A 72,089-nucleotide genomic window follows, 5' to 3' on the forward strand; every position below is an offset into this window, starting at 1 on the left:
TAAACCACCTCCCAAAGATTCTGTAGAATTTATATAGCACTACAGTAACTCACAGGCCTAACTCACAAATTTAACATACTTCAGAATCCAAGAGAAGAACATTCATGGTACGTTTCCTTCAGCAGATTCACACTCGCACACGCAGAGAACTAAAGGAGTATGTCCAGGGTATATACCAGTGAAAAACTTCCTTCAAGTTCAGTGAAGTTCTCACATCAGATGCCATTGCATCTTCTCAGGGCAAAGGGCCACCTGGGGGTATCAGCCCTGCAGTGTTCCGTACAGTCCTTAGAGTATAGCAAGCTTGAGAGCTCACCAGATGAGAGCCATCCCGCTCCAAGGGCAAGTGCTGGTTGAAGCCCACTGTGGTTCAGGAGAGCTCCAAGGGTCTCACTTAGGACTGCTGTTTATAGCATTGCTAGAGAATTGTCTTTAGTCACAGTGACTTTTCATCCTGGATGAAATTCAGCTCATAACTTTCTTTGAAAGTTTGGTACAAAAAAACTGTTCCAATTGTGTTGTTATGCAGGAAAGAAAAATAAGTTTCCAAGGCTGTTTGTTAAAAACCAGGAGCTTGTTAGGTAACAGAAGTTCCCAGGAAGAGGCAGTGTTTCTGATAAGCTCGAGTAGCTCAGCCCCAGTGCTGTTCATCAAGGCCGAGGCCCGAGGAGCAGTTCTGAGATCAGTGTGGCCGAGGTGTGTGTGTGTAGGTAGCAGCTGTACCCCCACACAAGGTTTGCAGAAAGTCAAAACATACATATATAAGTATTCCTATATATATCTACAGAAAAATTCAAAAGAGGAAAAAAACAATAATAAACCACAGCAAAACTGTTTCATCACTGAAACTGCTTTTCACTGTTTGCTGGGTTTCTCACTCAGCTGTGGTCTGCTCTCACACACCCAGAGCCAACAAGATAATTAGTGAGAAAAATGGGAGATAAACACAAAAGAAACTTAATTGAAGTTACTGACACCTTAGGCTTTAAACCAAGATGCTGGATCTAATGTTTCGTTTTCCTGACTGCCTCCTAGTATAAATGTAAAACTCCAAAGTCATAATCTCTCAATAGTAGCTCATTTGAGTAACACTTACCTAAGTACAGTTGGATGACTCTTAAATCAATAAAGACTGTGAATTCAGTCCATCTAATGGCCCCTTGTAATGATGTTGAAAATGCCCAGACCTCCTAAATAACTGAAGTGGTAATGGTTCATATTCCTAGCACAAGGTTTTGTGGATTTTTAAAGTGTAAGTTTCAACTTAATAGCCTGGTTTTATGGTCTGATGGCTGTGGATGAGATGTGTCTGAGAGGCAGTTATCATAAGGAAAATTGAAATTACAGAAGTGACTTTTCTATGCTCTCCTATAATATTCTTTCTCCAGGTTAAGCAAATAAGTTGTATTTCTTCATATAATGACTAGTTCTGTCAAGCAGCTTTTAAACAGCTTTTTTTAGCATCTGTTAAAAAAGTGAATCTTCAAAGTCCATGCAAGTGAAGGAGAAATCAGTCCAATGACAACAAAATGACTCACAAGAGAACTGATATCTCCTTGTTAAGAAACTATTGTTCTAACATGAAAGTGTCATTATGCTGAGTTATCATGGGTCTCTGACTGCTGTTCTGCTTCTGCTGTCTGCCGTTCCAGCTCCTGACTGCTCCCAGGATATCCTTACGTGTGGCTTGACTCTTACACACTTGACATGGTTTGGGTATGTGGCTGAAATTTTTCCTCTCCACTGGAATCCCACTAGTGTCCCTGGTGCCAGTCTGTATGGCTCTGTTAAACCCCATCTATGAGTTCCAGCCCAAGAGTCGCAGAGCTGGCAGTTGCCCATGTGCTGCCATGGTGTGTAAAAGAGTGCCTGAGGATGTGAGTGCAGGCAGATGTGAGAAGCTGACTGGTGATCATGCAGGCTGTGGCCTGTCATTCTCCACTCAAAGTCATCTGGGTGTGTAGGGTAGTAGGAGCACATGGATATGGTGACTGTCCAGCTTTGCCTGTGGCACTGGAATGTGCCTTACTGACATGGTAAAGGAGGAGAAACAGAATTCTGTGGCCACTGCTATTTAAAAAAGTAAAAGACTGTTCCTAAACTAAAGAAGCCAGCTATGTATGGTGTCTCCCCTTTGTACTCCTAACACACTGTACTCAAATCCTATTGACATAAGGGAAAACACTCTCTGTGCTGACCCACAGAAAATCAGATTATTTCCTCAATTTCTTGTTTATTTTGTTTCTAAGATGATCCTGAAAACACAGCAGAGCAGAGAGATTCCTGTTAGTGACAATACAGTCCTACTAAATGAAATAGAAATCTGCTAAGTTATCTAGACACTCCAAGTGTAGCAACCAATTTGAGGATAATTTTTTAGATCAATACAGGTTAGGATTTTCTCGTTACACTGAGAGCAACTTTGGACCAGTACCTTGGCAACGTTGTTTGCTATAGTGTACTATATCTTGTATTTTATACTCTAGGTCTTAAAAATAGCAGGTACTTGGATAGTGAGAATATCTCTGGAGGAATCCCCTTAGATGTTGAATAATGTGTCTGATGCTAATACAATTAGTGGAGGAAAAATGTCTAGTTGCTAATAAGCTGAAATGATTTGTTGGGTAATATTGTCATTTATATTACAGTAGAAGGGTTTTTTCAATAAAAGTAATTATTAAAAGTCAAAACTTTTTTTTTTTTTGTATTACACAGGTGTAAATTTGCTGTTTTCCGTAGGTATTTTGTTTTATTGCCATTTTATACTCCTTTAAAATCCTGAAATGCTAATGGAAATGTCTACCAAAAACCTAGAAAACATAGAGAAAAGCAAGGATGAAAGCTTTAGGAAACTGGAGCTAGCTCTTAGCATCTTAGAATTGCTGTCTTGATTGAGTTTTATGCTACATATTAGACATGTTACAGTTTTGTCTGCAATGAGTATTTTTTTCCTTGATTGTGAGAAAAGAGATGTGATCAAGAACGTACTTATGCAATCATGCTGCAAATGGACCCAAATTTCTATAGCACTTCTCATGCCAGCACTAGCAGAAAGGAAATTATTCACCTTAAAACCTCATTTCAGTGATGAAATTTCTCCATCAAACAGATTTATTTCATATTGTTTTTTTCCACACAGAAACGTCATCACATAAAAGCCTCTCACAGGATTTTTAGCAAATATTGCTACAGCTTTTCTGACCATTGATCTCATCTTCTTACCACTGTCTTCTCTCAGCTGGCATGAACCTAGCTAGAAGTCTCTGAAGAGAATCAGAATAGTCCTGAGTCTGCTCTAACTTGAGATGTTACCCAAATGTGAGCCCAGCAACAGAAAGCCAAGAATGACACAAAGTCTCCTCTTTCACCATCTCTTTCACTAGAGGCACTGCTTGCTATTCTGGGATATAAAAGCAGCTGGGTTGCTGAATTAACCATATTTTCCTCTAGTCATGAGCTCAGAATATCCATTGAAGTTACTGTAAGTTTTGCACAAAAATCAAGGGCAGTACATTGGCCAGAATGTGTGCTAAATAAATATTTATACACAAATCAAAATGCTACTGATGGCTTCTTTACACTTTAAAATTCTAAATATTTTAAGAAGCATCTGTTACTAAACTGAGGCATCATTTTTGAAAGTACCCATATTTACTGAGTGGAAGTACACATATTTAATGAGATGAACACAGTGACAAAAGTCTTGGACTAGAAGAATGCACATAAATAAAATAGTAAAACCAACGTGACATGATTGAATTAAAGCTGTAATAAACAGACTGAACATTTAGTTTATATGAATATTAACTGCTATGAAGGATGAGCTATAACCAAAGCAATAACCCCTTGTCATTGTGCCTAAGCTTTTTACATGTTTAAAGGATTTCTCTAATCTTTTTTTGAGAAGATTTTACAAATTTTATTTACCTGAAAGCAGGTTTAAATCAATATATTTCTTCTATAATTTCAACTGGTAAGAAGCACAGAGATTTCCGCTCTTCATTGCTTAATGTACATATTATTCGATTTACATGCCGTTCATCCCCTCATCCTTATTTCATATAACTTAGCAAGAAATATTTCAAAATAGTGCATATTCAAAGTCACTTTTGTCCTTTGGTTAGAAGAAAAATGGTACATGCAAGTTGGTATATTTACATGATGCATGACGACACTTGAAATTCTCAAATGTCAAGCTTTCAGTTTCAGAGCTTTTCGGAGGGATGCCTCTTGAAAAATCTCACGTGTATGTGCAAAAGTCAATAAACTAAGATAAAAGCTGATTTTAAAGTGATGTGTTCCCCTGAGCTTTACAGACTCACTTCACAGAAAGCCTACCCAACATATGGCTTAGTGTCACTCAGGCTGAGATTCATCTGCTTTAAATTAAGGTGTGCAGCGTGCAGTTGGGCACCTCCCCAAGTGTACACATGTAGTATGATGCAATGATATTAGGCCAGATAACACATGCCCATAGAGCAGTGAGGTGCATCCCAGATATTTTGACCCCATCCTGAGAAGCATAGTTCTATTAAAAACCACCTCAATATTTGTAAGTTGTGCACAAAGAAAGCACAATTCAGTCATCAAAACTTAGCTGCTTTTGTCTCTCTGTACACAGAGCATGGCTGTCAGAGCACTCAGGACTCACTTTCAAAAAGGGAACATAAACTTCCCTTGGCCTCTGAGTTATGGAACACATGGGCCAAGAAACACTAAGGGTATTCAGTATATGCAGAAAGGAGAAAAAACTGCTGTTGAAAGGGGAAGTACAGCCACAGTCAATGATTTGGGAAGGAAGGAGAGTCTCCATCTATCAGGTCCCAGTGTCAAGAAGCAGTTGAGGCCAAAGACTCAACATCCTTGGTCATGTACTGGAACTTTATGCCTAGCTTGAAATTGTACAGGTGGACCAGCAGCAAAACAACTGGAAAGGGAGAGCATGGGGCAGTACAACAGTACTGCTGTCAGTCAGCTGCTTTGCTCTTTTACGAGAGCAGTGTTAGCATGCCCTCAGCTATGAGGGAACAGAGTCTTCACCCTGGAGAGAAGGTTTTGATATCTTCAATTCCATCTTATGTCAGGGGAACGTTTGTTCTGCTCCCCTGGCCACCTGGCCAGGTGACAGTAGAGTTGTGATAATAGCCACCCCATAATTCCAGATCAAAGAGCTAGGAATAGTCACTGCTGCCATGCTGCAGCAGTGACCAGGCTGAGGCACATGGGGAATCATCTGTCCCAGCAGAATGCTTCCTTGGAGGAGAACAAGTCAGTTGTCCACCAGACAAGATGCCTGTTATAATTTTGAAAAAATTTGATGACTAGAATGGGCAAGATAAGTCCATTTTGCATGCTGAATACAGTGCTGGTATTTTTTACCTGCTTTGGAACCAAACTTTCCCACCAGAGTATACAAAGGTGCAAGATGGTATCCATACGGAGTCTGCATCTTAGAGCAGAGCTTATGTCTAAGAAGCTGAAGTCTAAATCTTCATGTGATAGGCAAACAAAAAGTGAGACAGTGTTTACCTTAGAAGTATGGCCCTGCTGAATCTATGGCACTGCTGAATCTGCTGAATTCACTTGTCATGTCTCATTGATGACCCTATAACAGTAAAGAAAATCAACTAATGTTTGAAATCTTTATTAATTGTCTGGAGTTTTCATTGCTAGGAATTAATATTTTCTGTGGCTCTAGGAAGAATTAAAAATAATCTACAAGGTAGAAAACAGAGAACATAGACTCAACCCCTGCTGATTACCACTAGCTTCCTGTTCTGGTGGAACTGTGCTCAGGACAGTATAACTGAAATAAAAGCAATGGCCAGCTCACTGATGACCTTGGCTTAAACATTTACAAAGAAAAGGAGAAAAGTTTATTTTTCCTGGTTACAATAACACAGAAGGGGAAGCATCAAAAACAAGAGGAGCTAATTAAGCAAGAAAGCAGCATGGAATATAAATTGACCAGGACTGTATGCAGCCCAGAAATGAATAATAGTCTTGAAAACTGCATCTACTCAAATATGTGACTTTTAAATAATACATGTCTTCATTAATGAATTAACAGGTTTTTGAAAGGAATGTTTGATTTTCTTGACATGTTAAGCCAATGAGTATAGAAAGATGGAGAACTTCACAAAAGGCTGCTGGGATGACGGGGTACGGGGTTTTATTTCTCCTCAGTTACAAAGGAGTTTGGAGTGGAAAGTGTCAGATGTGCCTCCACTCTGGGGAAACAGTGTAGGAATTCAAGAGACCAGTCTTATTAGACAGTTGTGAGCTGGGATGAGATTTGCAGATGGGGACAAAGGTACAACACTGGGTGGCATTATGCTTGGTCTCACCACTATTCTCTTGAGGATGAAAGCAATGTATTTTTCCAAAGCACTAATTTATACTTTTGCTACTCATTTGTAGTCTTACTGTCCCCAGCACTCTCTAAATAAACAATACCCTGTATAGAGAAAAAATTAATAATTATTTATAGGGAGAGGATCTTTGACACTTGATTTGACATTTTCACTGAGGGATGTAATCCTACTGCCTAACATTAGGCATTTAATATTAGTTTCTGATATCAGACGCTCCTTCAGAGAATGGAGATCAGCACTTAGATCAGTTCTGACTTGCCCTTTGGAAGGATCTCTGTTGCCACACTGACTGTAGTGAGGTTGAAGACAACTGACCTCCTCACTGGGACACCCAAATGCCAAAAGTTAGGTAAATGTGGATTCCTCCTTGAGGTTTCACAGCTTTGATAACATATGGAAATTCGTGGGTTTTGATCCAGGTCTGATGATCCATCATAACCAGAAGATTTTGTCCTTTATTATCACTGTTTTGTAGCTTCAATTTCAATCCTTGTTATTTACAAAACTTGTTATTGGTACTTTTGTAAATTTTAAATTTTACTAGTTTTCACCTTCCTGGATCCTCTAAAGTATAGGCAAGGAGTAGGCATATTTATTTGAATGCAGCCATTGTCTGACCCTATTCAAGGTACTGTCATTATTTTTTCCCATTCCCATTGTACATTCTAATTCAACTTCAAAAAGAATATTTAGTTTAACCTCTGCTTGAAGAAATGAAATGGAGATCACCTTGATATGAAAACAAAGGAGGTCATATTCAAACAGACTTCAATGGGACCTGCCTGGAAGTTTGAAGTACTCAAGTGGCAGGTGATGGATAATGAGCCCAGAAACAAAGCACAGTAACTTCCCTGGGGAGTCTATTCATTTCCTCCTTAATTAGTTTACCAAATAAAGTAAGTTAATTTCGAACCATTCTAAAGCATTACCAAACTGTTGACTTCCTTGAGCATGCTATTTCCCCCTTGTACCTTTACCTTTCCTACATGCATTTCAAGAGATTCAACAGCGTACCCTGAGTCGGAAGGGACCCCGTAAGGATCATCCAGCCCAACTCTTAAGTAAAAGGCTTTAATTACGGGCCTGTGGATGGGACAGAGCGCTCACCCACGCTGAGGAGTCAGTGGCAACTGTTTGATATCAAAAAGAGTGTGTTTTTTCCACGTTAGATGGATAGAAAGCTGCGCTCTAAGTGATACATAAAATAGAAGGAATCTCCCTAAGCGTTGGGAAGGCCGAGCGTGGCACCCACGCCGTGCGCTGACAGCCTCCTTCATCTTTTCCCGCAGCCCTTCAACACCGACTCCTGAACTCCGGCCGGCGGCAGGGAGGGAGCTGCGGTGCAGGGAGGGAGCAGCGGCGGTGCAGGGAGGGAGCTGCGGTGCAGGAGGGAGCTGCAGCGGTGCAGGGAGGGAGCAGCGGCGGTGCAGGGAAGGAACTGCAGCGGCACGGAGGCAGCAGCGGCGGTGCAGGAGGGAGCTGCAGCGGCACGGAGGGAGCAGCAGATGGCGCGGCCGCCGCCCGCCTCCCCGCGGCCGCTCCAGCCCTCCCGGCCCCGGAAGCGCTCCCGCCTCCGCTGCTCCCGGCCCGGAGGTCCCTCCCTCGGCCGGGCCCGGGCTGGCAGCGCCGGGGCTCCAGGGCCTGTGCCGGGCGGCTCCAGCGGCGGCACCATGGCGGCGGCCGCGGCGACGGCGGCGTCCTCGGCCCCGCCGAAGAAGATCGTGGCGCCCACGGTGTCGCAGATCAACGCGGAGTACGTGACACAGGTAGGGCCGGCGGCGCCTCCGGGCCGCCTCTGCCGCGGCCGCAGCCGGGGCTCGGAGGGACATTCTGGCGGCGACGGCGCCCCGGTGTTTAAATAGCCTTTGCAGGCCGTGGGTGATGGGGACGGGGTCTCGCTGGGTCGTAGCTGCGGAGGGATGTACGGCTCTGTGGTGTACCGGAGGGTATTTCCCCCGGCTCTTCCGGACCAGCGGGTTTTACAAAGCAGCGCTACCAAACGCATCAGTCCAATACACTGCCCATCGCTGTAAGGCATGTTTTAATGTGTGAAAAGCTGCCGAGTTCTTTGTTGGTTAAAGTTCTAAGTGATTTTCTACAAATCTTCTTTTCTTTTCTTGTTTTTTTTTTCTTTTTTTTTTTTTTCTTGGAAAATCTGCTCTCCTACCTCTTCCAGAGCATCGAGAAGCTTGAATAAAGTTGCATAGGAAGTTCTTGTCGTCATTGCTCAGGAATATTGGTGAAGTGATGGCTGCAGCAAAGAGCCTTAGAATGCTAGGCTTTTAAATAGAACCTCGAGTTACTTGTCAGGTTCCTCAAGGAAGCATAATCATTAGCCATTTGGGATTTGCAGTTCCTGAAAGATCATGGCATATTTTTGATGGATTTGATAGACATAAGTTAAGAATAGGAAATGTTTGTTAGATAGCAGCCTGTGCATCTGAAATTTTTCCAAAGAATCGCTTTTCCGTTGAAAGACGTTTAGGCATAAAAGCCTATAAACAGCAGTGCTTCTCAGCCTTAAATGGTTGATAAACATTGCTGTTACAAGCCATAATTTTGATACTTGTAGTTAGCATAAGCAAAAATTAAGCAAGATACTAATGAAATAAAATTTGGGTATGGAATATGTTGTAGAGATGTTGTATCATTGACATGAAAATATATGTATTTAACCTTTCTTTTTTTTATTTTTTTCCTTGTGCAGTTAGCAAATAAATACTGGGCTCCACATGTGAAGAAAACATTGTCTTTTGATGTAAAGGTAATTACTTCTGCTGGAATTGCATTGGGACTGTAAAGGAATGAGGATCAACCAATCTGTGATGTGCCAATATTTAGTGTTGCTTATTTTATATGAGACTGTAGGAGACTGCTTGGAAGGTCACCTGTTGCTTGAGACACCGTAATTTGTTATGTGTTTGTAGTTTATAAACGTAGGCACTGTTAGGAAGGTATGCTGTAGCATGCAGTTAATTTGTAGGTTATTCAGAATAAAATGTCTTAATGCATTTTGAATTGTGTTAGTGGGTATATAAAATTCTCTTAATCTTTTTCCATAGGTCATTGAAGATGTATATACAAAAGAAATTGTCAGGTCAAAGTAAGTACACCAGTTGCTTTGTCTTATTTACCACCATTCCAACATTATCCTTGATGGAGTTGTTTCTAATGTTTGATAGAATACTTTCAAACTCACCTATATATATATTAAAAACAGATGAAAATTACTCAAATGCATTTAAGTAATTTAACCATTATGATATTTGAAAGTCTGAATGTGGTAACAAGAGAGTTTCTAAGCCCATAAACCTTAAATGTGGTGGTTGGAGTTAGTATTTTTCAGGCCCTTTCCTTTCTAGTGTATTGTCTTTTATGTTTGTTTTGTTGTGGTGGTTATAGAAGGCCAATCTCTTCTTTTGTCACAAAGGAATGTAAAGAAAAAAACTGCTGCAGAGTGCACTGCCTCTAGCTTCCTCCTCTGTTCTGGCTGCTGTTACCAGATTCATGAAGGGAAAGTGGTTTCAATGAATTGTACTGTTAGATGGGGGAGATGAATCCAAGTTACACTGCATTCTGCAGCTCTCTGTGCAGAAAAGAGGTGTAACTGTAGCTGGAGCTTTTTGGGGATTGAGCTCTGCAGAGAATTCTCTTTATTATTCCTGTATGAAAACAATCTAAGAATTTGTCATATGGAGTCAAAGCAAACTTCCATTGCTAGTCACTAAGAAAAAAACACCATTGTGAACAGATTAAATATGTAACTGTAGTTTTCCAGGAGACACTCTCATCCGCTAGCAGTTTGTATCATCAAGGCTATTAGAAGTGGTGTTTTCATATTTAAAAGACCTACATGAATCTCTTTAAAATGTAAATTTAGTTGCTTAATGAATCTCTGTGAACTTAAGCATTTCCAGTGTTAGAGCAGTTGCTTCTGCATTCAACTGGTTGCTATTGCATGGAAATGTCAGGACAGAAATAATTCCTGAGTATTTCTACAAGTCTCCTTATATAATGAAATAAGGGAAAATATAGTCATTTTCCATACAGCTGTGTGTGGGAGGTTTTCTTTCCTGTGTTAATTGATTAATTTTTCCTTTTTAGGTTTGCAATTAGAAAGATAATGCTTCTTGAATTCAGGTAAGCTATTGGGAGGGAAATTAGGAGTTAGATTTTCATAGGAACCTGTAAAGGTGAGAAGCAAATGCAGGGCAGTAAGACAGTTTGAAGGTAGTGGGTTCGTTCATACTTTGTAAGGCCTTGAATTGTGTACTGAGGAAAATTAAGTGAGGAGAGCTTAGTTTAAAGACAAAGTAATTCTATAAATGTGAGTGACATCTCAGAGTGTCTTGTTTTGTGACACTTAATTTCTAGTGTAAGTGGAGCACTGAGAAAGAGAGTATGAATGAAATAAGTGAAAAATTTGGGTCTATGATTTGGAATGTATCATTAAGTCTTAACTCAGAACTCACTGAAATCAGAGCTTTTTGGATTATGTCTCTTACTAAGAGGTTAAAAATGGATTGTGCTACAACAGCATCATTAACATTTTCTTCTCTTGAAAAAGGATGGAAGTCTAAACAGTAGTTTACAGCTGCTTCAGACTTTCCTGGAAGAGCTTACAGAATATGTCTAAAAAAATGTAAAATAAATATTATCAGTATGTACTTAAACCCACAATATTTTATGTTCTGGTTCTTTTAACTCTCAAATCTTAAGAAAAAATAGGAGATGTTTTTTGTTTGAGGTACATTCTTTGTTTCAAAAAGGCTCAAGTCCCTAAGTTAGTACCAGTAACTACAGAAGGACAAACTTCCCTCAGTTTTTTGCATTTTAATTAGAAAAAGTGTGGAAGAGAAAATGTAAATTACGGAAATGGCATGCAATTGACTTCTAGAGTTTGCCTGTCTGCAGTAGCCCAGAGTTAGAGGTTCCTGTCCTTTCTGGGAACATTGTTAGTGTCATCAGTTACTGAGTCTATCAAGTATTGCTTCAGTGACCTAGATGAGAGGTAACTTGAGGAACTACTCACAAACTATGAAGATGGCTTTCGGGGGAAGGAGGGAAAAAAAACCCTTGTGGATAACTGCTTTTTAAATGAGTGACAGATTATGTGGGTGGCTGCAACTAATGAAATACTCTTTATCTCTTCACAGTCAGTACCTTGAAAATTACCTATGGATGAATTATTCTCCAGAGGTGTCCAGTAAGGCATATTTAATGTCAATCTGCTGTATGGTGAATGAGAAGTTCAGAGAGAATGTCCCTGCGTGGGAGGTAACTGATTTCAATTGCAGCTAGAATTGACTTTGATCCACGAGTTGCAGCTTTTACAGCATGCTCACTTAAAGTGACAGAAGGTAGAAGAACTTGTAGTGTTAAAAGGAAATGGTGCCTCAGCTGGAACACCTCATATGGTGTTTCAAACTTTGTGTTCTTTTTTGGAGATGGGAATCAACAGGTTAAAAATTACTTGATTCCTTCTGGTGTGAAAGTCCTTGGTTCTGCTGTGAGATGCCAAACATTATCACCAGCATTTGCTTTTTTGCCACTTGACAGAGGTTGGGTATTTACAGAGAAGTTCTTGTTCTGATATTGAAGGAAAAAGAAGGATTTCTATATCTGTATATTCAAGAAGGCACCACTGAAAGTCTTAATGTATTATCCAATAATGTCTTGCTTAAAACATGTGCATATTGGTTTCTACCTTTTTTGCTTTATACTTAAATAATGTTTTACTCTTGTTTAGTGTATATTGTTTGCTTGGGGTTTTTTGGTGGCTTTTTGTTTTGGGTTTTTTTTTTTTTTGATAATAATAGGTTTAGAAATTATTTAATGTTTCTACAAACAATCCAGGTTTTACAGGCCATCTCAACAACAGAAGCCTAGTTATGCAATCTTTGCTGGCATTGTTTCAGAAGCACACTTACTTCAAGTGTGTGCCATTACTTGAGTGTTGGCAAAGCACAAAGGATTAATAACTTGCTCATATATTATCTGTGTGCTTTTCTTCTGGCATATGTACTAGAGGTAAAATGACAGGTGCACATATGTTCCAAGCAGCTTAGTTAAATTTATTTGGTACATGACTGCCCTTGTAAAGGAACTACTTTATCTTGGTGATTGTTCAGTTTATCTTTTTCCTGCTCAGGTAGCTCAATGGAAGTTCCAGGACCATAATTAATCTCTGGTGGTTTTTACTTGCTCACTCTTTGCACATCACTTAGAGCTGCCATAGCTTTGGCCAAAACCTACCATTTATCTTCTAGCTGGGAAATGTTAGAGTATTTCTGTGCAGTCACGAGGTGAGCATTCCCACAAGACTTCACCTGTGCTTCTTGTTTAGTTTGTCCTGTGCATCACTCTTAGACTATGCAGAAGGTATAGGGGGAGGATCCCTTGTCAGAAGGATATCATTAGTCTGTTTTGCTTGTGCTGCCTGGTTAGAATAAATGAAAATGAAAAAAAAACAATCCCTTCTTTTATAGATTTAAAGGGATTTAGTGAACTTCAGCCGTGTTATGTGAATGAAGATTGAAATTATTTCTATCAACCTGACTCAAAATTACCTTCCTCTTCTATTCCTAGACATTCAAAAAAAGGCCAGAACATTTTCCTTTCTTTTTCAAACGCATACTGGAAGCATCGCTGGTCGAAAATGAGAGTGAGTACTCTCTGCATGAACAGACAGTCCTGCTGCTTTTCCTTGATCACTGCTTCAATAGTTTGGTATGTTAAAAGCAACTGTAAATATTTCCAGTGTGTTTATGCTGTTTTGTGTTTGTAGCAGTTTAGTTTGAGCAATTTCTTCTTACAAGGCAGATGAAGCAAAATTCCGATTTAAGGAGAACACAGTACCAGAGGGCTTTTTCCCTCTGTTTTGACTCTGACTTATGTCTCTTACACATTTGCTTTTCTCTGACATAAGGTCATAGATGAGACTTGCAACTGAAGGATTGGCAGTTACACAATTAAAAGACAGGATTTAATATAAATTTTTGTATTAAAAATGGTACTGTAAAATTTATGTATTTATATTTGAAAAGGTGTTTTACATTTAAACCCAATAATTTACTACTGTGCTCTTTTTAGTTTGCCTAAGAAACAGCACAAAATTATTTCCATTAATTATTGAGAAATACAGTGAGGCTTTTTTCACTTTTGAAACCAGCTTTAGATACAATTTTTATCTGCAGTTCTCCTGAGTTAGTTTTAAGAAAGCATTAGACCAACTTGTGTTCTCAATCTATGGTTAAAACAGAGTTAAAGATTCTAAGTAGCAAGCAGGTAGAACACTTTACCTGTTATATGAAGCAGTGCTCTTTAACCTCTCTTGCTACTGGGCTTCTTCCTTACTTACATTTCATGTGGGGTGTATTATCCAAAATCTGTGTCTACACAAATATAACTGTCTCTCAGACAAAACAACATAGAAAGTGTATTAGTTGATTTTGGGATTAGGAATGGTTTTGGGAGCCAGTAACCATCTTGAACTTTATCTGTTTAGTTTATTGAGATAGTATTTTTCTGTAGTGGCCATTTTACAATGCATCTTCATTTTAAACAGTATGAGGGTGACTACAGAATCCTTCTTGTAGAGCACATTTCTAATACTACATGATAGGGAAGCTGTTGAAAATGTGCCTGTAAAAGCACACTGTTATTAGAAGCTGCCCTTCTTTGTGAAAGGCAGAATGAAATAATCACAGTAGTGTTTTTAGTGAAGAACACTGAAGTTTGAAGTTTCAGAATGCTGAGAATGGAGTATTTGTCCATGAAGACATACTTAAGATGTTAATTGAAATTTTTCTGTAGCTCAGGAAAGAAGGAAAACTTTGTTGATCCAGATCATATTTATAGTTGGGGAGAGAACATTTGAACTGACATGGAGAAAATTACTTGTTTCAGACCATGGGAAGAGTGTAGAAGAAGTGAGAGAAACTTGATAAATTAAGGGCTTCAGGAGACAAAGAACAGCTTAAAAACAAGTAGAGAAAGCACAGTGGGTGAGTTCAAGAATAAGAAATGATGGAAGAAGGATCATCAGTTCTCAGCAGCTTTTGTCTTAAAAATACTTGCATGGATGGGGCCCCTGATGAAGTGTTAAAAACTGACAGACTTCATGAAAAGTACCAAAAATACAGAGGTGTCACTGGGTAGGGTTATAGTGCAGTTTCCTGTAGGAAGTTGTGAGATCTGATAAAACAATATAAATATTTTTGTTAGATTTGTACATAGATGTATTTTGTAAGACAGGCATATCAGAAAACATAAGAATGTTCTAAAAATTTTTATCATCTGTAACTTTCTAACAGGAAGTGGATTTGATCAGAGGACAGGTGCAGCAGCTGATTTCCTTACCCATGTGGATGGCTCTACAACCTGTAAGCATAACACTGTTAACTGGCAGAGCAGTTTTCTAGGCAGTGTCCAAATCCTCTACAGTAAATTCTCATGGAATACTGTAGAGGAACTTTAATATTTACAGTGTTGCTATGGAATTACATTTTTGCGTGCTTTGCTAAATTCTTTCTTTTTGTTGCAAATTTCTGTGTAATAATGTTTTTGATGTAATTTTTCAGAGAACTGAGCTTTGTTGTTTATAGCTTCTTCAAGCTGTAATTTGTAGACAAGGCCATGAGGTCACAGGGAGGCAGTGGAGTTGACATCTAGTCGTGGCTAGACTCTCTTGCATTATTACATTTTTGTTCTACAGTGATACTTAGTGAGAATAGCCAGAGACAGCTCTTTATTTCAGTTTGTTATATATTTTTTCTTTTTTCAATAAAAAGACTGGACTGTGTTTTTATCTCATGAAAATAAGGTTCCTTGGTAACTAAATATCATTTTAACATTTCAGAATCGATTGGAACAAGAGTTGAAAAAGACACCAAAACTAAGAAAATTCTGGAATCTAATTAAGAAAAATGATGCAAAAATGGATGAAGAATCAAGAATGCAGTATGTACAGAATCCTTTTTTCCTTTATGCATTCATTGTGTTTCAGCTAAAATAAATTGTTTCAATGAAAAAGGTGTATTTTGAAAACCTGTGGCCAATGAGGATTGATCATACCTGGTCTCCTGGAAGCTGTTCTGTTTTTCAGTAGTCTTTATGCAGAATACTGTTATAGAACTTTATATTGGTCAGGGAATTTGTGATATCAAATCCTAAAACTCAAGGATGAAAGCATGAAAGAATATTCATGTAGCTACTCACTTTTTCTCGTGACCTTTAGCAAATGTTTCACTCTTCGGTGTATAGCTTATGCAAGTATTTCAATAAATCTGTATCTATCTCACCAAAATTAAATGTTCCAATGCCTTTGTGTTGCAATGTGCTAAGGTGTAGGACTGACTTCTCTTTGACACAGTAAGAAGCATAGGTTGTTAATCAGTTTCTGTGCCTAAAATGTAGGCTGCCAATCTGTCTTCCTGAGTGCAGAGAGAAACTTATCATCTAAACAGTTTAGGTATGTTTCAAAGCAACCTACTATCAGTATAATAATTTTGAAGCAACTAATTTTGTATTAGTGAAAGCTACAATATACTTCTAGTCTGCATTTAAGGAGTATTAATTTTTTTTGTCATATGTCCAATTTTAGAGCATATCGAGAGAGAAGATTTCTTTCACAGCTCATTCAGAAGTTCATTTCTGTTCTAAAGTCAATACCTGTCTCAGGTAACTGTGTTTCTTATGTTACTTTGTTATCTGGTAATCTGTGTGAAAATCTTCTTGTGTTGCTGAAGCAACTAGTCCTTAGGATATCAGCCTGAGGTTGGGGACCTTATTCAGGTTAGGCTTGTAGTGAACACTATGCTTGTCTGCATGGATTTCATATCAAAATGAATATTCAAATCTGTATATACTTAAAAAAACAGTAAACAGCTACTTTAAACTTCTTTCTATTCAGTATGTACGTAGTAAAAACAAAATTTCTGGAAACTGATATTCTTTACTGTGTGCTTAGAGCCTTAAAGCATTTCATACATACTTAGGTGCCTTATTAAATAGGTGGTATAAATGGATATCATAATGTTCTGTCTGTTCATACTGTTGATTTACAGTTAGAACAAAAGCCTAAGTGAAGTGAAATTCTGTAAGATTTGACTGCTCTTGAGTCATTGTGACAAGCAAAATTATCTCCTTGTCTGATTTAGAAAGAAAAAGTGTTTGTGGAGGAAGGTGTTAGCCTTTTAACAAAAAAGGGTTATTATGCTCTAAGCACAGCACAATTTGGGTGAAATCAGTTCTCAGAGTTCTACTTTTTCTTTTAAACTCTTAGCAAACTTCAGCGCTTACCTGAGCTGTAAATTTTGTAATGTGGCTTCCTCAGAAAGGATACTTGTCCCTTCTGTTTTCCTAATTATGCTAAACCTGTTTTGGGAAGATTACCTTCAACCTTTTTTGAAGGCTGTAAGAGTTGCAAAGTCATTAAGGGAGATGTGGTGTGTTTTGACTTGGTTCTAAAGGCCCCTTAGTAGTCACCTCTGAGTACCTTTGAATATGGTCAAGGTCTTTTGCTCACATCTTGTTTGCAGCTTTAAAAAATGTATTTTTGAGTACCTGGCATTAAAAGTTCTTAAGGAACATAATGGGCAAGTGATACCTCGTGGAAGTGAGCATTTTTGCATGTTACATTCAAGGTTTTTCAAAGCAGTTAAAATCACTCCTGAAATTCTGGTTCTGTTACTCTTTCGTTGTTAACCAGAAGAATTTTTAATATAAGAAAGGACTGTTTCAAAAAGAGAATAATGTTTTCGTCAGCTTTTAACAAGATTAAAATTAGTATTTTTATATTTGTACCATTTATTTAGTTTTTAATGAATTCTTCAAGTGTAAGTATATTGTGATGTGGATCAATTTAAACTTTTTGATTTTTTTATCTAGGTCCTATTTCTATGGACAAAGTTCATTATTGTGAGAGGTTTATTGAACTCATGCTGGACCTTGAGGTAAGTTTTTAAATGGATTCAGCCAGTTTCCTGGTGTACTTTTCTAGGGTTGAAGTACATAAAGTAATTATTACAGCCTTATTCCAGATAGGAGGTGATTATGTCACAGCTGTGCATGTGGTTGTTTAAAAGTGATTTTCCATCTGTAAATAAGAGGTTGTAGCATTGCATCCATATTGGGAGCTGACCAACAATGTTGATAAGCCAGTAGACAAAGCTAGGATCCTAAAGTGCTTAATGCAGAGGATTTAATTGGAATAGAGGTAGTAATACTGGTCATTTCTGAAAATGTGTGATGCTTTAATCTGGTAGGAATAATTCAGAATTATTCTTCCCGGTGCTTAACAGGTCACGTAAAGACTCTTTTGTGCTGTTGGGTTAAATCCCAGAAAGCAGCAGTAGTCTGAAATGCAAACTATTCCTGTTTGACTAGAGTTCATTATTTAGAAGTACCAGGTTGGGGAATCTGAAGTTTGTTAGAGTAATAAGGTGTGGAGCAAGGTTTTGTGAAATTTTTCAGCAGATACCAAGGAAGTGAGACAGATTTAAACACCACAGCGCCAGTATTAAAAGGCATTCATTTGCAATTTCTTGCATGAGTAATTACTTATTTGAAGTAACTTCAGATTCAGAAGGCATTGTGAAATAAAACCAGAGTTTTCTGAAGCAGTATCACAGGGAACTTTAAAATGCCTTTAAAATTTCTGCAGGCTCACTCTGTTAAATCACTGAAGTAGTCCGTGCTTGTAGTTGCAATAGATTGAATAATTTAAATTAGAGCTTGCTGTCTTATGTATGTAATATACTCTGGTAAGAGAAAACATGTTGGAAGGTGAACTGAAGTCTGTCTGACTTAAAATGCTTAGAAGCAGCACATGTAAGATTGGTTCTCTCTAGGTATTACAGAAAGATTAGAATTCAGACAGGTTAATAAAGCCTGTTCAAGTGACTGGAACAAGCAAATGAGAAATTAGCTGTAAATTCAAGTCTTTTTGCCTTTATAGCATGTACTGTGTTAATGGGCTCTTTTTACTTGCATTAAAGCCTTTTTCAGAATGTTACTGTTTCATATTACAGTGCATACAGTGCCATCAAAACTGGTGATTTCATAAGTTGAAAGTAATCATTCAGTGGAGACTTCTTATGGTTTTTGTAATTATTGTGCAGGGCAATCAACATCTTCTACTACAGATTCGTCTTAGTTCTAAACATCATGCTGATGCTTTTTGGCTTTCCAAATTCTGTAGAGAACAGCTAATTTCTTAAATTGTTGTGGTCTTCTATTGTGTGCTGTTCAACAGTTGCTACATATAGCAGCTTAATCTATTTACATTAAAAAGGAAAGATCTCTATTTTTGTTATTCAAGATTTGAAAAATACTTGAGTATTTTTCAAAGAAAAGAAGATACCCTATCATACTTAGAAGAAGCAGTTGGCAATTTTAAGGACCTCAAGCTTAAAATTCATTAAATTAGTGTAGAAAACAGACATTTAAAACAATGCTGAAGCAGTTTGACATATCATTTGTAGCACACAAACGTTTTGTAGACACTTAGTAGTAGAATAATTGCTTTATTTTATTTAATTTTTGACTGGCAGGAGGAATTCTCACTCATGGCAAGTTCGTGCCATGCTCCCCGTTACATAAAGGACTGTTCATAGCAGCTTCCCTGCATAAGCCCTGTCTCTTGGCATACACAACTGCTGCTTTAATACCTCTGTGAGGGTATTAGATATCCAAATACCTGCAGCAATCTATCTTAATATGCCTTCTTGAAATGGAAAATCCTGAGAAGCCAGGATTTCTTACTTTTTGAGGAGTTGTTTGTGTTAACATGATGTTATTTACCACAGGCTTTGCTTCCCACACGGCGCTGGTTTAATACAGTGTTGGATGACTCCCATCTTGTTGTTCACTGTTACCTGTCTAGTCTTGCTAAAAGGGAAAAAGAGGGTCATCTCTTCTGCCAGGTGAGATACAAAGTTCTCGGAAAGAACTTTTTCATTCCCTTTGTTTCTGAATGCTGCAGTTGGTTTCTTTTTATTAAAGATAGGCTTTTGTTTGGATGCAAACTACATGTTTAAATAAATCTTTCACACAGTATTATTTTCTTACCTGTGCCTATGTGTGTGACTACTCACATAGCATTTCATACATTTCATGGAATCACAGGATGGCTTGGGTTGGAACAGACCTTAAAGATCATCCACTTCCAATGCCCCTGCCATGGACAGGGACACTTTCCACTGGATCAGGTTACTCAAGAGTCCCATCCAATCTGGTCATAAACACCTCCAGGGATGGGGCATGTCGGGGCACCCAGTTCCAGTGCCTCACCACCCTCACTGTGAAAAGTTTTATCCTACTGTCTAATCTAAACCTGCCCTTATCTTTCAGTATGAGGCCATTCCCTCTTGTCCTATGACTACATGTCTTGTGAAAAGTCATTCTCCATCCTTCTTGTAGCTCCCTTTAGACACTGTAAAGGAAGCTATAGGGTCTCCCTGGAGCTTTCTCTTCTCCAGGCTGTGAAGTCTGAACTCTCAGCCTGTTGTTAGAGAAGAGGTGCTTCAGTCCTATAGTAAACTCCTCAGGACATTTTCCAACAAGGTTTTTTAGTGTTGGAGACCCCAGAGCTGGACACAGTACTCCAGGTGGCGTCTCACAAGAGCAGAGTAATATTTCTGCTTCTGATTTTGAGAAGTTCTTAAAAATCTGGAAAGCAGTGCAGCTTCTGGCATGCTTTACCACACACATAGCAGAAGTTGTCACCACTGCATTCTTCTCTTGTTCATTTTGACTTCACACTGTTTGCAGTGCAGCTGTTTTTCACACCTGTCCTTCAGTTTACTCGCTCATAGCTAGTACATTGGTTTTTATATGGCACAATCTGAAGATCTGTCCCTTTCCTGCATCTCAGCTGCTTTTCCTGCTGCTTACTGTCCCCCATCTCTGCCACTTGTTCATTTTCTCCGGGGGTCAGTATTGATGGAACAGAAAGGCAGCAGCACATCTGATGAATTTTCTTCCTCCAAGTTAAATAATCCCATTGAAAGGTCAGATGAACTTCAGACCTGCCATTAGAGAGGGCAAAAGGGCACAAGGCCTCTCCCTTTTGGTAGCAGGAAGCTGTAGGTTGGGTTCAATGACAGCCTCTGGCTAGATCACCTTACTGTGATCAGTTTCAATTTCAAGTCCTAGTTATCAAGAAACCGTATTGCATGTGGACTATACAGAAATTTTGATGGCTTGCAGATGAGATACCTACCAAAAACTATTTTGAGCATCAGCCAAGTATAAAATTCAGATACCACTCCTTAGTCTAGTCCTTCTAGAACTTTGAGGAGTTCTTGTTTGTGCATTTGTCCTCTTGAACTGTGGTAGTGTTTGTAGGGTGTCTCTTATTGTTAATCCATTTATTTATTTTGATGATGTCTCAGCTTTTAGATATGCTCAAATTCTACACTGGCTTTGAAATCAATGATCAGACTGGAAATGCTTTGACTGAGAATGAGATGACTACAATTCACTATGACAGAATTACTTCCCTACAGGTAAGTAGAGGATGAAGTGCTTATGAAAGAGGATTTGGTTTTGCTGTTCTAGTCTAATTTGCATCTGGAATAGGCATGAGGTTATTTCCCAAATCAAACCCCTTATTTTCCCTCTTGATTTACAGGAATAGCTTTAGCTTGGCTGCCTGTACCAATTGAAGACGTGTAATGCTTCAGCATGGTGGATGTGACTATGACAAAAATAATATACTCTAGCAAAACATCAGCATTTTTGACCTTGTGTTACCAAAATGAACTGTTCCTGTTAAGTCTGTTAAGAAGGGAAAGCAGAATGCTGTAGGACTCTGTGGGGATGCAGTAGGTGGCAGCATTTCCTTAAGATCAGTGTGCACATGTGCCTACAGTGGTCCCTTGTACAAATTCACTCACACTTTTTAGAATTACTTGCATCAGTTTTAACAGAACAATTCAAGGAAGCATGGTTAAGTTAAACTTGTTCCTGGCTTTTCTTAGTTGCCTGCAAAGCTATGTATCTGCTCCCTTATGTTTTATTTTAATGACAACAAATGCTGTTAGAAGGGTGAAATAAGGAAGATACTGTGTCAGAAGCAGAGGAGTAAGTGATGGTGTTAAGAAAAATGGAGATTTAATCTGCCTTGTATTTCTGTCCTGGTAGGATCCCTAGAGTGGCTCATGTTATGTTAAGAAACCATGCTTTCTTCTAAGTTTTTAAAGTGTTATTAAGTAATTTGATTAATACACTTACATCCACTTTTCATGCATGGATCTTTTGCAGAGAGCAGCATTTGCACATTTCCCAGAGTTATATGACTTTGCACTCTCAAATGTAGCTGCAGTAGATACTCGTGATGCACTGGTGAAGTTATTTGGACCTCTTAGGTAAGTTAGCAAATTGAAATTGAAATTCTTGGTTCTCAGTATGATTAAATTTAACAAATTTCCAGCTTTTTTTCCTTCTGCTTTCTCATGTGCATAGCCAGTAGTTAACCTCTAACTTGTTTAGTTTATTTTTTTTACTCTGTTCTGTAGAAGAACTACCACAGAAATCATGAAAGCATGCCACTGCATTAACTGTACTATATTGTAAATGCTGTGAATAAAAGGATAGCAGTATGTATTTTGACAAAGGCAGTGTATGTTTTGTTGCTTGCTTCCGTGTCAGGTCTTGAAACAATACAAAAATATCCACCCCTTGCCATGTTTATTGTAGGTGAGAGGTTCAGCTTACACCTTATACACAAACTTCACTTAAAAGCCTGACCCGTAACTGTGTAGCTCTGGTGGAATCAGACAGCCGGAGTTTTCTTTAAGGAAAAAGCAGCTGCAGTAAGTGCTCTCTCTGGTTTCAGTGTGACTGAGGCTCCTTGTTTTCCTTTCGCTGTGCAGCTCCAACGTTCTCCACCAGGTGGCGTCGTACCTGTGCCTGCTGCCGCCGCTGGCCGAGGGGGAGGACACGAGCCACGAGAAGGAGTTTCTGCTGGAACTGCTGGTAAAAGCACCATTAATGCTCCTTGCACTTTTTCTATTGAAAACTCAAGGCTTAGCTACATCCAGCAGCTACACTGCAGTAAAGTAGTCATTTAGAATGTTTTCTGAACCACTTGTGAGCCACAGCAATGTTGCTGCAATAATTGGCATGTTAAGATGGGGTTTAAAACAATATTAATTAAGTATTCGAAAATGCCTATTCATAAATATAGTTTCCATGAGAAACTAATGTGTGTTTTTTTAGGGCAATAAGGAGAGCCTTGTAAATGGTTTTGAGTTCTTCTGAAAAAGTTTTTGTCCCATTTAAAAACAGTACCTATTTGGGCCTCAAATCAATTTGAAATATTATTTGATGCACATCATGGTTTTTTGGATTCAAGGTCTAGCAATACTACTGTAGGCTTCTAGTTTGATATCAGTATTAGAATACCATATCTGTTTTTTAAAATCTCATTCATGAGTTTGTTTTGTGGTTGTTGATTTCTTTAAAAATTGTTCATATGGTTTTCTAAGGTATTGAGGATAGTGATATGCCTATGGCTGCCATGGAAAGATACTTGTTCAGATAACACATGATAGTAGTGGATAGATTTTTTTGTGTCCCAAAGAGGAAACAAAGACTAACTGTTGCTGAATGAGTAGTATTAGTTAGGTACTGACCATATTTTTAATGGAAAGTAAGGTGAGTTTTATTTGAAGTTGATTCTCTGCTGAGCCTTGACTGAGTATTTTCAGTTCTGTTGTGCCATTTTTGGTCTCCTGAATACCCAAAGGATTGTTTGATTCTTGTACTATGACCAGTAGTTGGGCTTTGTGTTTGTTCATCTTCTGATGTCACGGTGTACATTTAGTTATATTAAAGTATTTAATTAGAAAAATATTGGAGAAAACTCGAGTGACCACCTTATGAATTATTGTCTGTTTCAAAAGTATCTATTGTTCCTTTTTGACTCAGAGGTTTGAAATGCTTCCTTTCTTTAGGTTTCCCGTCATGAGCGACGAATATCTCAAATTCAGCAGCTCAACCAGATGCCTCTCTATCCCACAGAGAAGATTATTTGGGATGAAAATATTGTGCCAACTGAATATTACTCTGGAGAAGGTATGATTAGTAGTTCAGTAAATGCTGCAATTAAAAAAAGGAGTTCTGATGTATTATGTTTATTCTGTCCAAGAAACTTACACATGGTACTTTGGCGTCTTCCAGTATCTTAGAGTAAGATCAGGGGGTTGTTCATATGTAAGATCATATGTTGTTCTAGTGTTCTGAACCATTCAGGTTCTTAAATGCAGATCAGGGCAGCTCTACTGTCATTCATCCTGTTCTGGGTGGTTTGCTCCTGTTTGATCAGCCAAGTATATTAATGGCAATATGGGTTACAGTGGGGGAAGGAAAGGAGGGGCAGGAGGAGAAGGCGGATCATCATTGTGACTTTTTAATAGTGCATTAAAGAAATTTTGTTAATGATGAAATGTAATTTTGTCTAGTAATACTGGTTGCTAGTGGAAACATTTCCTCCTGTGGTGAACACTTTTGGAATTATGGTATACTGATGCTGCTGTTGTGAAGTATTTCTTTTGCTGTCAGACTGTTACAAGTATTTTTTTTTCTGTTTTGCTTCTCTTAGTTTAGTTTGCACTTTCTCTTTTTTACCTCCATGTATTCTTTGTTCATATACCTAGCTTTACAGGACAGGGTTTCTTACCTTGTGTTGAGAAATGTGTTAAAGTATTTTATCGCCATCAGGCTTTCCACAGTATAAATCACTGGGTTTTGCTGCCTTTCTTCACTGCTGTTGTATTTCAGTGCATGTGAAAGTCAGTATGTAGTGCCTATTCCAGAGAAAGTTTTCAACAATGATATTGCAAGTTTCAAAACCAAGACGGTTTCACAGGTCTTAAACATAGGTATCAAACTGGAATAGTAATCCAGTAATGTTAGATGAATAACTTAGAGGAATTATAAACATGGACAATTTGCATCTAAGACTATCCTAAAACAATGGAAGAAGCCTTAGGACTTGTCTAGGAGTTCTAATACTTTTTTATAGTAAGATCTAATATTCCTATGTTTTTCTTTCTCATTTAAAAAACAAACCAGTAACAGAAACTTTAGAGATGTGTGTTAAAATTGATTTCTTGACTTAAAGCTTTTTTCTACTTTAATGGTTTTTATGGCATCTAATAAACATAAAGCATGGGAATAGGGGAATTGTTGTATGTTGCATGGTTTTATTATTTTATTAGCCTTTTTCATATTTTTTTAATGCTAACGTAATTTTTGCATTTCCAAAGACCATTACTTTGTTGTGCATTTGATTTTCCTAAACTTCATTTTGTTGTCTGAGTACATTGATGCATTTAATATTGAAGTAGTTCACTGTATTAGTGCTAGAAGGATGAAAATTCCTTCAGTGCAGGGTCTTTTAGAGAGAACCTGAAAAATACATGCTTTTTAGAGGTGTGTATTGATAAAAGGGGTAAATTTTAGAATCTCCAAGGATAACAGCTATGGCAGTCAGTTGTAAAGTGTGTATGTATGTATGAATTCATAGAAACAGTGCATTAATTAATCTCTTTTTTTTTTTGTTTGTCCCTCAAATACCTCTCTTTCCTTCATCCCTTCAATCCTTAGGCTGTCTTGCACTCCCGAAGTTGAATCTACAGTTCCTGACTCTCCATGACTACCTGCTGAGGAACTTCAATCTTTTCCGCTTGGAGTCCACCTATGAGATCAGACAGGACATTGAAGATAGCGTCAGTAGGATGAAACCATGGTAATATTTATTAACTGGTGCAAACCAGTCAGTTCCCTTCTAATCAAAGTGTGGCTAAGAATCAAAACTGGATACTGTGTCTGTACTAAATACACAGTAACAAATGTGTTTAAAACTATTATATAGATACTGTGGTTTGTACTTACTCCTTCCATAAAGTGTTGTCATGCCAAGGGTTGATATTTTAAGGGTTTGTGGTTAGTATCCTTGTGGGTATGTTAAAGGCAGTATGCTGGATGCTAACAAACAGCCTTAGTTGTGTTAAGATGGATGAGGTAATTTTCCATCAGTACTAAGCCTTGGCTGACATTACAAAATATGCAAGCGTCATAAACGTCCCATAAACATTGTAGGAGATGTTACTGAGTATTCTTGAATTTGCCATCTGCCACATTTTAATCCTCTTTTGCTTTAAAGGGTTTATTTGGTGTGATATCTTTTATACTCAGTACTTGCTTTTTGTTACCTTTCCTTTATCTTCTGTCTCTGTGAGTTTTTTTTTTAATAATGCTAGCATTATTTGCCTTTGTTTTTTGAAATATGTCATGTTATGCTTTAATTCTAAAATGCAGGATTGCATGAATATAATTCAGTAACACATAAAGTTAAGAATTCTACTATTTCTTGAAAGTTACTGTGGGGTAAATTTTTTCATAGTTAAAAAAATAATTGAATCTGTTATCAGCTAACGTCTAAAAAAATTTTGGTATTTATTTCTTAGGTTATCAGAATATGGAGGTGTGGTCTTTGGTGGATGGGCTAGGATGGCACAGCCCATTGTCTCTTTCACAGTGGTGGAGGTGGCCAAGCCCAACATTGGTGAAAACTGGCCCATGCGAGTGCGAGCAGATGTTACAATTAATTTGAATGTCCGAGATAACATCAAAGATGAATGGGAAGGTACTTAACATGCTTTGAAATAAAGTGCTCAAAATAGGTGCTTATCAAAATACATTTTGATGTAGTCTTTTTTGTGAGAAAAGGAGGTTTTAATCCATGATACAGATTTGTCAATCCTAATAATACACTGTTTAGAAGACAGTTACTCAAATTCTAAGTTTAAAGGCAGTTTGAGTTTATGTTTTCATATTTGAGTTTATATTTTCATAAAGTGAAGTTTGAAATAATTAGACGTTCATTGGGAATAGAATGTTTATTACTTCAGACTGATGTCAGTCAGTGACCAACTATAAAGTGCTGTCCTTTACAGGACTGTGGAAAGTTAGCTTAGCATTTTAAATGATGTGTATGCTAAAAATGTCATTTTGAAAAGTATGGGGAAGGTGATATCTGTCTCATACGCAAGTGGAGAGGACAGATTTTTATTTACTTCAAGCCAGTGCATTTCAGCAGTTTTCAGTATGTTTGAATATTAGGAAGTGCTGACTGTACCAAGTACCATTTCTTGCAAGTATCCACAGGCGACACTTTTTTTGCTTGGGGATTTGAACTTTAGTTGACTGTGTTGGCAAGTGACATAGAAGCATGCAGTTGTACTTGTATTATCAGTAAATGTCACTCCTTTCTCTTTTGTTAGAGAAACCTGATAAATGTGCTGGAGCTGCGTAGTGTGATTACAGGTCACGTAGCACAAGTGCTAAAGCCGGGCTGTGTTATAAATGAACAGACGCTGGTTTGGGGCTGTAGATTTCTCTTAAAGTAGAAAATCTAGGAGTATGGCAGAGAGTTCACTATACTGAAGGTATCTATATAGTGATGCACCTGGCTTTTTAAATACTAAAACAGCCTCTATGATTTGTAAAAAATTATATTTTAACTAAATCAAAACTGAGATGAAGAATTCATTCATAAATCATTGCCTGACTTAACAGGTTCTTATGAAACTGCCTTCTGTTGAACAGTATCTGGTGCTTAATGAGGAATTATTTGTCTCATGAAAAATACAGCATGTTTTCTGAACTTTGAAGGTATCTTAGATCTCTGAGACTCTGGAGGTGTACTGGAGAGAAAGTTTAGTGTTCAGAATTATGTTAGTGAATTGGAGAAGCAGCATTTTACAAGTGGAATGTAGTTCAGCAGTGGTGATTATTAAGCAAGAACAAGTCACTGTACAAATACATGTTGGGGAATGCAGAATGGAAAGATCAGAGGTCATCATTGCTCACAAGTGAACGTGATTCCCCAACAGTGTGTTAGTACTGAGGGAAAAAGACAAAATCTCAAATTATACTGGAATTTATCAACTGGAATGTAACAGTAAATAAGTAACTTGGTTAAGTGACCTTTTACTTTATTCAATAGATAACCCTTCACCAAGTTACTTTAGTTTTGTGCCCAGTTCTAGGCAGTGCACTTAACTTGTTGTAAAAAAAAACAAAAAAAGGAATTGGAGGTTTGTCCAGAGGGAAGCAATGAGAATAAGAGATTAATGCCACACTTCTTTAGGGATGATTGAAAATAACTAGGTAAAAATAACTGGAGTAAGATTATCGGGAGAAGAATAATCTTGAAATAATGTTTGTTCTTATGAAAAAAACATTCAGCTACTTCTTTTTATATATCACAGTGGCCTATGGTTTTGTATTCTCTAAGTTCAAGGCATATTTTGAAGCAAAACAAAATAAATACAGGTGGGATTTTATTTAAAAGAAGTTTGAGTGCGTTCTTTTTTATACATGTGAAGGAGTTGATGAGGACAGTGCCATTCAGTCAGATCCTGTTCCTTTTGTGGCTCAGGGCTGCGCAAGCACGACGTCTGCTTCCTGATCACGGTGCGTCCCATGCAGCCTTACGGCACCAAGTTTGACAGGAGACAGCCTTTCGTGGAGCAGACTGGCCTGGTGTATGTCAGAGGCTGTGAAATTCAGGGCATGTTGGACGAGAAGGGGCGTGTTATTGAAGAAGGTATGATGCACCAAAACTTGTTCAAGAGATTTATCTTTTTTTTCTGTCTCTGTCTTTTTTATTTTTAACAGCCCGATTGATAATTTTTCTCTCTTGAATTAGTTACATACATGAAAAAAAACAAACCAGTTCCAGCCGGTGAAACGTTAACTAGTTTCCTCTGGTAAAATCTGATGTAGCTATGTTAATTAAATAAATCCAGTAATGAGTTAAGGAATAAAAGAGATTTGGTTCAAGAATTATTAGAATAATGCAGTGAAAGTGTGTCTATTGCTATGCAGAAATTAGTTTCATCATATGAATTTGTCTGAATTTCATTTGAGGAGCAATTATGGTTATCTTATTTGAATGATAATTTGCTTTTAGCACTGAGTCAAATTCTAATCTTGCTGTTTCATTATGAGCAGGACCTGAACCCAAGCCAAGACTTAAAGGTGATTGCAGAACATACAGAGTATTTCTGGACCCAAACCAGTATCAGCAGGACATGACCAATACAATCCAAAATGGAGCAGAAGATGTCTATGAGACATTTAATATAATAATGAGAAGAAAACCAAAAGAAAACAATTTCAAGGTAAGATACTTGCTTCTTAGCTCTAAGGTCAGAGGGATGGAGCACCTCTCCTGCGGGGAAAGCCTGAGAGAGATGGAGTTGTTTAGTCTGGAGAAGAGAAGGTTTCTGGGAGATCTGACTGCACCCTTTCAGTAAGGGGGCTTCTAAGGAAGATGAGGACAAACTTTCTCATAGTGGTAGTACAAGGGGGATTGTTTATAAACTAAAAGATGGTAGATGCAGACCAGATATAAGAAAAATATTTCATGATGAGGGTGGTGAAATGCTGAAACTGGTTGCCCAGAAAGGTGGTAGATGCCCCATCCCTGGAAATTTTCAAGGGCTGGTTGGACAGAGCTCTGAGAAACCTGGTCTGCTTAAAGATGGCCCTGCTCATTGCAGGGGGGTGGACTAGATGACCTTTAAAGGTTCCTTTCAGCCAAAACTACTATATGATTCAGCCTCAACAGTGCTAAGCAGATACTGTAGCACAAGGTGCTGTAGGCCACCTTCACTGTGACGGTGTATAATTTTATACACCTAAAATTATTTCTTACTCAGTTTCTGTGCTTTTTAGACATCTGAATCATTAATGTTCCTTGAATTTTCCATTTTTAAAGTGCAGCATGAATGAAAAACTACATTTCTTTTGGTGCCTTAAAATCATACACTACATAATTGAAGTGATTTTCATTTTGAGGGATTCTGTAGCAAGTTCTGTGTAAATGGATTAACAGGTAGGCAGGAAGACTTGTACTTGTTTTCTTTCTGTATCTAGAAAGATAGCTCTGGTGTGAAGCAGTGGCTTGCAGCCTGCATAGACCATTGTGGTGCCATTATTTGTACATGAATTCCATGTCATTTGCAAACCTTTATATCTTCAGCTGGAGAAAAGAAAACAAGATGATGCTGTGATTAGTGTAGACAGTGTATGCAGCAGATGGAAGGCAGCTTGAAGTTCAAAGCTGAGTTTGTAGGAGAGATGACAAGAGAACTCTTGTGCAGTCCTTGTAAATTAAGCAGATGAGACAGCAGAGAAAGTGCAAATACAGTGTGTTTGCTGGAGGTGACACCACTGTGTCACAACAATTGGTCAGCAGTGTTAGTTCTTACAAGAATGAATGTTACTATTTTTACATGCATAGAAATTACTTTTTGAAAAGCTGAAGCAAAGTTTCTGTGATGTAGAAGCACCACATTTGCTGTTACGAACATATTTCTTGCTTCCTCTTAGAAACTGGTCACTGGGTTGAGAAATACTACTTGAAAATATGACATTTTTTGGTTTCTTTGTTCTTTTCTTAGCACAGACATATTATGCTGTGCTTAATGTATGTTTGAGCAGAAGTACTTGTTCTATATTTGCAACAAAAATATAAAAATTTTTACTTAATGTGGGACTTGTCCATCCATATATCTTTGAAGTAATTCAGGCTTCAGAAGTGCTAAGATGCCTTCAACTTCGTAGCTTTACAGGTCTGTCACAGAACCCACAGTATGATTGTGACTGGAAGAAACATATTCAGGGTATGGTTAAGGTTAGAGGGACCTTTGGAGATTATTTAGTCCAAGACCTGTTTAAAGCAGAGTCAGCTAGAGCAATTTGCTCAAGATCTTGTCACTATGTAGTTGGAATTGGATATGTCCAGTGATGGAAACTACATAGCCAGTCTAGACAACCTGTTCCAGTGTTGCATTACCTCTACAGTAAAAATATTTTGATGTATTTAGGTGGAATTTCCCATATCTCAGTTAATGTCCATTGCCCCTTGTCATTTCACAGGGCACTACTGAGTGGACTCTCATTCTATTGACTGTACTTCCTCTCATTGCATTTTTTTTAATACAAATCGCTCAAATTCTCCAGTGCTCCTTGAGTTTTGTATTCTTGAGGCTGAACAATCCCAGATCTCTCAGCTTTTCATACAACAGATTCTCCAATAATCCCTTACTCTTCTTAGTGGCTCTTTGCTAGACCCATTCCAGTATGTCTGTGTCTCTTGTCCTAAGGAGCCCAGCGCTGGACACAGCCCTCCAGATGTGGTCTCACCCCACATCTGAGTAGTGGTGAAGAATCAGGACCTTAAAAGAGGTTGACTAAGCAGGGATGGTGATCACATTACTTGACTCTTTGAATGATATAACACAAGCAGGAAAAGAAAATCCTACCCTTTGTAGATGGATATATAAATGTAGACTATCTGAATAAAATTCAGTACTTTGATTTGACTGACTGTTCTTTTACAAGATTGGCATTTGGAGGTTCTGTATTACATTCTAGTTTGGATGGCTGATGAACTGTGTTTGCCATTCGTGTCCATGTTTGGTGGCATAGGAAGTCACAGGATCTGGAAATCAGTGCAGATACATGGTGACCAAATGCCAAGTTTCAAGTGAGATGGTTCTTCAAGACTTGCTACTAAAGTAGCCCTTTAACAGGAAGGCTAAAATTCAGCTACCTCTTAGTAGCTGTGCAAGCCTAGGGTCTGGAGCGTTGGTCTGGAGCATTTTCACAAGACAGGAAAGGACAGAAAACTTACATAACCACAGGTGATTAGATAAAATAATTTGTGGGTGAAGAGCAAATGCTTGAAGGGAGGCTTAAGCTGACTGCAAGGGTGTGTAAGAGGAAACCTTAAACTGCATGAGGCTCTTCTATGCATTTTTCCCTTGCTGTGAGTGTTCTGGGATGAAAATTTTACTGATGATTATGGTCATCTTTACTAGCTCTTAGTTTAAGAATGCCATGCTTTGATACTGGTGTTTTGTTGCATATGTACACTGTCCATATATTGACTCAATCTAACCAAACATTGTCAATTAAAGAGTTCTATTCTATAATCTTAAAACAGATTTGATTGGTCTTCAGTATGATTTTTACTTGGTAAAAGGTCAGTCTCTTCAATCCTGTTTTTTCTGGCTTTTCTTACTTACAGGCTCTTCTGGAGACTATTAGGAACCTGATGAACACAGATTGTGTGGTTCCTGACTGGCTGCATGACATCATTCTTGGATATGGAGACCCAAGTAGTGCACACTATTCCAAAATGCCCAATCAGATTGCAACTCTGGATTTTAATGACACTTTCCTGTCCATTGATCATTTAAAAGCTAGCTTTCCTGGGTACAATGTTAAAGTTACTGTTGACAATCCAGATCTGCATGTACCCCCCTTCAGGTGATCTCAATATTTCAAGTACTTCTTGATATTCTTGCTGAAATGTGTTTTCAGGTGGACTTATGTTTAGGGGTTGAAAGGAGATGCTTTTTCTTTTAAAAAAAGATGGAGATATGTTTAGATATGTAATATTTAGATCGTTACATGATAGAGTTAACGGTATGACAGCAAGATCCAGGACCAGCTTCTGTTCTATTCTGTACAAAACTGCATCAGAGCATTGCTTGTAGGTCACCTTATGGAATATAGGCAAAAACCGAAAGTATGAGATTAAGTCAAGACACATAATACTCTCTTCTGTATTATGGTATCTAGCCTCCTCAAGATCAGGCTAGAGAATTTGAATTACATAGTTTCCTTACATATCTCATTACAACAAGCTAAGAACAGCAATTTCAACACCAGTTAAAATTTGAGCTTTTGGAAACACCGTTCAATCAACATAAAGGATTAAGTCTGAAATCCCATAATGCTTTTTTTTAGAAATGATTTCTGAAGTAGGATGCCATCGGCAGCTAAATGAGATTTACTCATTTTGTTTCAGTGGTGCTGTTGTCCAGCATTTTTAGACTTGAGAATTCTGTCCCTCTTGGTGCACTTCCTTGAATTTTGACAACTGAGTTTCACAGTGCATAGTATTGGAGAACAGTTCCTTCAGCTGAAGAAACTACATCTTTTCCATGAGAAGGAATAAATTTGTGCAGGGAAAAGATGCCTTCCCCCTGCACCAGTCAGCCTTTATCATGGCTAAATTGAATCTTGAAAAGCAGGGAGGTAATCTCCCAAACTTTTTTTGGAAACACTGCATGGAGATTTGTGTGGAGAAGGCACTAACACTATATAATGATATAAAAATAGTCTGAAGGTGTCAGGAAGAGATCTCACACTCAGTTTTCCTCAATGACCTGTTGTTCAGTTTCAGTTCCTTTATTAAGATAGAGACTGCTCTTTATGAAGAGCTGTGGCTCATTGTACTGCTACATTTGTCCTGTAAGAGATTATTACTGTTATAGGTATCTGCATTTTGGATGGGCATTGGAATTTCTTCACCTGTGGTTTGTTTCTGAATTAGAGAAGCTTGCTGATATGTATAGAAGGCTATTAAAAAAATGAAATTGGAGGACAAAAACCTTCATCTGTTGGAATAGTTTGGAGCACTGACACAGCTTATGTTCTATGATAACTTTTCTCCTGTCCCTTCCATTTTCACTTATGAACTTCTTGTCTTCAGTGTTCTTCCAGCTGGCCCTCAGCACTGCTCCTGGCTTTTCCAGTTATGAGAAGAGTGCTTTTGACCCACTTTTTGTTTAATCAGCTTCATCAGTTCATTTGTCATTTCTTTTCTTTATTCTCCTTAAAACGTTGTCATTTGCAGCACTTGTTTCCCTGTTGTATGAAATTTGTCTTAATGGTGAGAAAAAATCTTTATCACCTTCTGAGATAGTCCGTGTCATAGTGAAGATGTTGAACTGTAACCTTAAATTATGTGTTGCAGGATAACTTTCCCAATGAAGGAAGGTAAAGGAATGAAAAGAAAAGAGGATGGAAGTGAAGAAAACCCTGAAGAAGCTAAAACACTGATTGTGGAGCCTCATGTTATCCCAAACAGGGGACCATATCCATATAATCAACCCAAACGGTAAAAAATGGATGGGAACTTATTTTCAAATGATAACACAAGCATTTCAGTGCATTTCAGTTCATTTTCAGAAATGAGACTGGTTTGTTTTATATTTGAATCAAAATATTCTATTGTCCCCCATCTGTGAAAAAAGTCCCTTGAAGAACAGCGAGACATACTGTCTTCTAGTGATTTTTGTCTCAGGAATTTGAATATTAGGAAAGTAATGCCTAAATGATTTTACAACATTCTCTGCAAATAATGACTAAAGACAAACTGGCTTTTAGATGGAGTTTGTTGTCACATGGACAACATGATTTATTGTCTTGCTCAGAAATTTAGAGACTTGTATCTATAAAAAGATAGTTGTAATGCTGATTTAATTTGTGCAAAAGTTTGCAAATGCATAGTTCAGGAAACCTATAAACAGTTAATTGAAATAAAACTTGTTAAATCAATTGCTTTTATCAAAATTGTTGGCAAAATCTGTCAATTATCTGATCTCGTTTTGCTTTGTTACAGCAATACTATTCAATTTACCCATACTCAGATTGAAGCCATCCGTGCAGGAATGCAGCCTGGACTAACTATGGTAAGAATGTTTTTAAGGATTCTATACATTTATTTATTTAATTCTGGCCTTAGGTACATTCATTGAAACATTAGTACTGCTAGTAAGGTAAGGCTGCTTTCTGTAGGTTTGCTGAGGTAAGTTTTATTAATAGTTTAAGGATATGAAAAATTAACATTCAGAGGCTCAACATGCTCCAATCCTCACAAAATCATATGGCAACACATCTCTGTATCTTGTGTTTCAGTGGCTGAAGGCTTTCCACAGCAACTGAATTTGCTTTTGCAGTGATTGGAGAGTGTTTAAATAAAGCAGGAATAATTTCTTAGCAATTTGTAATTTTATGTGTAGTTGCTTATGAAAACTGCTATTCTGTGCTTCTTAATCATGAAAAAATTATTTTGAGATGCTTTCTTTATGATACTTGCATACCTTTAAAACATCTGGGGTGGCCGTTTTGGAGTGTTTGTAGAATTGAGCCTATGAAAACATTGCCTGTTATTATATGTCTGTATCATCAGTTGTAGATTTCTGAGTAAATAGAAAGAATGAACTCTCTATTTTTTAAAACGTTTCCTGTTTTTTATGTTTCTTTCACCTTATTATTTTTCAATTGTGTATCTTGATTCTCTTTTCACTTTCCCCCTTTTTTAGCCTGTTCTGAGGCTAAACTGCCTTTTTCTCTGAGGATATCTGTTTTCATATTAGTACTTCCTCTGCTGGATTACCATATTCCTTTTAGTCAGGAATCTGCCAAAATAGTCTAAAGGAATCTGTTATAATATGTTGTGTTTGGTCTGAAAGTTCACCATAGCCAGGAAGCAATGTGTAATGTCACATTGTTTGTGAGATTGTTCTGGGCTTTTTCTTCCCCAGCCAACTCTGGTTTTTTGTATTGTGAAGCATTCTGATAAATTGTATATTGATTTTTTTTTTTGTTTATTTTTTGTGTGTGTGTGTGTGTGTTTGATTTTAGGTTGTGGGTCCACCTGGTACTGGAAAAACTGATGTAGCTGTCCAGATAATATCCAATCTTTATCATAATTTCCCAGAGCAACGAACTCTAATAGTTACCCACTCTAATCAGGTAAAGTGTCAATCATGTGTGGAATTTTCCTGTAATTGCAATATAGAAGAGCAGTGGATATTGAGTTCAGTAGTTTGGGAGTTGCATTTGTTCTCCTAATGGAAACTTGAGTCGACTTATGTGCAGTTTTGCCAGTTTGATAATGAGAAATTAAATTTTTGAATTTCAGGTGTATAGTTCTAAACTATTTATCTGTAATTTTCAATGTGTTTAATTGGTTGGAGGTCAAAAATAAGAAAGCATTTAGAAAAAGTCTCTGGTTCTTATAGTTGCACATTCATTGCAAGGGTTGAGAACATGTCCATTGAGGAGAAAAAGAAGGAAATACTTTGAGGCAGATAGAAGACTGTTCTTACTAGACAAGACTTTAATGAAGACATTAATTTGAAATCGTACCCTGGGAAATCAACTGTATCTCAGCAGGGTACATTACCCATGCTTTGATGCTGCACTCTAAGAGGTTTACATCATTTGCAGCTGCAAGTGGAGCTTGTTTGTGTTTTTTCTTATTTTCAAAACTTGATGATCCAGTGCTTACAAGCTTGCTCCTTTGAAATAATCGAGTTAGTTGATAGTCAGCCACTAAAGAATGAAGAGTTTAAGGTAGAAGATGTAGCACACCTAGAAGTTTAGTTACCCAAAATGGGATAGAGTCACAGTACCTGACAGCCAGTACCAGATCATACTTCTCTCATACACGGTAAAAGTTAAATTGTTTATTGTCATCAAACTAAAATTGGTCTTTGTGAGACAGTTTTGTAAATTGATAGCTTTATCAACTAAGTTGACTATGTGATAGAATAAAATTTTACAATTGTAAAATCAAATGTAATTGTTATATAAAGTATGCAAATAAGAGGGTGTTAGTAGGCTAATTTCCCTGTTTCAAGATTGAGTTTCAATATTAACTTTGTTTTTTAAAACAAAATTAACTTTTGTTTGTTTTGGCTTCCATTTATAATAAAATAGGCATAATCTCCTGTTTTACTCATAAGTAATTCCTCAGTTTTCCCCTGCAAGAGCCTCTGAACTTCTAAAAACTACCTTTTCTCCTGTTCTTGTCAATCTTTAGGCTTTGAACCAGCTGTTCGAAAAAATCATGGCTTTAGACATTGATGAGCGTCACCTTCTGCGTCTGGGTCATGGGGAAGAGGAATTAGAGACAGAGAAAGATTTCAGCAGGTGAGGAAGGAGATGCTAATGATAAACTCACTTATATAAACATGGCAGCAAGATGTCTCTCTTGAATCCACTCTTCCTCCCGTGCGAAGGAGCCATGGTGGACAAGCAGTGGTGGACTTCTCATATTATTCAATCCCAGTAACACAGATTGTGCTGTTTTTCAGTACTAGGTTTAGTAATTTTGGTTCTTATTCTGTAGAGAAGCTGTGCTCCCTTGAGCATCTAAAGGCAGTCAGTTGCTTGATCACAAAATCAACTGCTTGAATAATAGATAATATTTTTTTTTTGGACCCTTATACTTGTACAATTAATCTGTGAGAGAAATTAGAATAATAAGGTGGATTCTTAGAGCTACAGTTTTTTTGTTCAAATATGATATCATTCTACTATCATGGTGATTTTTGCATTAATAAACATGGTATTAGACTTCCTGCTTTGAATTCTTCTTGAACTGCTTAACCTCAAAGTTGCTTATTTCATTGAGAACACATTTTGAAGTATACATATGGAAGGAAAGCTGTCAACTCTGTGTCAGTACCAAGACTTAAGAACCTGTTCTGCTAAATATTTGTGTGTTTGTCATGCGTTAGTCCAATTGACGTCAGTAGGATTACACACATTCATGAATGTAAGCGGGGTATAATGGTTGTGCACTGGAAATATCTGAACTGTCCAGTACTGGATTATCATAGCAATACTTTGACTTCAAAAGCTGTAGTAAAAATTATATATAGTCCCTAGAAGCTACCCACATATACTTAGTTCAGTATTTAGCAAAATAATGCCTTGTGATTTTTTTTCTTTTCAATTGAATGCTTTGACGTAGTCAAATTATTCCAGAAATTTGATAGCCAAAAACTTACTGAAATGATGCCATAGCAGATATTTATTTAGTACTATCCATAGTTTAGTATGTTCCTTGAACTGTAGCGTTCATCATTAAAAGGAATTTTCTTTACGACACTACATTGTCTATTTTCACACTTCCTCAAGATAACTCCAGACATGTGGGATATTTGTGCAAGCACTATGGGTTCTGTCAGTTCAAGAGGGAGGGGTAAAGGATGAGGAATATATTTGAAAGTGGGCTGCAGTACTGTGAGAACTTTATTTCTCATTAGCTTGGCCTTGTGAATTGTTAGGGCTCAACTGATAAAAATAGTCAGCATGTCACAAATTTTTTGGTTTTGGAACAGGGTTGTAGTTGTGACGGTGTTTTGGCAGGGTGCTGGGGTTTTTTGTGATCTCTCATTGTGATACTTAGATACTATTTTGAATTTAATAAAAATTGCATGTGATCTGTTTTGTAGGTATGGAAGAGTCAATTATGTGCTGGCTCGAAGACTTGAACTTCTGCGAGAAGTTGGGCGATTACAAGAGAGTCTTGGAGTCCCCGGAGATGTATCTTACACTTGTGAAACAGCTGGCCACTTTTTCTTATACCAAGTAAGGACTGAAATACTTTTGCAGAGACTGTATGACCTAAATATGTTACAAAACACTTTGTAAAACTTGCAATGAATTTTTCAGAGTTGAGAGTAAAAGCAAAAAGCATTTTCCTTGGTGATTCACAATACAGTAACAGCTAAAGTTAAAATTGCAGCATGACTTGCTTGTGTTGCTATTGTTTTAAATCCTGCCTGCTGACTCACCAAGTCATTGCTGCCCTTCATGAATGCTGGCAAAGATTCTAACTTGAAGCTTCTCCTTCAGATAGGAAAATCTGTGGGCTGCTTTATATTTTGGACAAGCATTAGAGCAGCTACTTGATGGTCCTGATAGGAGGCTTTTATAGCATTAAATGCCAATGTGAAATCAAATGTACGGTGTACAAAATGGTATGTTGCACGTCCCTCATTTCTCCTCCATGTATTTTTCAGTGATGTGGTCTACATTTGCAATTAATGTTGCATAAGGAGGTTTACAGGGTGGTACTTAGGGCTGAATGCACTTACTTGTGTATGTTTTTACAGAAGTTACTCTTGGGCTAGCTTTAGTGTGGACCTTAACATTAAATGGACATTAGATGTTGAAGAGTGCAAGGAACACTGCTAGAGGTCATCTTCTGGTTCAGTTTCCTCCTAAATGAATCCCACTTGGTATTTAAATCAAGGTAGTGTAAGTGGAGATAAACCCAATACAGAAGTAAACTTCTTTATTATGTGGCAAGGTTTTGGTAGCAGGTGGCTGTAGGAATGACCTCTGAGAAGAGGCCAGGGGCTGCCCTGTGCAGGACCCAGCCAGCTCCAGCAGACCCACTGCTGACCTAAGCTGAATCCACAGTGAAACTGATGGTGCCACTGTGAAAACCTCTTTGAGAAGAGGTCAAAAACCCGCAGCAGCTGAGGGCAGAGAGGGGCGTGTGAGAAAAAACCCCATACACCCAGGACAGAAAGACATGAGGGGGCAGGAGGTGCTCCAGGCATCAGAGCATAGCTTCCCCATAGCTTGTGGAGACAGCCATGGCAAAGCAGGTTTTCCACCTGCAGCCAGTGGAGAGGCTGTGCCAGAGCAGATACCGACACTGCAGCCCATGGAGTTCCCCATGCTGAGCTGGTGGGTATACCCTGAAGGAGGAGGCAGCCTGTGGAAATCCCATGCTGGAGCAGGGAAGAAGTGTGAGTAGGAAGGGGTGGCAGAGATGTAGTGCTGTGAACTTGAATGACAACACCATTATATCTATACTGCTCAGGGTAGGGAGGAGGTAAAAAAAGAAATTAGGCCTGGGAACAAAGAGGGAGTGGAGAAAAAAGATGGTTTTGGTTTTGTCTTTGTTGCTCACCATCTTAATCTGTTTTTAATTTGCAATAAATGAAATTAATTTTTCCTGTTTTGTCTGTGATGATACTTGCTAAACAATCTCCCTGTCTTTATCTCAACCCATAAGCTTTTCTATCCTAATTACTCCCACTGCCCTGTTTAAGAAGGGGAGTGAGAGAAACTGGGTGGGAGTCTGGCCACCAGCCAAGCTCAACCCACCACAACTTCAAAAATGTCATTCTGACACAAGGTCAAATACTACCTGAGACATACCTTACTTCTGTGATAATTTTTTTAATGCTATGCTGCAAGCCTGTATATTGCCAAAAACCTTATGATACAAACCCACCTTGCTTTGTCGTAGGTAATGTCTCGTTGGGAGGAGTATATCAGTAAAGTGAAAGTTAAAGGTGGAAAATCACCAGATGTTGCAGATGTCTCCAGTTTGTTTCCTTTTCACCAGTATTTTGCAAATGCTCCTCAACCAGTTTTCAAAGGCAAATCATATGAAGAAGATATGGAAATTGCTGAAGGGTGTTTTAGACATATTAAGAAAATATTCACTCAGCTTGAGGTAAGACATGTAACTGTTAAAGGCAAGTGAATCTGGCTAATCCTGTAGAAAAACTACACAATTCCAAAGTTCTCATTTTCCCTACATCCCAGATGAAATATACATGTCTAGGCAGCTACATTACCATGCAAGGTGAGAATTTCCACCTTTGAGTAATATAGGTATGTTAGACACTAGGGGCAAAGGTCTGGTCTCTTTTAATTGGGTCATGGGAAGCAGCCTTCTGCATCTGTTTTCACTGGTGAGGTTATAAGGATTTGTACACCTGTCACTGCTTCTCTGATCCTCACAGGGTCTTTGTATTTACAGTGAATTGCCTTTCATCAGATAACCTAAAAGTAACAGATTATCTTCTGTTTTTTGCCAGAATTGCTTAAGAGGCTATTAAAAGTTAGGGTAAAGGTGATTTGTGTACCATTTGATTATATTAACTGTAATGGTCTTTCTGCTGCTGAATTTGATGTCATGTTACAATGCAGTAAAGTAGGAAACAAGAAGATATAGTACAAGAAAATTGTGGAGGATTCTGAGAGGGTTCCTCAGAATTATTTGAATATTTGTCTATAAATTTTTATGTACATACAGATTGGAAGAATTCTTTCATAGGTTTTTACAAGATTGTTTTTCAAAATACAATAAACCTGGAAACCACAACAAATTATCCAAATGGGATTATTAACAGTACATACACTCAGAAAATTCTTGTTTAATTATATCAAGAAGGTGGCCTCAGAGTTTGAGTGGATTTATTTTATAAATGATTTTTTTTCATATTCTGACTTTCAAGACTTTTCTTTTGTCCTCCATAGGAATTCAGAGCATTTGAGCTTCTCCGCAGTGGCCTGGATAGATCCAAATACCTGTTGGTGAAAGAAGCAAAAATCATTGCCATGACTTGTACTCATGCTGCTCTGAAACGACGTGACCTGGTTGAATTAGGTTTCAAAGTAATGCTTATACTAGTGTTACTGTACTACTTGATTTTGGTGTTGGTTCTCCCCTATTCCCCACCCCATACAAATCATTTTATCTGCCCCAAATCTAGGCAGTTAGATTACTTGGAGTTGCATTTTTTACTTGTATGTTTCAATTTTTTAGTTTTACTGAAGAAAAATATAACTTCCGTAAGCAAAAGATTAAATCACTTTTAAGTTACAGTATATACAAAAAATGGTAAATACTGCTTTTTTAAAAAAGTCAGTTTTGCCATATTATGTGATAGACAGCAGTGATAGGATTAATGAAATAGAGGCAGAACTGGGTAGAAAAACATGGCTGTTACAGCTTTGTTTGCCTAAAAAATTAACAATTTGGGGAAAAAGAGCTATGATGTAATGCTGTTTTCACTCTGCAGTGGTAACTGTAACTATTAATTTAGTGCAGTCTTTTTTTCTGACAAAAGCCAGCCACCAGTAATTCTTTCAGTGTTATTTTTCACTGATCATGTACTGTATTGGATCACAAAATGGCTCCTCTTCAGTTTCAGTGCAGAGATACCAAATTGGTTTGCTCCACTGCAGAAAGCTTTTCCCTTGTGGTTTTGGCATATAGGAAGCATGTAATGTGATTCAGTCATGGGTTCCTTCTAGGTATAAGCCCTGACTGGTACAGAGAGATCTGCCATTGGTGTAGTGGGACTTCACCTATTTGTTAATACTGATATTTTGCCTATAAGGGGAAATCTTGCTGTAACTGTCCCACCTGGCAAAATCTGAAGGAGTAGTAGATGCTTTCTTTTGGTAGGCTGAATAAATACATTTACTTGTGTTACTGTGTTTATGGACATCTCTTTACTTTTTTTTTTTTCTCAGTATGACAACATCTTAATGGAAGAGTCTGCTCAGATTCTGGAGATAGAAACTTTTATACCTCTCCTATTGCAGGTTAGACTTGAAACATGAAAGATCTTAAAAAGATAAATAAGGCTCTGTGCTCTTGAACACTATTGCATATTAAAATGAAAAATATCATGTGCAGAAAGTAACCCAGAACTGATATTTGCTAGTAAGACCTTTCACATTGATTTGACTGATTTGATTTTCAGTTATGAAATTATTTTATGCAATGAAGTAAACATCTTACATTTTTTTTCAAATATTTAAATGAGTGTTGAGTAACCAGCTGCGTCTGGCAGGTGAGGGGAAATGTGAAAAATGCAGAAACTGAAGAGTTTTTGTAATCAGAGTCGACCCTTTCACCATAGAGGCATATTCTGGGGGATATTCCATGAGTTTATGTGAGGCATGCAAATAGTCCTTGAAAATTGAGTGAGTTTTAATTTTAACAAAACCTAAGGATCTATCCTTCCAGAGTAGCAGTACTTGATTTCTTTACTTGAAGTTCAGTGAGAAAATTTTAAAAACAGAATTCTGGGGGGCCTCTTTGTCCAAGATAAAAATGGCTGATATGTACAGAACAACTACATAGAATACTTTGCCATCTCCAAAGCAGAAACTTCCAGGAGTGGGTAAAAAAAGAGACAGTAAGTTTTGGGGTTTTGGGGTTTTTTTATTCTTGCCAATAAAAATTATTTCCATCCTCTTACTTTCTTTTTAAGGCATTTTCAGGCTTGAGGAATTGGACAGTCCAGAGTTCAGTTTTCTTTCCTTGCTGTCTGATCAGAAACAGCTTCAGAGCTCTTCCACTTCAAGTGGCAGGAAAAGGAACTTTATGCTCTGTCTCAAATAGTGTTCCCATGGGGAAAGGGAATTATCACAGGAGTGTGTAATGAGGATCTGACAGCTGGAAGTCTCCAGGATGCTAATGGTGAAGAGCATTCAGTCCAAAAGCCAAGATGGGAATTAGTTTGGGGCACATTCTGGTCATGGAAGAGGCTATTTGAGAATTACAGAAGTAAACATAAACTACAGAGACACTTGAAAGGGAGGTTCAGTGTTGCCTCAGACATCTGAATGCTAAAAACTCTTTCAAATGCTTCATATTCACTACCTCAGAATCCAAAAATAAAGTTCAGAGGACAGTTCTGGGTTAACTGCTATTACTGTGTAGTAATCAGGGGGGTTGGCCTTTAAAGCAGTATATGATCTTTATTCTGATATTTCTCTACTAATTTTAGCAGATAAAGGTACTTGTTTTATAAGAAAAGAGACTTTATTACAATTCTACTCTCTGATTGGATAGAAGCTAGTAGTCTTTAAAAAGACTGAACTCCAATGTAGCTTAAAAACAAATGTTGGAGGGCTTAGAGGCAGACAATGTGACTCATTTTAATGTGTTTTGAGTGCCTTGATTATATTGCAATAGTTGCAATAGAGTAACTGTTCAATTCTAGAACCCCCAGGATGGATTCAGTCGTTTGAAGCGGTGGATTATGATTGGTGACCATCATCAGTTGCCCCCAGTCATTAAGAACATGGCTTTTCAAAAGTACTCCAACATGGAGCAGTCTCTTTTTACACGGTTTGTTCGTGTTGGAGTGCCAACTGTTGACTTGGATGCGCAAGGAAGAGCTAGAGCAAGGTAAGACAGGAAATCCTTCGTATAGCTTGTAAGAAAGTAACAAGTTAAAAATGAGAAGAGCACACACAGCTACGGAAACTGGTTTTTATTGTTAGGACAGTAGTTTGCAAAACTGGAATTTAGTTCCATTAAGTTCAGCTTAGACTAGGAAGGCAGATTTTACTTCTTTGAAATGCAGTCAGATTAATTTCTTCATTGTTATTTTTATGTAGTAGTACTCTGCTGTTGCTTTAAAACTTTAATGAAAATTATATGTAAAGGTACTTAATCATCTTAAGTGTTCAGGGTTTTTTACAATTGAAACTTTGCAGAAGCTTTCTTTTCTAAACTAATGTTTAGTATATTCAAAGTTAAATAAAAATCTTGATTTATTTAACATTGAATACATAACAATTCCCTTAAAGACTGTAAAAGGCTGTTTTTCTGTAGTGTTTCAGGAGAGATGCATCCAGAGATTGGACACATTCAGGATGTCCTCATAAGAACAAAAAGCCTTTTTTATAATAAAAGAGATGCTGCGACTCTGTAGTGTAATAGCTTTTCTTTTTTATCTATGTATTTGTCATTTCTCTCTGGTAATTTAAATACCAGATTTATTGATTGTGTACATTGCATATTTGTGTCATGTTAAGAAGGAAAAATAACACCAAATAAGAGAAAATTACTCCATATAAAATCTTGCTACTCTAGGTTTAGTTCTAAATCTTCATTTTACGCATTAAGTGTAGTCAACAATATAAAGGATAACTTCAATTTTTTCATGTAGGAAATGTTTGGAATCTAGAATATTATTTTCTAGTCTTATGAGTGACAGTTCAATATGATTTTTAAAATGAAGATTTTATCTGAATGTGCTGGTGAATAAAGTTTATTTTACAAAATATTAGTGAATGTCTTAGTGATAAGAGAGTGAAAGTCCTTAGCTTTGCAAGTAATTTCTTGATCAAGAAATTACTTCCTGTGCTTTGTCTTTTGTGATCACAGGTAGCTTCCCCATGAGCTATCTGCTTCTTGATCTGGTCTGGATATCATTGGGCATTTGTGAATGAGGCATTTTGTTTGTATTACTGTCCCTAGAAATATCAGGAATCGTTCAGAATTAGGTAGATTTTGTTTGTTTCCATTAATGTATTGTGTTAATACTAGGAAATACACAAAATAAATAAGGAAATCAATTTCTTTTTACTGTAAGAAGCTTTACCACGGTTAATGCAGAAAATAATTTTTCCTTCTTCCTTCTGTTTTGTAAAGAAGGATTAATATTCCTTGAGTTTTGTTACCCATGAAAGTTTTCACTAGAATTCTCACAAAATATGTAGCTTGATTGACAGGAACAAACTTAAACCTGAGTGTTCCACATTGACCTGGCATCTGAAGTTTTCAGTGAGAGAGACAAAACAGAATCACGACCTAAAAATAATACTGCTGGATAGATTGTTCAAGTGTGTTCATTTTTGTATGAATACAGGCTGCTTAGCAAAATTATTCTTTTCACTGAAAACCTACAGAAGCCCTGATCTCATATGCATATGAACTCTCTTGGATGAGTTGAAGAGCCTGCTGTAGCTCACTCTTTGTGCTTTGTGCCTGTGTGGTTTTGAACAGCTTGTGTAACCTCTACAACTGGCGCTACAAGAACCTGGGTAACCTGCCTCACGTGCAGCTTCTGCCGGAGTTCAGAACAGCCAATGCTGGCTTTTTGTATGACTTCCAGCTTATAAATGTAGAAGACTTCAACGGTGTAGGAGAGTCTGAACCCAATCCTTATTTCTATCAGGTAAGGGAAGTACTGCTTGTGTTATTTGTTAACCTCAATAGGGCTTGTTAAACCTGCAATGCAGACAGACTATCAAAAACGGTAAGCTGACATTCAGTTCGTGTTCTCAGATAATTGAATCATGTGTAGGATTTTTTCCTCCTTTTAATGAGCTTTGAATGTTGAAAATGAAAACATTGCGTTGGGGCTTTTGCTCAGTGAATTACTTTGTTTTCTCATTGTTATAGGAGGGATTAGACTTTGTGTAATTCATTACAAAATGTAATTTTGACCTAAGGCAAATTAAAGTCCATTGTAATTCACCTGTAACATGATAGTGGAAAAACAGTAGCACTTCCCCTGACCACAAAGAATTGAACTTTGCTTGGTTGCTCGTACCTGAGTTTGAAGAGTCACACTGTGTTATTGTTCTATAGGTAGGAATGCTAAAGTGCCCATTCATTAAAGAATAAAACAGTACTGCTAGTAATATACATAAGAGGCATAGAGACATTGAGGATGAAGTAAATTGCCAAAAAACCTTAATCTTGGAATTTCTCAACTAAGTTTTCAAACTCTCAACTAAATTTTGAAATTAAGCCATCATCAACAGTCTCTATCTTAATTTCCCCTAAATTAGGAAAACATTTGTATAAGCATCACACTTGTAGTGAGATGCTTATATTTTCAGTCCTTTTATTTTTCTTGTTTTAAAAACTGGTGAAACAATCTATGGTGCCTAAAATAGCAAACTTGGGCTTTGGAAAAATCAGAGCTGGAGAGATATGCAAGTTAAGGAGTTTAGTTCAAATATGGAGTTAAGGAGTTTAATTCAAACATGGAGTTAACACCTTATATTTTGCTTAATGTTATGGAAAGCAAACAATATACTTTATGATTATAATATTCCTGTTCATTTTTCCCTCTGACAATTTCTGAGACTTACATGAATCTATGTTTTAAAAAAGGTATGAAATATATTTGTAGGTTTTGCTTGGGTTCTTCTCAATACTTTTTCACTACAAATTAGTGTACTGCTAGAGAAGAAAGCAATGGTTAATCATAATCCACTTTATCCCATTGCTAGATTGAGGACAGAATTGTTTGGAAAGATCATTTCGATTTTATTTTTGAAACTCTAACATGAAAATAGTAAAAAATTGTCCAGTGGAACACAAACAGCTGAAAGGAGTGCCTCATAATTGAGAGTGTGAGCACTGCTTTAGACCACTCTTTGGCTAAAGAAGATTAAGAGCACTGACATGAGGACACAGAACACACTTCTCATTATATCAGTACTCTGATGTGCACACTCTTCTAATACTTCCTACCATTACTTTTTTTTTTTTTATGATCCTGATAATTGAATGATATTTAGCAGAGTATGTGTTGGTGGCATTCTAGGTTTTTCATGAAATAACAAATTGTTATCATATATAATTGTCTTTGTGAATTTGGGCTTTTCTTTCCAGAGTTAAAGGGGATTAAAATTTGTCGAATAGCTTTACACCCACAGGTGTTTGATATGCCTGGCAACTGCATTTTCCAAGTAATGCAGAGCCCACTTAGTAAGAAAAAATAAATGAGGCTGGTATGTCCAGCCTATTCAAACATACGCCAAGTGGGGATAAAATTCCTTGTATAAATAGAGCAGGAGTAAATGTCAGCATTTGTGAACAACTTTTTAACCTGAAAGATAATTTTTGTTGACAGAAAATGGATTTAAATAGGCTATGAATAACTTCAGTCTGGAAATAGAACAAAGCTTCCCATAGCCACAAGAGTGGTACTTGAGACAGACTCATAAAGTAATGACAGAGAGAGAAAGTTACAATATACAAAATAACAGCTGGTAATTTGTAATTGAATAGGATGGCCTGCAGTGGAAATAACTGGATTTCATAATCCAGATTCTGTCTCCTAATTAATACGTGAAAGGACTGCATTTATACTAGTGCAACTAGTTCTTACTTTCAGTTTACTGGAGAGTGAGTCATTGCAGCTTTTTTGGCTGACTGGAACTTTTGAGTAAATATTGTAAAGTTTCAGTCAGTGCCTAACAATAATACTGATGTAGATATTTTTAACAGTTGTCTGAAAAGGAATGAGAGTGAAGGTATTAAACCTACTTGTGGTTCTTTCATTCTTTCAAAGTGGCTTGTGTGAAGTGAGCAAGGAATCATCAGATCTAGGAACATTTCTCTCAGCACTAGAATATGTCTAAATACCTGACAATGTCACAGGTGTTATTCTTTGTAACCTAACAAGATGACTAACCCTTTTTTTGTCTTTTTCTTCATTTTTTTCCTCTTATTTTGATCTTTAGAATCTTGGTGAGGCGGAGTATGTTGTGGCAGTTTTCATGTATATGTGCCTGCTTGGTTATCCTGCAGACAGGATAAGTATCCTGACAACATATAATGGACAGAAACACCTGATCCGTGATGTCATTAATCAGCGATGTGGAAACAATCCTCTGATTGGAAGGCCAAACAAGGTGACTTTGAAAGTATATCAGTCATTGCAGTAGTTCTGGGTTTTATGTTTTTAAATTGTCATATTGCAAATAAGACTAATTTGAGCTATACTTATACAGGTATCTGTGGAAATATTTCCTGTTTAACCACATATTTATGAACCTACATTCTGTGGAATTTCATAGATTAGTGCCCTTGTTTTTGCCTGTTGATAATTTGATAGAGTGAAATCAGTGAAGGTGAAAAGACTAAAGGCTATGTGGGACAGAACACTCCTTATTTATCATTTGTTTTTCCTCAATAATAACATCATTTCCCAAAATCACATTATTAGAAAGACCCAGCCAGAGTGGAAATTATTTGATAGAATGTATGATCACAAATATGAAGAAACAAATAAAGAATATAGTTATAAATGTCTGGTGCTAATTCTGCAGATTAAAACTGTATTGCAAAGCTAATGGCTTTCCATAATCTTTTGGTATTAGCACCTTGCTTCTCTGTCCGAATTTAAACAAAAAGAAGTAAAAGAAACAGTATACAGTCAGACAAAAGCTCCTCTCAACATATTCCAGAAAAAAAAAGGCTAGAGGCCAACTAAATCATTTAAAGAATTTTCTCTTCTTGTTTACTGCAAGCTCAGTTGATGTTAAAATTTTGGTGTCATGTTTTAATTGAAATGGCAAAAGTCAACCTATAGAGGTTTTTTTTAATTTTTTAATTGTCTAGGTAACAACTGTGGACAGGTTTCAAGGCCAACAGAACGACTATATCCTGCTTTCCCTAGTGCGTACCAAAGCTGTAGGCCACCTTAGGTATGTAAGAACATCTTCTTGTAGTGCCATAGCAGTACTTGTACTGTGTATCAGACAAATGTTTATAGTACATTATGCAAAAAACTCTATTGTATGAGTATGTAGTAGAAACGAAGTTCAGACAGACTTCCTTTTATAACTGTTTGGTACCCTCTTCTCGAGCACTTTATCCTTTGGTAATGGCTCTTACCCTATAATTAGTTTATGTTGCTGCAGATAGGCTGATCTTGGTTACACCCTAGTAGAATGATAGGACTGTAGTACTGTTGGGCAAATGCAGGCTTAAATTTTCCCATAGATCCTTTCCTGTAATCAAGATTTTTTTTTTTTTTTATTTTGCATTAGAAGTGTTTGATCATTATGTAAGTTGAATTATTGTGTGTAGTCTTAAATGCTGGCACTTTTGGTTCGGGATGTGATGGAGCAAGACTTGTCTAATCTTAGGTAGATAGGTGAGTATCAAATTCATCTTTACTCATTCAGATACAGAAATGCTATTGGGATTTTTTTCTCAATGTTTACTCTCAATTTTACTTCTGAGGTGTAGGAAAATAGTAGAGGGTGGTTTCTCATAGTGGTATTGGTACAGTGAACCAATATAGTTATGTTTCTATATAATGGTACTAGGATTTGTTAGTTATTGAAACAATGTGTAGGGAAAAAAACTAAAGACAAGATAGTATTTGGGCAGGTGATTTTATATTTCTTTTAATGAAGACTCCTGTGTACATCTAGTTATTTTTATTGCAAGTGTGTCATCACTGAAAAATAATGTATGATTTTATTTTCTGAAGGGACGTCCGACGATTAGTCGTTGCCATGTCAAGAGCCAGACTTGGACTTTATATCTTTGCAAGGGTATCACTGTTTCAGAACTGTTTTGAGCTAACTCCAGCTTTCAGCCAACTCACAGCTCGACCACTTCACCTCCATATTGTTCCCACAGAATGTTTTCCAACAGCAAGACAGGTAGGAACAGCTGCACTGGATTTTGGTATCTGTACTGGGTGTTCGTGTTTGCTCACTTTTTTTGAGTGTGCTGTAAGAGGAGAAACTGTTTTCTCTGCTAGACTGGTGCATCTGTTTCTTGGCATAGGACCAGGCTGCCCAGGGAAATGATGGAATCACTATCCCTGGAAGTATTTTAAAAAAGGTGTGGATATGGCACTTGAAGGTATGGTTTAGTGGTGAACTCAACAGTGCCACTTGATGATTGAATTTTTTCATACTTGAGTTCTTTTCCAACCTTAATGATTCTATGATCTATGAGTAACTCCTTAGAGTTCTCTTTTGTCATGATATACACCAGCTGGTTTTAACTGATGTTTCCACAAAAATTAATTATCAGTATAACTTAAGTATCAGTAGCTGTTGTGCCTGCTTTTTCCCGAGTTCTGCCTCTGTGAATGATTCAGTATTCTTTTTGTGATCAAAATAGTTTTTTGTCTTGCTATGAAACAAAATTATGTTATTTTTCAAGCAAAGCTACATAAAGCTACTCATTTCTCAGTTAAAGAGGTAAAATTACATGGAACCGAGTAATTCAGGATTACAAGTTAATTTTTTTTTCTTTTAAAATTGGTTTCAATATCATGAGAGTTTTGCTGTTGAGCTGGGTTCATAAGTACAAAAACCTAATTTGTAATACTGCACTAGATCTTTAGGGAAAGGTTCTATTGAGGATCTAAGCACAGGGCACACAGCAGGATGCTAAATGAAGAAACAAAGCAGCATATCTGCTCTGCTTTCTGAAGCTTTGAGAAGGGATGCCTGCATGCACCCAAAAGTGCCTGCATGCACCCAAAACTCAGTTAAATGCTGTCTTAAATGCTTTTGACAATTTTGGGAGGGAGCCCTTTCAGTTGAAACTTTCAGATCAACTGTGCAGCAAGAATGCAATGAGCATGGTCAGTGAGTGTGAGCAAGGAGCTGGGCTGTGACAGGCCAGAGGCTAAATCCTAATCTGATCATAAACAATTTGTGCCTTTAATATGTTAAATTACTCGAGTCAAAAATGTACTTCATGGACTAAGAATCAGAACGTAGCCTCTTCTTTTGAAATTTATTCTTCAGGGTGCAGTATCATGTTTGATCCAGTTCCCCAAAATGTAAGAACTATGCTTCCTAATTTCCAAAGAATTCACCAGTTGGTTTGATTTTTTTTTTTAATGTGTTATTTAATTTCTCAGGGCTTTTGACTTCTAATATAGTTAAATAACCTTTGAATGGTGGTTGTTTTGCTTTGTTTGCTGAATGTCAACTTTTTTCCCCTTCCTTAGAATGGAGAAAGACCAGCTCACCAAATACATGTTATTAAGAACATGCCTCAAATGGCTAACTTTGTGTACAATATGTATATGCACATGATACAGAGTACACGCCACCATCAGCAGGTAAGGAACTTCTAAGTTTTGGAATGCATTTAAAATTAAATAATTATTTTGTAAATGGCATGAGAAGCTGTTGAGATTTGAGTCTGTTTCTGTTATATTTAAAATTCAAGAAGTGTTTGTGACTGAAAGTGAGAGTATTGAGGTCTTGTAAAAGGTTGTGGTAGCAAAAGCTGTATCTTCTAGTGGTTTAAGCCCCAGTTTAAGGCCCCAAACCTATCAGTAATTGATGACACGTACAGTGATGCTCCGTCTGGGCCAAAAATACTATTCATTAATACTAAAGAACTAGCTTGTCCAGTACTAATTTGAAGGAAACTTGTGTGTTACATTTCAGATAAGTGTGGGATTTCAGCTAGTTGGATTATAACACCACTGCATGATGTAATAATGTTTTGTAAGGGAAAGACCAGATCATGTCTTGAAACCATTTTGATCCTGTTGAATCTCCCTATTATCCAGGTTCGTTTGCAGCTGTGGTGTTTTTTATTTTGGAGCAATTTCTTTCAGCCCTACTTCAGCATGAAGTGACATTGCATGGGCTTGGAAGCAGTTGTAGACACTTCTGTACCTAGTATTGTCACTGTTTAATCCCTGAAGCAGAATGCAGAGCCCATCAGAAAGTCTTTGTACTCTGATATATGTGAGTGGAGCATTAAGGTAGCTTCGATAGTGTCCTGAGCAGAAAGCTGCCTTTGCTCATCATACTTGGAGCTGTAAAGCCTGGAGGTAGTTAAACCAAAAGGGAATGGTCTTAAATGCTACCCCTTACCTGCATCAGCTTTCACACAGTGCCCAGGGTCTGTCATCTTTATATTACCTATATGTTATTCTTCATATATTATATATTGTATTACCTATAATTTATTCTCTCGTGGTACTCTGAAGCTCCCTTATTGGTTTTTGCTCTCCTGAAAGATTTTCAAAAGTGGACAAAAGTGATGTAAAAGGACATTGCTTACTCTGTATTAGCTGACTGTGGGAAGAGAATGTGAACATGACTGTCCTTGAACAGATAGTCCAAGAGATCTAGGTTCAGTTCTTTAATGCAAGGATGTTTCTGTCACATCCTCTTCCTTTTTTTTTTTCACTTCCATGTTTCATCTAATATGGAACAGTGTAATCAGTAGAGATCAGAATCCAAAACTTCAACTGAATGTCAGACTTTCTGAAAATTTATTTTTCTCTGCAGTTCTTACCCAGTGACTTCTGGATTTTATTTCTGTTTCTAAGAGAAAGCTTCAGCCAAATTTGAAATGTTTTGTTACCCAGAAAAATCTTTTTCCAGGCTGTCTGAACAGAGAGAGGGTACTTTCTCACTATTTTGAAGAAATGCTGTAATTACCTGTGTGCTATAAAAAAAGGGATATACAAAGAGGACACAAACAAAGAGGACACTACTAGAATTTCTTCTTACTGTAATTTTTTTTAGTAGTAGTAGTGAAGTAAGCTCACACTGTTTTTTTAAGAAACCCAGTCCTATAAGCACCTGACAAGACTTGCTTTGAAGCCAGTTTGTCTAATATAGTCAGTGATCTTTCAACCATGCAAAATGTTATGTGATGAAGACTTACTAAATTGTGCAGTAGATTGGCCACATTTAGGTGTAAATGAATAGCCCTGTCAAAGCAGGGAAGTGTATACATGTCCTGAAAAGCAGATGCTAGCACCTAAATTTTACCAAAAAGCATTTGCTTGACACCTTAATCAAACGTGGACGCAGTTCTCCTGCTAATACCTGTTACTCTTTTTGGCATTCTGATCTTATCTATTGCTAGCTAAAATTAGTTACAAAACTGCTGTTTTCCTACTGTGACAATGAATCACATCCTCCTTGCAGGAGAAGCTGAGAAGCAAACGACTGAAAAAAGCAAAGCTGGCAGTAAATTTCTTTTATTCTATTCAGTACAACATTATTATTTTCTTTTTCTTTTACACTAGTCCTTAGAGTAGTCGTCACAAAGCACAACGTGCATCTAAGTAAGTCACAGAAGTCTGAGTTTGTCTCATACATCAAGAATGTATTTTTGTAAGACCTTTGGTTTGGAGCTACACTGTCCTGTGCACAGATGGATATGGAGACCAGTCTGATAACTTCAAGGTCTATAAAAAATGCTTTTTATATCTCTGCTGGTAATCCTGATTGATTTGTAGATTTGCCTATGCAAATTCGTAATATTAGTGTCATCTAATTGAAGGTAAAACTTCACTGTAATTAAACAACTCATTTGTCATGTGATACAAAGTTGCCTTTTGAGCAAAACAAATGGTCAAGTTTTTCAAGATTGTATTTCATTAAAATGATCCAAAGTATTCTAAAGAGATATCCATCATATCATGGAATAATGTCAGGCTGCAAGATGTAGGAGTGTTTCTGTTCAGCCTCCAGTCGAATAGCATCCATCCATACTCATCAGCTCAATGTATTCCTGGTATTTTTGGTCCAGTTGTGCTACTTGGCTACCATTCCAGCCTGTAATGTTTTACAAACTATTTCTTTGGTAAGCAGAACACTTTGAGTACATGAAATTACTTTTTCAGAAGTATTGTGTGAAAATATTTAAGCATTGTTTAACTGTTAGTGAAACTTGAATTGTCTAAGTACAGATAACATTCACATAGTATTTTATAAGATGCTGCAGGAGAAATTATGGGTATGAGTTGTTAAAGACAGGCCTGTTGAAGGCATTAAAAACCAAGTTAAACATCTCTTGGAGTTTGAAATGGTAACAGATGAGATTTGAATAGAAATACGCATATTGCTCCAAGTAGGGATTTACCATAACCCTATTACTTGTCTGAGTGTTTGAGGTAATGAAATGTGTTTTCTGTCCTTAAATTGGCAGTCCTGAGATTTTTAGCACCCTCTTTTCCAGAAAAAAATGTATCTAAGATGACTATATTGTGACCAGCATTCTAATTTTTTTTAATATATAGACATGAAATGCTTACAAATCATTACAGCTTCTAAATTTTAAGTGTTGTTAACTTGTTATCTAATGCAAAATTCTAAATATAAGATGAACAGTTCAAGCTAAAGTTTAAAAACTTAAAATCCTTCCTTTTTCAATCATCCAGCATTTACTGCCCCCACCTGCCATGATTGAAGAACCAGAACCGACACAAACTGGAGAGACTGAAGTAGAAGGTGAAGTTCAGGGCATGCAGGAAGATGCAGCAGAAGAAAGTGAAGTAGTGGAAGAAATGATGAAGGAAGGAGAATTGAATGTGGATGAAATGGATGAACATCGAAAAATGCCAGAACACCCTGGAAGAGACAGTGATAGTGGAGACAGTGAACCTGAGAATGAGACTGAAAAGTGATTGATGGAATCCTTGTCCTTAATGCATTTTGGGGAATTGGCAGGGAAAAGAGCAGTTGGAAAGATAATTGCTATTTTTACATTGACTTTCATTAAATGCTTGCCTCTGTAATACCTGGTTGGTATATTTTTCACTGAATACTTTGTGGACAAGCAAGATATTTGGCAAACATTCTACTGATTTCTTGTCACTATTGGTAATGTAATTTGTTTAATGGCCTCAAATTACATGCATTTTCCTTTTTATAAGTTGTTCAGTAAAGATGCTTTTTATACCAGTTTTGAATATTTGACTCTTAATTCAGTCACCCAGTAAACCTCACTAAGTGTATTCAGTATTGGTCAGACATGCTTTATGGTTTCCTTAGTATTTTTCCATTGAGAATTCCTTATGCAGAGCTGTGCTTGTATACACTGAGATGGTATTTTAGGCATAGGCTCAAGTTCATTAAGATATCTGATTGTATGTCTGGGAAATGTGAATTGTCATGGGACTTGAAAGTGATCAAAAGCTTTATTGAATTTGACCTTACTGGATTCTCAGGATCCACATATGTGTAGCAATTTCTTATCATTCTTATCATTCTTCTGATGTTGTTCTTATTCTTTACAGAAGAAGGAAGGCTGCAGATTTTCAACAGCACTGGGTTCTAAATTAGTGTTTTGAAATAAATTTCCCTTGCTTGAAGAAGACACAGTAATTGCCCAGGCTAAAACCACATGAGGAAGAGAAGAAAGTAATTCCCTTCATGCAGGATATATAAAACATAAAATATCTATATTAATGACATAACAGTTAAGTGGGGTTTTTTTAGGGTAACTTCTGAGTGTGTACATTTCGTAAAGTGATCAGAGAAATGATTTGTCCCTGATTCATTACGAATACTTGCCATCATGTCAAATTAGTCAGTGATTTAATGAGACTTAGGAATTTCCAAGTAGGTTTTCAAACACAGCAATAGCCATAAGAGTACCTTTTGCTGGCAAAGGGAAAACTCTTGGATTTCAAGTGTTGCAGTTGTGAAGCTGCCAGATGGACTTGCTAGAATGATTAGAAAACAATTAACTTCCAGGCTTTTTTAACAGAATTTGAAGTTGTTGTTTTTTTTTTTTTTTCCTTAATATTTTTAAAGTATAGTACAGGAAAAAACAATATCAAGTTAAATGCATGCCAAGCTCCATGAAATTCATCTATTGCATATCAGTCTGTTTGTGCTGGCATCTCATCTGAGAATCCTGAAAACATTTTCTCCCTCCCCTTCTCCTGAAAACATTCTCTCCCTTCTCTCAGAGGGAAGCTCAGGAGTAGCAAATCTAAGTACTTACCTTCAGTACATGGTGTTCTTAAATGTTCTTCCTTTGCTGAAATGAAGTTTTCTCAAACAAGAAACTAATAATAATGCAGAATTCGTGTTCCATCCTTGTGTGTTTTGATTTAAGGGAGTGTACTGTTTATTACTGAATTGCCTGCCTTGGAAGAATGAGTTGTGTTGAACGTATGGGTATTAAGTTTCATGCAGTAACAATCATGTTCATGCAGAATTGAATAATACTCAGCCTTCAGACCACAAGCAACTAGCTCTGATGAGGGTTGTCATCTTTGTTTTCCAGCTAATTTTCTATAAATACTGAGTTTGACAATAATTTACTTGCTTTAGTATTTTAGGAATTTGAAAAGGTTCTCCGGTTGTTTGGGGTTTTGTTCTAAAATGAATAATTTAACTGACAGAGATTCTATAAAAAATTAGGACAGAATGACTCTTAATGAACACTCGAAGCTGAAGGGGGCTGCAGAGACCTTTCTGAGTCGTGCAGTTTGCAGTGGGCAGTGTCCACACCTGGCTGTGCCATGCTGTGCTCTGGTCACTTTGGCTCAGTCCTCGAAGAGCAGCAGCCAAGGATGGAGTTGTCCTAGAGAGACCTCAGTGGTGCCCTGAAGGCATGAGGGGAGTGGCAGTGGAGGCTCTTTCTGGCCAAAGTGCAGGAAGAGGCAGTGGAACTGCAAACAATTGTAAAAGCTTGAACAGCTTTACTGTGCAGCTTTCTGAGGCACCTGTAAAAAAAGTGGAAGTTTTTGTTGAGGTAACTTGGGCAGAGCAAGTCCTTCATTATCCTTAATGCCATCTTCCACATGTAAAAATTTACTTTTTCCAGAGATACGGGCGCGTTGGGAGAACACATCCTCAGGAATTTGGGAAAATCGTGTTGTCGTTCTAGCAGTGGTTGGAAAGTTCTTGAGGCTTTGCTTTGGGGAACGTGAGATGGGATTTGGGGCCTTTTACTTCCAAAGCTTTTTTAATTCTGTTTTTAATTTTGGTAAAGGATGAACTTTGTCTTTTCCACCAAAATAATCTTTTATGATTGATGCACCTTTTCTTTCAAGAAAGATTAGGTGGGAGAAGTGAGGGAGTCTAAAACTGTAATTTTGATCTATGTGGTTTGTTTCCCAATGGCAGTATTTGTTTTGGATTTAAGATCTCTATTCAAGTGAACAATACCCAGTTGTTAAACTAAATGTATTGAAATTTAAAAAAAAAAATGCACACAAATTTAATTACTTAAAAAAGATAGAATTTTTACATGAACAAAATAATTGTTAAAATAGCTTTTAAAAATTATTTTTAAGCGTTATTGCAAAGATTATTATGGCAGTGCATGAAAATCTAGTGAACAAAATTAAAATCTTTCTGAGGGCAAGATCCCCTAAGGGTATGGACTGGAGGAAAAGATATAAAATTGCTTTATTTTATTGTTCCAAAGCTAAAGAGTAAGAAATCCATTAAGGCCATTTGAGTGAAACTAAAAAGCTATTAGTGGCTTTTCTTCATATTATTTAGCCAACCCTTACATGAATTGCCTCATTTTCCTCTTACCTGAATCTGTAAGACAGCTTAGTTACTACTTTCCAGACTTGCTTAGAGGCTGGTTTGGAAACAGCTGAGTGTAGTGCTAATGCAAAAATGATACTGTAAGGCAATGTCCTGTCCGTTTCTGTAATAGCCAGAAAAAGAAATTCAAAGAGCAATTTACTCTGAGCTCTGTCATCCATAAATAGGTGAACTAATGCTATACAAATACAGGCTGGTTTCTGTCTGTGAACTAATGCAGTAAGTGCAGGTTTTGGTATTATCAAAGAAAATGCCTTGGTAACTCTCAGAGCACGGTTTGCTTTTGCTTGAGTCTTTAGGATGAACTTTGAAAGGCTTTGGCAAAGGTGGTGGGTAAGTCAGGACTGGAACATTCAGGAGCAGTTTTGCTAAGGGGAAAAGAAGGCACAAGAAAAGGTAAGACATACAGTAGATACAATCTGTAATATTAAGTATGATATATGATAAACTTATAAAGACAGGGCCTTTACTTTTTGCTGCCCTACATTGTATTTGCTTTAGTAGTATAAACCAAGTCCTGCTCTCTGTGTTCAATAAGGTAGAACCTAACTTCCTTTGGAGGGGGAGCAAGCACTAGCAGTTTCCCTTCCCTCTTGGAAAGGATCTTGCCATTTCCTGGCATGTAAAAGGCTATGAATCCTGAAGAAAAGCATTCTCACAAGGAGTAGAAATTAAGTTTGTTTTTTTTTTAACAGAATGGCTTTGCTGATAGGACAAGGGAGACCAGCTTTCTGAAATCACTGAATTATTTTAAAAGAAAGCTTAGAGGTGGTGATGATCCCATGCTGGATAAACATGGTGACAAACAATTCTATTGAAAGAAGAAGTAGGTAACACTTGAAATCTTGTAGCAAGCAGACAAAAGTGAACGTCCTGGTCAACAAATGAATCACAACCCACAGCAGTCAGGAAGCTACAAGTGCTGTTAAAATATATGACAACATAGTTTCCTTTGCCAAATATGGTAATGCTCTCAGGAGAGAAAATCAATTGAAAATGAATGTTTTTGTGGGAGTTTTGGAAGCTGTTTTTATGGCCCTTAGTGTTTCCTTTGCAATGCAGTTTCTCAAGTGTAGTTCTTTTGCAATGCTTTTTCTCAAAGTATTGGTTGCTAAGGTACCTGTTGGAAAAGCCCAATAGCAGTGTAATATTCATGTGCTATAATGTTTTCAAAGAATGCTGTTTCCATTGCAAATTGCAGAAGAATGTTCTCGCAAGACTTTCAGCTAAGTATCCTCTGTAAATAATGTATTTTCTAAAGTTTTTGGGAGGTATCTGAAAAATTACAGTACACAACTTGCAAACATGAGCATCTACAAAATGCCTACATTGAAGAGAAAAGAAGAGAGAAAAACCATAATTATATTTACTCCCTCTCAGTATCTAAATAGTAGTATTTCTGACTAAACACTACTACACTAAGGAGAAAGTGATTTTTTTCTACACACTTAGGGTAGGTAAGAAGGACAGATCATCTCTCCAAGCTTTGCTCTGGCAGGGCTTTAGCATAATCTAAACAATATAAGGGATAATGTAATATCTTGCTATTAAGAAAGATAGTATGATTTATTTAGCTGCCATTGTGATTTTCACTCACCTTGAAAAAGGAGCAAGGGCAAGGATAATTGAATCAAGTAATAGCATTAATTATGTATAATACAGAGGAGTTTGTTGCTGTATATCCATATCTGGGAAACGAGATTCAAAAAGAAGCTGAAGAGGAGTTGTTTCAGCTAGAGGTAAGAAACTTCCCAGAGTTCAGGTGTTTCTTTCTGCTTTAGAAACACTGTTAGAGCAGAGTATGTTTCCGTACATGTTCTAAGAAAATGTAGACCCAAACCAAAGGTTGAGCCAGCAGCTGACAATGACTTAGTTCACCTATAGATGTCAGTGAAAAAGCCATATGCAATCACAGTGCATGTTTGCTTAATCAAACATTAGAATTTTGTGATCCCAAGGAACAGCATAAAAGAAGCAAGCTGGTTTGCCAAATAAGGATCAGGAATACATCAGTCCTGGCACCATTTGCGAGAGATAAAAAGAAGCCGCCAGTATTGCATTTATCAAGTGTGAATTCCTAAATTGCTGCAACCCACTGTAAGAGAAGCCCTGCTACGCATCCAGAGACGCTTCAGCATCCTGCTGTGCTAGTCTGACATCTCTTGTGTGTCAAGAGCACTTATTTTTAGATGGGACAGTCCTTAGGGACAGAATGTGTCTTAACTACTGTAAAGGAAGAAAGGAAGTAGTTCAGGGGCAGCAGAAGTGGGTAGGGAGAAGCTCAGTACAGAGGCACAAAGATTCTGTTTCTGACCACAAGCCACAGCAGTTTAGGCTTGCCCTATTTTTTGAGAGTGAATTTTGGCAGCAGCGGTCACGTCCTATTGGGCAATACCTGTTTTCTAAAATGGGACCATGTTTTGCAAGCTGAGTCAGAGAGGGGAGAAATCGACTCACAGATAATCTTCCTCTGCTGAGGGCACCTTCAAGAGCACTGGAACAGGACTAACTGGGAAAAAAATCCAGCTGTGGAAAGGTTTTCTTGCTGTCTGTCACTGACAACCCCTGGAAAGGTGATCAGGGTTAAATAAAAACACTACTGTGTTGTAATTTTGCAATGTAATGCATGGTCTAAATCTGAAAAGAACTCATGCAAATCCAAATATTGCATCTGTATGGCTCTGAATTAAACCTAATAATCACTAAAATTAAGATAAGAAGAGATAATGGGTTTGCATATGAGAAAGATATACTGAAAATTACTATTCTTTGATTAAAATATTTACTAAGCCTCTATTAGGAGTTCTGTGGTGTGATAGAAAATGAAATTTTCTATGAAAATTTCTATATGCAGCATTCTCCTCTAGATTCTAGAGGAGAATGCTACATATTCACCTTCAAGAAAATTTTGAGTTCTTATTTTGCAGACTGTTTTTTTACTGATAGCCTACTGTGTATTGATCTGGATTCTCCTATCTCTGTTGGTGTGTAGTAGTGAGAAATCTTGTGGAGAGCAAGGCCAGATCCCATGGCTTCCAGTTCAGATCTGTACTATAACTTTGTATCTGAACTATTGCAACACATGTGTTTTATATAAACTTTAAGAGATGAGCTATGGATTTTCAAACAGAAAATAAATTACAATATTTGGAAAATCCTGTGGGATATTGTTTTTGAAAATAATGGGCTTCTAGACATGACGACAATTTTCCCAAAGCAATACTTTTCCCAAAATGGTGCATTAATGTTGCAATTTGTTGGGCACTTTAAAAACAAACAACAAATAGAAACTGTTCAAGCACTTGCCTTTACTAATGTACTTTTCCCTTCCATGAATTATACGATTTTAGGAAGTCAAGGGATGAAAGTAAAAGGTGCAATATTGAAAAACACCAAAAGCAAACAAAAAAAAAATCAACCAATCAAACAAAAAACCTCACCCACACACAAAAAAAAAAAAAAACACACAAAAAAAAAAAAACCCACCCCAACATGTTTGATTGTTTAAAATTTTTGTGGTTTTATTTTGTTTGTTGATCCAATTAGCACTGAAAGGAATTTAAAATTCGGAGTTTCACACAAAATGAAAATGTCAAATTGTGACCAGCTCTGGTCAGATATGTTTGGATGTTGAACCATTCTTGCACTACCACTTGAGCCCCAGTTTTGAAAAATGGCAAACCTCTGTGCAGAAGTGGGTGATTCACTATAATCTTCATAAAGTTCAAGTTATTGGAATTGTCCTAAATGCCCTGCCTTCCTGTCCTGGTAAAAGATGCAGTGTCATACTGCTTCTTTCCTTCTCCCCTCTGACCATGTTTGAGGCACCTGCTAGTTTTACTCAGAGCTAAGAAACGCTAAGAAATTTTCACAGGCTCAGTTCTTTATCTCATTTGATCTCTAATGTACTATGAACTAATCTTGTTCCTGCATACACAGATACTTCAGTGATGGGACAGTTGTCCTGGATTGCTCCCTGCTCCTGCAGTGCTCTCCCACTGGCGTTCTGTCAGTCTGAGCTGCTAATGACAGCAGGCACTGAGGACAGCTGCTGCTCCTGACTCACCTCGGTGCTCAGTACCTTCCTGTAACTCTGAGCTGAAACAATCACTGTAAATTGTGAGCAAACACAGCAGGTATAATACTTTAAGTTTTTATCTATTGAAACACTAATATCAGTGGAAGTACACGTGCAGACCTTGTGTAGTGGTAAATTTATATCAAGCTGATTCTAAAGAGCATTTCTTACTATTATCACAAATGTGTTCGGTTTTGTCAGTATGAAGCCTGAAATTTTATATAAATATAAGGCAAAGCCTATTTTGTAAATTATTAGTTTAAACCAGCTTTTGGATACTATTTCATTTTAAGGAACAAATTTAAAGTTAATCTATTTGCATTTATTTTATTACATTTAGAAATTATGCCTTACAGTGTTCTAAAATTAATACAGTGGAATAAAAGGCCAATGCAAGTTATTGTTATTGCTAATGCGTTTCTACCACGGAGGAGGTGTGAAGAAGGCAAGAGAAGGCAATCCCTCTCTTACATTTCTGAATTCTGCCAGCAAAGGAGAATACTAGAGGAAAGCATGTTTCACCCAAGCTAATGAGGCTTTGGATCATAACTACTTATCTTGATTCTCCTAGACCTCAGAAAAAGATGATAAATTTACCCACATATAAATTTGTCCTAAAAATTGCTACCCAATCTTTTTCCTGGGACCTTTGAAGGCAATAGGTACAGGCTGGTGAGACCATTAGATCAGAGGTGCATAATATGCCATGAGCACAGTGTGAGGAGATGCCCAGTAATGTGTAGCAGTGAGCTAAATGTGTACCTCAGTGGTTTAGCTTTAATTTATGAATGTAACAACAGCTCCGTGTTTCTTCTGGCAGCATCTTGTAAATGATCTATAAATACATCTGCTTTGATAAAATATTTTCCCAGTTGGCACCTGTCTGCACCTTAGGCTTCCTTTTCTCCTTTGAGCAGCAAGAGACAACTGTTTGTTACTGTTTTCACACTGATGCCTGCAGAGCCAAGCTCTCTTCCTCAAGTCAACCAGAAAAGCCTCAGGGGAATCTTCCCCTACCCTCTGCTGTTGATAGGAACTTCTCAGCTTGGAAACTTTGCTGAAGGAGTTTTGCAGCTTTTTGCACTCTAGATATGGCCACCACGTTCAACATGCAGTTGAAGGCAAAGACATAATCTTCACCTTGCAAGGTGAGCCTCTGAGAAATTAATGTCAAAAAAAAATGAATTTGCTCATAAGCAGAAATCCATATAAGGTTTATAAGGGCAACTGCAACACTAAAGTGTGAAACTGCTACTCCCTGACTCAATGTCAGCCATGTACATCAAGGTCTCTCCTAAGCCACACAATTCTGTGGCATTAGGTAGGAGATATGTGCAGATTTTCAGGTTAGGGGTTTTGATTTTGATGTTTACATGCTGTTGTATACACAAAAGTTTTCGTTTGGATAGGGGTTTTCCTTGTAAAATCTGTTTAAAATAGGGAACCCCCTCACCCAATAGAACAAGAAAGACTGTACTCTTGAAGCCAGGCTTGGGACATCCTAAATATATTCCTTACTGAGAACTTTGAAGACAGATTTAATTAGCTATTTAATTGTTTAGGAAAGGCAATCAGAAATTAAGCACCAATTTGCAATATTTTTTCTGTGGGTAGATGTTCAGAGTGAAGGTTTTGTTCATTTTCGATTGGAAGAAAAAATTCAGACCATCTCCAAATTATTGTTAAGGGCCTGTTCAGCAAATATGAGACTGAAGATCCAGTGCCATTATTTTCCTGTATCCAGTGCATTTTCTTTATTTTAATTTGTTCTTTTTCCTAAATTGACTGTGGGTATAAAATTTCAGCTGACAAGCTGTCAGGCTTGCCAGCAGCATTACAACTGTGAATATCATGACATCCATATACTTAAATTTTCAACCAAAATATTTCTTTTTCAACTTCAGTGATGGAACAAATTTATGAAAAAAACTGACTTTTTCATATACACTGTGAAAAAAAAGTTGACAGAGTTCAAATCAACATATATTTACATTGACTATAAGATGTTTTGTTAAACTAAATGCTCAACTCATTTTGTGGCAGAGACTTTCTTTGAGATATCTCCACAAGAAGAAAATTACTTAGAATATCTTACAGGATTTCTCTCTGATGTGATTTAATATAGTCTAAGCGGATTTTAACAGAATTTTCTGAAGCATAAACATTGTTGAATTATAAAAAAGCTGTCTATACAAAAGCATTTATTAAATGTCTGTTGAAAACTTACCAAATGTGCTAACAGAAATACAGACTGAACATTCCCTGGAAGCCACAGAATGTTCTTGTCATCTAGCAAAATGATGGCAAAGACAAGTAAATTGGAGGATTTGAGGAAGTGCTTGTAAAATGAATAAAAGCAGAAATTTTTGCAAAGGGCTTTTGGGACATGTTTTCTTCCCTGTCTGGTTGTTTCCTGTTTCTTTGGTATACCTGTACCAAAATCACAGAATTGCGGAATATTTGTGTTGAAAGAGTCCCACAAGGATCACAGAGTCCAGCTCCTGGCCCTGCATAGCACCATCCCCAAGGGTCACACCCTGTGCCTGAGAGCATTGTCCAAACTTTTTGAGCTCTGTCAGGCTTGGTGCTGTGACCCCTTCCCTGGGGAGCCTGTTCCAGTGCCCAACCACCCTCTGGGGGAAGAACATTTTTCTCATGTCCAATCTAAACCTCACCTGATTCAGCTTCATGCCATGTGAATGACATGAAGAATATGCTGTTTCACAGTGATCACAGTGAAGTTTTCTGTAAGATCATTGCAACATTTTCTAGCCCTCCTTATTTTTCTATTCCTGTCATGGAAGGAATGGAGGGACTAATTTTTCATATCTTCAGGTGTGCCATGTCTCTCCTACAGAAGTTTTCTCTAATCAAAACACAGCATGCACATGCACTAGTGTCTACCTTTAGTTTCCCTGCCTCCTGTTTTTGTAGCTGAGATCAGAAGAAACTTGCTGTATTCACTGAAATGGATCTGCCAAACCATGGCTGAGGCTGGAAGCTGCATCTTTAGCTCTTCAGAATAGATGACATACAAGGGTCTTACCAGGGCAGCCATCAATGCCTCTTGGCAGATGCAGTCTCTGGCTGATGCTGGTGACTTCTGCACACCTCTGTCCTTGCCCAGCAGCTCCAGACAGCCCAGCCACCAGCTGGGATTCCATGAGCCAGCACAAAGGTACTTCCTGCCACTGTTGCCGGTTTATAGGTGTGAATGTTGGGGAATGTCAGGCTCAGGAGCACCTCAGTTCCTGAGAGACATTTGCTGTCTACAGAAGCCCCTCCACCCCCTGCAGCCCTCCTGAGGCATGAGCCACGTGCTGAGACCACACCTGTGGCTGCGGCACGGCCGTGTTTTGGCTGTAGTGGGGTTGGTGGTGTTCAGGTGACACAAGAGGAGGCAGGTGTGTGTTGAACATTGCATTCACATTGGTTTCCTGCTATGGTGAATGCCCACTGGAGAAATTGTGATCATTTAGAAAGCCATTAATCTGTGCTGTCAAGGTAAGGAAGGCTGCTTCCCATATATTTTTCTGGTTTTACTCATCATTGATAAATTTGTGTACTTTACAGTATGATATCATAAGGCAGTAAAAATTCAGCTAGTTAATCCACACCTTCTGATCTTCGAGCCCTTCTTTGGTCCATTTTCATTAACAGGAATGATGAAAACTGCATTGGTATGTTAGATTGTGTGATTGGGTTAGTATAATTAGTGTGATTGCTATGAGATTAGTCCATGAGCAACACTCTCTAGGTAAAGCTATACTGTTCAAGAAACATTCTTTCTGATCATATTTTAAATGCTTTGTAAGCAGAACTTGTCTGAAGAAATGGAGCTGTGTATGTTGCCTATACACCTAGAGATACTCTTATTTTCCATGTCATGATTTTAAAGAGGTGCCTCCTGGGTGTTGTTCATGTATTTCATTAACATCCGACTTAGAGCAATCTGTTTAACTCAATAATACTGTACCATATCCAGTTATCTCTCACAGGCTGAGTAATACTGCTTTTTACTACCCCAACTTTTGCTCCTCTTTCTCTCTCCTTAACCACTTTATCATCTTGTGTATATATAACTAGTTAACAGCAGTCATCTGATAAGCAAGAGTGTACAGTGTACAGAGTGTACTAATTTTAAAAGAATTTCCTGAGCAGTTTGTATTTTTACCATGAAATCACAATCATGAATTATTAAAAGTGAAACATTGAGAAACGTCTCAGTATTTTAGATATGATGCTTTGTTTTTCCATTGCATCCTTTTTCTAGGTTTATTTAGTTGTTGGACCTCTCACAAGACCATCAGAAAACGGCAGGTTTTGTTTTCAATTGTGTGGTGCTATCATAAAAATATCTGCAATTTTCCAGTCTGCTGAAAGAATGAGCAAGGCAGAAATAAAATACTCTGACAGCTCACAACACATCTCAGTCATTGGGGAGATAGCTGTTAATATTCTTAGTGGATAATAGGCTTGATGGATCTGTTAAATAAAGCACATAGTCTCAAAGCTCATCACAGGGAGTAGGTGATAATGAAAAGAACCAGCAGATATGCAAACTCAATTAATCTGCTACTGGTTGTGTGCAACCTATTCCTTGTTAAGCCAGAAAATAAGCAATGTTGTCAGCCTGCAATGTTCTGCAGCTTTATGGACTAGCCATAGCCTAATTCTTGGGATTTTAATAATGTATTGTATTCCAAATGTACTGTCTTCCATACATTAATTTTATTCTTCATCTGTAGCCATATTTTATCATGCATTGAAGGGACATTGAAACTTATTTCTGTAGAGCTGTGTTAAAAGTTTGCATCTAAGTCATTCTGCTCTAGAATGCTACTCATTAAAGTGAATCTGCTATTTTCCTTTCTTCCTCAGGAAGAAACCCCAAAAGGCATGTGTGACTTGGTATTTTTTAAATTAGACTTTTGTTAAAGAGAGGAAACAGTTCTTTCTTGGCTGAAAATATCTTTCACTCCCTCCCTCAAAAAAAAAAAAAAAACACCCAAAATTCAAACAAAAGAGGTCTATCTATATATCTCTATATGCACTTGCAGTCAAAACCAACCCTTCTTTTCCATCTCAGTGGTTTCAGATGGCAGAAACCACTGCCATCTGCATATCATGGAGATTATTTTGCCTCATGCCTTATTTTGCTGGTGTTTCTTGGCTGACCGACAGGCGTAGCCTTGTGTGCCCTCCCTGGATTCCTTTCTCCTCCCTTGGCTTCAACAGGAGCTGATGAATGAAGCGAGGTGCTGCTGAGGGTGCTGCTGAAGTGTCTGGGGAGCAGCATGCTCACAATGCATGCAATGGGCAGCTCCTGTGCCAGGCAGTGGAGACAGCTCTGCATCAGACCAGCTCTCAGCTGTAGGCTGCTGGGTTTCATAGTTTACTCTGTTAATCCCTGTTTTTCAGGTCTGAACAACCCTTCCCTTGAGCACATCATAGAAACCTTAGCAATCCAGAGGTTTGTCTCCTAAAATATACAATGGAAGCTATTGTAGTGTAAATGAGTAATAATACCTTGTACTTTTAGAAGGTAGCTTACTTGGGAAAGGTAGATATATATATATGCATTTGTCAGGTTTTGAACTCAGTTTCAAAACCTAATTAATTAGAAAAGATTGAAAACAGGAGGATAGGGCAGCCAAGGTGATACTGTGGAGATAGACCTGAATGTAACTGAGAAAGAATGAGGTTATAGGGCTGATGAGAAGTTGTTGAAAGACTTAGAGGAAAACAATGCAGCCAGGAATGATACTTGTCTCCAAAACACACATATTACTGTGACAGTAATATTGGTGAAAGTAAAGACACAAACCTCACTGGGGAAAAAGCATTATGGTCCTTGCTATATGATGCCACTTCTGAATTTCAGCTTCCTTTTTTAAATCTCCCTGAAGACTTTGTGCAAAGACAATTCAGTGAAAGTATACCATGCCTGCAAAGCCAAGAATCTAAAGTCATAAAGGTTTCTCTTACTGATTAAGTAGAAGTTAAATGACTGCATATATTTTCTTCAGCAGGAGTTTTGGTATCACTCTGGGTACTACAGGGATGTGCTCTGGGTGTGATGCTTCAGACTTTAATTTTATTCAAACCTATTCCAGAGCTTTCCATATGTGGAGATTAATGTACCCTCTCGTTCTGCAGGACCCTCGGAAAACTCTGTGGAGAAGAAGGGTACAGGAAAATGCCTGAGGAAACCAGAGTCCATCTTCTCCAGCCTACAGCTTAGAGAACCATCTCCAAGGCTCTTTACAGTACTAATGTAATGCAGTTACTTTTTAGCTACTGAAAGGGAAGAATAGAGAAACAACCCCTAAATATCTCTCCTAATATCTCAAATATGACCCTTTTTGTTGATACACCTAACCATCAGGGTATAGCTATCCATAATTACTCTTGTAATAGCTTCTGTCTAGAACTACCTTGAACTTGGCTCTGAGAGGCAGTGATATGTATTTCTACCTCAGCAGGAACACAAAAGGATTACATACACTATTTGAGAATAAGCTTTAATGAATAAGCTACTGCAATTAAAAAGCCTTTGGAAAATAAAGTTGGCCATAGCTGATGCATTTTTTAGCCTTTAGAAAGTGGTTTCAGGCTGTGAATCCAAACTGGCAGAAAAGAGCATCTAAGCTTTGAAGATGAATGGTATTTCAGAAATACCCTTGTCCTCATTTAGCCTCAGCCTTCAAGCATCATCTTATGCTGAATTGGGTGATGATACACAGGAGAAATTTAATATTTTAGAGGATAGGATCAGAGAATACACAATGCTGCCAGAGGTGATTCACTGGGGGGTTTTTTTGCTGATTCTGTTCTCTGAAACATTTAACTTCCCCTGTGTATTAACATGGGAACTGTGAATTCTGCTAGGGCAGAGCAGACAGACAAAACTTAGACATTAAACATTCATCTAACATTCATGTTCATACATCAGGTAGAAATATGAGATTTAGAAGTCCACTTTCTAAAAATCAATCCTGTAATTAGATTTCCTTCTCAATCATAAATGTTGCTGTGTGACTTCCAACAGTGTCTGTACTACTGGCTGGTAAAATGGAACCTCCAATGTGCAAACATCTTTAAGCTACTCAAGCCTAGCAGCTGCTTCTTGGGAAGCAGTAGCTGGCTGGCTCTTTGTGTCACTTTTGTCACCTAGCCGTCACACACCCACAGGGTACAAACGTGTCAAGGCTGTGTCTGTGGCCCAGAGCCCCAGGAGGATCTGTGAGATGTACACTGGGAATTAGAATGTTGAGTGATCTCCATGAGCCCATCTTTATGTTGCTCTTCCCTCCCCATCTCCCTCAAATTAAAAATTAGTAGGTGATTGCTCAAAAACTTTTGGATTGCAATGTTTTGGAACCCACCAATCAAGACAGATATGAATGTTGGTTAGAATAGCCTTCAATCTTTTACCTTCCCTTTCACTCTTTATGTGCTATCCATCTTTAGTCTCTTTAAGTCTTTCCTCTTTTTTTCCTATTTTTGCTGAGTTTTTGTTTAGTTCATTGTAATTTGCATCCTCTTTTTTTCTTGTAAGATTTTTATTTTTTTTTCAATTTGAGATTTTTTTAATAGATTTTATTTTCCTTCATTATATTTTCTACCTTCTCCATTACACACTTTACTTTGTTAAAGTCCCTTTTATATTTAAAAAGCTGCTTTTATGCCTCACATAGCAATTGTAGAATTCCTTGTGCTGAGTATGTCTTAAGGGGTTGTTGCATTTTATTTTGGGTTGTGGTGTTTTGGTTTTTTGTTGTGTTTTTTGGCTCACAGTCTGTTAAACCTTATGTTATTAAGTTTTCTTGTTCAGCCATCCTTGATCAGATTTTGGATTACATCCTATTGTTTATTGATTCCTAGTTGGAATGGGCCTCCAGCATTAAGTGTTCTAGGCTGGTGGTCTCCAAACTTTTTTGATTGCATGCCTCTGTCAGTAAAAAATTTTAAGTGAGCACACCCAATCTATGTATATTTATTAATGTATAACATGTATGAGTGTTGTAATAACATTCTGTACAGTATAAAACCTATTATAAAATTAGAGAGTGAATGAGATAAAGATGAAACAAACACAATTTTAAAAAATATTTTTTATCTTACCTATTAATGGTACAATGAATATGTTCTTCCTGCACCCTAGTGGATTTTCTTGTGCACGCCCTTCGGTCCTTGCATCCCACTTGGACCCCACAGCATTTACCTTTTGTAGCATTCTTTTCCCTGACTCAAATTTCTAGGATAATTTTGTCACCTATCTAGGATAATTTCTTCACCTATACCACATGTTTTTTTCCATTCTAAGTAATTAATCTCTCATGATATCACACAGGTTGTTTTGCTAACAGTGACATTTTAATATCCAACTACATTCTCCCAACAGTTCCAAAACCAGGAGGTAATCCAAGAATATATGTTAAGCTGTTATTTTCAAACCCCTTTTGTTTCTGTGCTCAAGATTTTTTTTTCATTTGAATAATGCAGAGATAATTTTCCTAAAGATAAGGCCTCCAGTATTTAGTTTCCTTTTTATTAATAATGGAACGCAGAATCTTACTGCTCTTTGGCTTCAGGTGGGTATAACTGCTGAAACCAGCAGTACTTTCCAGGGCTTTCAAGAAGATCAGCCTGGAAAACATGGGTGAGCAAAGGAGTTTCTTCATGCTGACAACTATGTCATCATGTTAAAGTCATCTGTAAAACTGCATGCCCCAAAACACTCGAAGGAATGGGGGATAATTAGAAAATCTGAGGACTGTAGGACTGATGCTTAAAACACTTGAATGGTACTTCAAAGAAGATTTTTTTCTTTTTTGGGTTGGTCAACAACTGATAAACAATTTGTTTAGCAATAAATCATTTAACCTGTACCTCATTGCTTTGTGCATAGAAGTCTCACAGGAATTTTGGGAATGTAAAATTCACTAAGAAGCATGAACATCAGAATTATATATCTGAAGATCCAGAAAACTATTGACTTTAGGACAGAGGAAGACGGTTAGCTAGCCCAAGACTGTAATTACAGTGCATATTCTATCTTTTTTCCTAAATGTTCAGGCTTTGAGAACTCATTTAATTTATATGTAAACGTCTTAGTGTATATGCTCCCAGGCCAACTGGAATTTTTAGAGTATATTTAGACATGATATTTTCAATATTCATCCTATTATTTATTTAATCTTGAATTTATTTTATGCTTGTGTGGAAATGCACCTTCTTCCTGGTGTTATGGAAACTGACTCAGCAAAATAATATGTCAGCTGCTTAGCTCAACAGGAATAGTCCAGTTCTGTGGTTTGAACTCTTCCAGTATCCTTTGAAGGTGACAACCTAAATTAAGGGTTTTGTAGGGTACAGAATGATTCATAATTAATGGCCAGAGTAAATAAGCTAGTTATATCTCTACAAAACAAATATTTCTTTATCCTTGGGCATTTATGCCTTCTGTTTAACTAAAACAGTTGTTGTGTCCTTCTTAAATTGACAGGAAAGCAATATACCTTAGGCAATTCTTCTTGGGCTTATTCCAAAGCCAGTAAATTCAGTGAAAATTTATTAAGAATTTTGGTGCAGTTTTTATGAACTCCTTAAGCTTTCTTCTAAAGATTTTCTCTCAAACATATCATGTTTCTGAATTTCCTGGAGTTAATTCCCATTTTTCTTGGACTGAAGTACTTAGAACCTGCATTCTGAGTGCAATGGTTGAATTCTCACAGCAGCCATTTAGATAGCTTCCATCTGAGTTGTCAGAGGGTCCTCACTGGGAATCAGCTTGACCATGAATGACAGAAAAAATATGTGTAGTGTGCTCAATGTAAGGAAAGCTGGAGGTGCTGCATACCTAATTCTTAGCTGCCTCTCACTCAGCAGGAGTCTAGAGAATTGGCATAGGTGTGTTGGTTCCACCTGCACAATGTGAGATGCCTTGGAACCCTCAGCAAGTAACTTCTTCCTTACTAGTTTTTGTTGAATCCTTTGTCTTAAGGCGATTTTATCTCATTTTGAAATGCAGTATGCAATATTTGAAATTTTCTTCATGAAAAGCTATGTCATGAAGCCAATACAATCCAAGACCAGACATATGACACTGGAAAACAACTGCTTATGATGAGAGCCATTCCTCTGAGGGCAACCCCTGGTACTTTAGATACCATTTTGCACAGTAGGAAAATATTTAGATTTTCCTTGTGGTGACTGCCTTTGGTTGTACGATGTGTATTGTTTTCAAAAATATTTTATGGGGAAATAATTGCTTTATGAACCATTGAATTGACCTTTCCTTTTTTTTCCCCAGAACATCTACTATGCCTAAGGCAACCTATTAAAACTGTGTTTTCAGCAGCACTTTCCCCAGTTGACTTGATGAACTTTTGCCGGTGAGATTTTACTGATTTCCATCTGGTACTTTCTCTGATCTTGAATTACTGAGATTTTAGGTAGATTACCAGTTCCTTGAATATGTATTTAACCTTTCAGTTTTGACCCTTTTTTCCCAGAAGTTTTCCAGGGTTTTGCAATGATTCAAACCCCCACCTGCAATGGATCATTGTTCCCAAGCTTAGAATACTCCATGTTAGCTTAGAATACTCCATGTTAGTCAATTCTTTACGGCATGAATGACAATCAATAGAAATTTTAGCTATGCCTTAAGAGTATTTTAAATGGAAAATTCTATTGCTGCTGTCTACAACTCCTACCTGTAGTACATACTGGAAAACTTTATGCAAAATGCTTATTGAAATTTGAATTTTAGACACCTTTGTAGCAAGCATAAATAATTACTAAGTTTGATGAGCCAGTAACATAACTTCCTATGTTAAAGATGACAGTGCCTCAAATAAAGTATCCCAACACATTGGAAATCCAGTATTCTGTTCTACAATTAACTCAGAAATGCCCCGTTTTCTATCATGCTAATGAAACCTTGGTAAATGCTTAGTCTTGTATAAAACAAGGCTTTTTAGCAAGAAAAATGAGGGACACCCTCATTTTTTTATTTCCTGTAGTTTGGACCTTGAATAAATAAGTGACAAAATAAGTACTGGTGAAAAATATTTCCTACTGTCCTTCTAGAATACTATTTAGAAAGTTATTAAACCCTGGACATAATCCCCTTTTAGTCCACTGATATTGTTTCCATCACCAAGCATTCTATAATGGCTTAAAATGTGGGTTTGCTATTCTCATTTCACTCTGATTTTTTGTTGTGTACTGATTTTCTTAGCCTGTAGGTACCTATTAGGAGTAACTTAATAAATGCTCTTTGAGATGTTAAAAGTCTGTCAGTACTGTTAAAATGTTGCACATATATTTCATTGGTAAAATGAAAAATG

General features: G+C 37.4%; 1 protein-coding gene across 2 annotated transcripts; it reads left to right on the plus strand.

Moving 5' to 3' along the window:
- Positions 1-7,971: 7,971 nt before the first annotated feature.
- AQR (aquarius intron-binding spliceosomal factor) lies at positions 7,972-54,044 on the plus strand. Of its 2 annotated transcripts, XM_059849826.1 has the most exons (35): positions 7,972-8,140; positions 9,082-9,138; positions 9,437-9,477; positions 10,479-10,514; positions 11,531-11,651; positions 12,963-13,103; positions 14,690-14,758; positions 15,235-15,335; positions 15,979-16,055; positions 17,265-17,329; positions 19,184-19,300; positions 20,771-20,884; positions 21,642-21,745; positions 22,253-22,355; positions 23,336-23,456; positions 24,990-25,131; positions 25,853-26,031; positions 27,829-27,996; positions 28,404-28,573; positions 31,489-31,730; positions 33,226-33,369; positions 33,874-33,943; positions 34,899-35,009; positions 36,082-36,191; positions 37,502-37,637; positions 39,316-39,525; positions 40,335-40,472; positions 41,337-41,408; positions 42,818-43,005; positions 44,611-44,782; positions 47,088-47,258; positions 47,968-48,053; positions 48,848-49,022; positions 50,333-50,446; positions 53,522-54,044. In XM_059849826.1, the coding sequence occupies exons 1-35, from the start codon at positions 8,045-8,047 to the stop codon at positions 53,765-53,767; spliced, it is 4,407 nt and encodes a 1,468-aa protein (XP_059705809.1). In that variant the 5' UTR covers positions 7,972-8,044; the 3' UTR covers positions 53,768-54,044. The 2 variants fall into 2 exon arrangements, with proteins under 2 accessions (XP_059705809.1, XP_059705810.1); XM_059849827.1 differs by lacking the exons at positions 7,972-8,140; positions 9,082-9,138; positions 9,437-9,477; positions 10,479-10,514; positions 11,531-11,651 and having other exon boundaries at positions 12,987-13,038.
- Positions 54,045-72,089: the final 18,045 nt, after the last annotated feature.

Source organism: Haemorhous mexicanus, chromosome 6 (genome assembly GCF_027477595.1).
Source record: "Haemorhous mexicanus isolate bHaeMex1 chromosome 6, bHaeMex1.pri, whole genome shotgun sequence".
Lineage (NCBI taxonomy): Eukaryota > Metazoa > Chordata > Aves > Passeriformes > Fringillidae > Haemorhous > Haemorhous mexicanus.

Coding starts and splice junctions, on each gene's coding strand:
- AQR (XM_059849826.1), top strand. CDS start 8,045: ATGGCGGCGGCCGCGGCGACGGCGGCGTCCTCGGCCCCGCCGAAGAAG. Junction 15,336..15,978: donor GATGAAGAATCAAGAATGCA/GTATGTACAGAA, acceptor GTCCAATTTTAG/AGCATATCGAGAGAGAAGAT. Junction 49,023..50,332: donor GTTTTCCAACAGCAAGACAG/GTAGGAACAGCT, acceptor CCCCTTCCTTAG/AATGGAGAAAGACCAGCTCA.